Source organism: Melanotaenia boesemani, chromosome 11, assembly GCF_017639745.1.
Source record: "Melanotaenia boesemani isolate fMelBoe1 chromosome 11, fMelBoe1.pri, whole genome shotgun sequence".
NCBI lineage: Eukaryota > Metazoa > Chordata > Actinopteri > Atheriniformes > Melanotaeniidae > Melanotaenia > Melanotaenia boesemani.
This window is the reverse complement of record NC_055692.1, coordinates 15,389,977-15,461,038: the sequence shown is the minus strand read 5'-3', so window position 1 is coordinate 15,461,038 and position 71,062 is coordinate 15,389,977. Positions and strand designations below refer to the sequence as shown.

General features: G+C 38.1%; 5 protein-coding genes across 8 annotated transcripts; 2 read left to right on the top strand and 3 right to left on the bottom strand.

Annotated features, from left to right (window-relative positions):
• The first annotated feature begins 12,562 nt into the window (after window positions 1–12,562).
• smarcad1a (SWI/SNF-related, matrix-associated actin-dependent regulator of chromatin, subfamily a, containing DEAD/H box 1 a) lies at window positions 12,563–39,905 on the top strand. Of its 2 annotated transcripts, XM_041999284.1 has the most exons (23): window positions 26,226–26,682; window positions 27,416–27,521; window positions 27,704–27,833; window positions 28,159–28,228; window positions 28,335–28,429; window positions 28,564–28,662; window positions 29,428–29,506; window positions 29,610–30,289; window positions 30,590–30,786; window positions 31,972–32,062; window positions 32,723–32,822; window positions 33,918–33,977; window positions 34,246–34,321; window positions 34,455–34,590; window positions 34,715–34,846; window positions 36,597–36,692; window positions 37,164–37,281; window positions 37,372–37,487; window positions 37,718–37,906; window positions 37,995–38,113; window positions 38,479–38,661; window positions 38,931–39,040; window positions 39,662–39,905. In XM_041999284.1, exons 1-23 carry the CDS (start codon window positions 26,577–26,579, stop codon window positions 39,721–39,723), a joined length of 3,150 nt encoding a protein of 1,049 aa, XP_041855218.1. In that variant the 5' UTR covers window positions 26,226–26,576; the 3' UTR covers window positions 39,724–39,905. The 2 variants fall into 2 exon arrangements, with proteins under 2 accessions (XP_041855219.1, XP_041855218.1); XM_041999285.1 differs by lacking the exons at window positions 26,226–26,682; window positions 27,416–27,521; window positions 27,704–27,833; ... (2 more) ...; window positions 28,564–28,662; window positions 29,428–29,506 and adding an exon at window positions 12,563–12,567 and having other exon boundaries at window positions 29,933–30,289.
• A 1,334-nt stretch (window positions 39,906–41,239) lies between these two features.
• On the bottom strand, window positions 41,240–44,409 carry prf1.5 (perforin 1.5). Its single transcript, XM_041999287.1, has 5 exons — window positions 44,069–44,409; window positions 43,587–43,859; window positions 43,124–43,395; window positions 42,483–42,624; window positions 41,240–42,380 (listed from the first exon to the last, which is right to left on the bottom strand). Exons 2-5 carry the CDS (start codon window positions 43,851–43,853, stop codon window positions 41,493–41,495), a joined length of 1,569 nt encoding a protein of 522 aa, XP_041855221.1. The 5' UTR covers window positions 43,854–43,859; window positions 44,069–44,409; the 3' UTR covers window positions 41,240–41,492.
• Window positions 44,410–45,621: 1,212 nt separating this feature from the next.
• mpeg1.1 (macrophage expressed 1, tandem duplicate 1) lies at window positions 45,622–48,694 on the bottom strand. The gene is made up of 2 exons (XM_041999286.1): window positions 48,242–48,694; window positions 45,622–47,885 (listed from the first exon to the last, which is right to left on the bottom strand). Exons 1-2 carry the CDS (start codon window positions 48,686–48,688, stop codon window positions 46,230–46,232), a joined length of 2,103 nt encoding a protein of 700 aa, XP_041855220.1. The 5' UTR covers window positions 48,689–48,694; the 3' UTR covers window positions 45,622–46,229.
• Window positions 48,695–50,404: 1,710 nt separating this feature from the next.
• LOC121649547 (protamine-like protein) lies at window positions 50,405–51,344 on the bottom strand. Its single transcript, XM_042000472.1, has one exon. It carries the CDS (start codon window positions 51,262–51,264, stop codon window positions 50,722–50,724), a length of 543 nt encoding a protein of 180 aa, XP_041856406.1. The 5' UTR covers window positions 51,265–51,344; the 3' UTR covers window positions 50,405–50,721.
• A 7,970-nt stretch (window positions 51,345–59,314) lies between these two features.
• tspan36 (tetraspanin 36) lies at window positions 59,315–70,791 on the top strand. Of its 3 annotated transcripts, none has more exons than XM_041999325.1 (8): window positions 59,315–59,505; window positions 62,996–63,187; window positions 63,321–63,395; window positions 63,489–63,584; window positions 64,559–64,708; window positions 64,964–65,047; window positions 65,619–65,729; window positions 68,630–70,791. In XM_041999325.1, exons 1-7 carry the CDS (start codon window positions 59,446–59,448, stop codon window positions 65,697–65,699), a joined length of 738 nt encoding a protein of 245 aa, XP_041855259.1. In that variant the 5' UTR covers window positions 59,315–59,445; the 3' UTR covers window positions 65,700–65,729; window positions 68,630–70,791. The 3 variants fall into 3 exon arrangements, with proteins under 3 accessions (XP_041855259.1, XP_041855258.1, XP_041855257.1); XM_041999324.1 differs by lacking the exon at window positions 68,630–70,791 and adding an exon at window positions 66,096–66,666; XM_041999323.1 differs by lacking the exon at window positions 68,630–70,791 and having other exon boundaries at window positions 65,619–66,666.
• Window positions 70,792–71,062: the final 271 nt, after the last annotated feature.

Here is a 71,062-nt window from a genome sequence, read left to right as displayed (position 1 = left end):
TATTGGGCAGATGACCACATTTGAAAACTTCATTGGACATAAAAAAAAAAAAAAAAAAAAAAAAAAAAAAAAAGCTTCTGCATGCTAGTGCATGACATGTGCATGAAATCATAGAACCACAGTGAGTTCTCCCCACCATTCATTAAAGCATTAAAGATCCAGCTACATCCCAACTATTTCATTGAGATTGGTCTTCAGCATAAAAATACTGTTTGTAAGTGGTCAGAGCAAGTACTGATCACTTACTACTTTATAATATATGTTATTTTAGAAAAGAGTATCAGAGTTTTAAAGTCTTATAATATCCTTTAATATTATAATAACAATCTTTGAGTGTCCGATAAAGGGTTAAGGATCTGGGTGCTGTGGGGCTGTCTTGGTGGTGGTCCTCTTCTTCAAGACGTTGACTGGTGCATTTCCACCAATAGGTGATCATTCCTCAGCCGACCTGGTAAAGTCTATTCAAGGGTCCTGGAGAGGAAGGTGTTTGCTGGGAAGTTGAATCTTAGAATGAGGAGGAACAGTGTGGTTTTCATCCAGGTTGTGGAACAGTGTACCAGCTCTACACCTGCTTAAGGAGTCTTGGAGGGGGCATGGGAGTTTGCCCAACTGGTCTACGTGTTCTTAGTGGACTTGGATTTACCATTTGATCTACGTTCCTAGCCTCACCTATGGTCTTCCAGGTAGTGACCGAAAGAACAAGATCACAAGTACAAGCAGCTGAAATGAGTTTCCTCTGCAGGGTGGTTGGGCTCTCCCTTAGAGATAGGGTGATAAGCCTGGATATCCAGGAGGGACTCAGATTAGAGCTGCTGCTCCTCCACATCAAAAGGAGCCAGATGAGATGACTCGAGCATCTGGTTAGGATGACCTCAGGATGCCTCTCTGGTGAGGAAAAAAATCACAGAAAAAACAAAAACAAAACTGAACAGGATTGAAAGTGGTGATACTGCAAAAGCTGATTTAAATTATGCAACAGTGAATGCATACTATCACAGCTAAAGTTTGCCCAACAAAATTTATGAGAATATATAACTTAGATCTACACTTTGTTCTTAAGCTAAGACACCTAAAAAAATTTGATTAGGTTTAGGAACCTAAGACTTGCCCCATGATAGATCCAATTACAAACTGTTTTCTTTATATAAATCATTAACATTTGTAAATTATTTTTGTTTCAAAGAAAAAAAAATAAATTAAAGCATAAATTAAACTACAGAATAGTTAAAAAAATATATGCACACATACACATACACATACACACACACAATATATATATATATATATATATATATATATATAGGGCTGCACGGGGGTGTGAGCACAGCAAGAAGGTTGCTGGTTCGAATCTCGGCTGGGGGGAGGTTCGAACCTTGAGGGCAGTGTCCTTTCTGTGTGGAGTTTCTCCCCATGCGTGGGTTCTCTCCGGATACTCCGGCTTCCTCCCACCATCCAAAGACATGCATGTTAGGTTAAACATATATATACAAACATACATGTACCCATAAACATATGCCTGCATGTACATTTGCATCTCTGCATACTCATACAGAACATATATACTGTATGTAGAGATACTCACACATATCTATATATATATATACATATTCATTCACACATAAAGCTATGTAGTATAGTTTATTGTATGGATTCACATATGTTCTCTTTCCTTATACTTTTTGAATAACATTTCTTTTAATTTTTTCTTAAACTGGACAATGATTATAAAGTTGTGTTGATTTTAATATAAAAGAATGCACAATCTGCACGTGTAAACAGCTTTTTGTTTCATGTCTTTACCATAGTGAAGGCCTTGTTTTGACATCAGGAGTGTATTATGCTATTGTTTATATTTTCTCTTTGTTTTTCTTTCCAGTATTACACCAATGTACGTTATTAGCATAGCTATTGACAGTCTCATCCCTCACACCGTTAGAAATGGCAAGTTCACTCAGTTGACTAAGGAACTTTTTGTTTGATACCAAATAGATAATAAACATGCAGTATAAACAGATAGTTTAAATAGACATAACCATTTGGTTTGAAATGAGAAACCATGTCTCAGTCCTTCTTTGCATAGTCACCATTAAAAGTACATGTTTAAGGTGATGGAATGGGCATAGTTAACTACATCTGCTCTCCTCTCTGATCTCCTCTCGTGTCCTTCCTGGGCCCATTGTACAGTTGCCCTTACAGCTCTCCTTTCAGCTAGTTGCCCTACTCAGGTGAGGGATACAGTATATTGAGGGAGATTTTGCTTGTATTTGATTCCACCCCTTTTCAGAGAGGCTGAAAGCCTGGCCTCCACGCTGCCCCCCTTCCTCTCCCTCCCTGTCCTGTCCAGTTCCCAGGGGGGCCCCACTCTCTCCCGGGCTAGCCTGGGTGGAGCGGCCTCAGAGTGGGGCAAGTAGGGAACAGACAAGGGTATCACTTACAGCCTCCCTCCTGCACTCACACAGCACGGAGAGCACGGACACCAACAGTACACCCCTTCACCTTGCATGTCAACATCTCTCGAGTGCACATAGACACATAGTTTGGCTCAAGCTCACAGGTACATGCACATCTTTTTCCCCATCTTACCAATTAGAGATGCACGTCCTGTCATTTTCATCCCTCTCTTTTCAATCTGTAAATTCAGCAACCGATCCAAGAAGGAGGCAGATTACAATGAAGCTGTGGAAAGCCACTTCTGTGCACTGAAAAGCAAGCAATTGAGATCTGGTGACTTAGAGTGACACATGAGTTTATATGAAGAATGGCACAAATGCATTTACTGGAACAAAAACTGGATTCAAAGGCACTTGCACTGCTAGAAACACATGCATATAATAAAATATGAACTCCATCTGGGATTCCTTGCTGGCAACCTGTCATGTACTTACACTTCTTTAGCCTTTCTAAGTCCATTCTTGTTCAGTTCTACAACATTAAGCCTTTAACATCAATATTGTCATCTTAAACTCTTTCATTTCAAATCTAGAACCAAAGGACCAAGTACACTATAATACCAAACAGTAAATTTAAAAAAAGAAGAAGAGGGGACAATCATTCATGGCTGCTAAAGATGAATTATTGATTTCAATTAAAGACTTGGTTGATTTTAATAGGAAAAGATGAGAAAACCATTGAATTGTTAGACAATAATATTTTTCAAAGACATGCTGTGTAACTTTTCGACCTAACAACTCTACGTTTCTGACTTGTTTGATGGCACAGTCTCATTTATGATGTAGATTTCTGGAGCTGTCACTGCCCAGCAGTATCCTGAGGCTGATGGCCAATTTCCACCTGGTCCGTGTGTGCTGCGTTCCGGCTGTGCTGTGGTTGTTCCAATCTTGTTGGAGGGTCAGTTCACACTGGGAGCATGTCAGACACATCCATGTCCACTTCCAGGATAAATGTATTCATCATAAACCATGATGAAAAAAAAAACAAACAAACACTGAGACCCCTTGGCCGATTAATAAGTCAGTTTTTCATAGCTGAGCATGCTAATTTCTGCACGGCAGTTTTACACTGCTCCCACGTCTGATTTCCTGTTGGGCCTGAACTGCTGAGCATGACACGCTCTGGATGCGTTTCATCAAAAATAGACGTATATTTAGCAGAGAGCTGCGATGAGGTGCTTCTGGGATGCACCGCAGCACGCCTGGTGTAAACTAAACCATTGACTAAAACAGCCGCCAATAGCTCCAGAGACCGCGGTACACACGCCCCCTGTGGACATTGGCCTTGAGAAACCGCACACCACAACTTTTGCTTTCAGGACACCACATGATGTTTCAGCTGAGTTTTGTTTTATGAACCACATCACACGCTAGTACACAGATATCAACGTACTGGCCATTTTAAATGTGCACAGTGGCTGATTTAATACAGAAATGTAAGAGGACATTAACAGAGGAAGAAAGGAAAAGAAGAAAAGCAAGAGAGAAAGAGGCAGAGCAAGAGATAAATCAAGAGTCAAAATAGGACTGACTTTAACTGAGAGTTGGATGCAAGATGGATGCCGAGTTAGCTGTATCACTGAAAAAAGTTCCGTAGTGCTTTTTTTTTTTTTTTTTTTACAGTGCGTAAAGAATTAAATCAAGAACTAATCTGGGGGAATTCATGGTATTAAGGGCAAGAACATAAGCCTAAGCTGGACACCAGTTAAAAATTGCAAAAATGCTTCAGGCATGCATGTTCAACTCGGTCCAGTTTTCCTGGACTCCTGTTTATTTGCACTTTCAGTGTAAATCATCCCCACTGGACCTTCCACAAAAGAAGCCATAGAGTTTAGAGATAAATAAAATGACAATGCTAAGAGGCCATACTCAAATGTCATAAGACTGATAACCCCACTAAAATCCAACCTATCTTACTCTGACTGAAATGTGTTCTTTTAGTAATTTTCATGTGTATGATAACATACACAGGACTCCATAAAGCAGATAGACTGAAAACTTAAAGATTTATCATTAAAATTTAAACTTTTTTTTATTATTTTTCCCAACACTTCCTGTTTTAATGGTAGGTTTTCTCAGGCTGCAAAGTTAGTATAATTTCAGTTCACAAAAGCGATAGAAAATAAGGGGGACCATCTAAGAACACAAAATAACCTTAACTGCCTTCACTATTAATTTACCTAATAAGTACTTTTTTATATATTATCACGACATCTCTTTAGTTTATCTGATTTTCACCCCTAAACATCAACCAACTTCTTAAATCACCCACTCAACAAGTGGAGCAGTATTTTTTATTGTAAAGTGCTTCTTTTATAGACACACACAACAACAATAGCTTTAGGGCACATTTAGAAACAAAAAAGCCCCCTTCTGAATAAAACAACAGAAACCCACTTCCCACAGAGAAGGAAATGGATTAAAGCAGATCTTTTCAGGCACCCAGGAAATGTAACTGTGAGTCTCTGAACTCCAGCCCTCGCAAAAATAGCTTTCATACCAAAGTTAGCTTTGTTATAATCAAATGCTGCGTATAGAGTTCAGTCTGCATTGTTCAAAATAGAATCCCAACATTATCTAATCCATCGTATGAATTTTCAATAAATCTTCTGCGTACTATAAAGCATGCAGGTCAGATGTTAAAACTTTTATATTGGGTCAACTTCATTTGTTGTCTGATGGTTGGCAATGCCTGTGGGGTTTCTTTAAGAGTGAAGACACAAGATCCTTGGAGGATGTCTAAATCTAGACTTTTCAAATCACTGTTATGGATTAGCTGGCATCTCTGCAGGGTAAAACACACACACAACAGTGTTAAACTCACTCTCCCATCAACTTTTCTGTCTTTTAATGTTACTAATCGCTCAGTCGCAATAATATTTTTTTCAGTATGTTTATGTGTGTTTTTTATGAAAAATTAAATACGTTTGTTTAATATTTGGAAGAAATGCTCACCGCAGGTTTGTGCTGTTAAAAGCAGAAAACAGATTAAACTACATGTGAAATGGAAATCAAACTGTTGCACGTGAAAGAGCTAGTTAATTGACTATTTGTTTGTTTGTAGCTGATATGGTTGTCATTTTCTTCCTCCTCACAGATTAATGTTGTGGTCTGCCTGTTTTCACACCACATCCTTTTTACTGGAGCAGGAGGTGTGGGCTCCCGTGGAGATCAGTGACGCCTCACTGACCGCATCAATCAATCATTTTCCCTTCGACTACCTCTCTCCTGCTTCCTTTTGTGTTTCTTTGTATGTATCTGTCTCCATATCTCTCTGTCTCGCCTACACCACTTTAATATCTGTCTCATCCCGGTTTCCCACATTGACATGGGAACTACTTGTCACAGAAACACATAGTTGTTGAGCAATTCATCAATCTTGAATAGTTCTTGTAACTAATAAGTCAGTCTAAGTCAATTTCTGCATTAAAAAGTTTTCTTCAAAAAGTACTTGGATAGAAAATATTAGTTTCATGCTCTTATTTTCTCTGTCTTCAACTAACTTTCTGTGCTTTGCTACCCCAACACAGTTATACAGCTTGCATTCTTCCAGAAAAATGTTATAGTTTTCTTCATAATGAGGTCAACTATGTAAAATCAGTTAAAAAAAAAAGGGTCAGCTGACAAAAGAGATTGGTTAAACTTGCACTCCCTGTATAGCAAAGGGTTTTTGTTCATGCATTACCCTCATGAGAGGTCATGTACTGTCATACAATGTATGTGGTAATGATATGACCCTTTTCAGTGCCTCTACACATTAGTTCAACCAAAAAATGAGTCCAAGCAATGCTAGAGTTTCAGTTGTTTAGAGCTTAGTAAGGTTGCTACTGAGTTTAGAACCTCAAGGACATCTTTGTTCACTACTTTTCTATTTTTCATTTGTTGATTGAATGGGTCTGATGATTTATCTAAATTGTAAATGAATCAAATGAAAAAAACAGCCCAGTCTCACAATAATTTAATACAATTGAATTGTCCAGGGGACAGAATTTATAAGCGGACATAAGAGTTGTTTTGTGTACAGCAGCATTGTGTCATACCATGAGAACCATGACTAAGTACTAGACAGTGTAAAAGTTGAAGTAAACCCAGCTGTGTATTTTTAAACATACAAACCTAACAATGTTCATTAATTATCACCCTTGTCAATGAATTGGATAAAAACAGAGAGGTAGAAAAGTAAAAGAACTGTGGAAAAGATTGCTACAAATGACATTTGAATCAGTAATCTCTTGCTTAAAAGTTTTAGGGTTAAATGGCACCTGTACTATTTTTGGCCTACTCAAGAGTGGCAACAGTTGACATCATTACAACGAGAACATAATGATTATTACATCACAACATAGTGCAGTGTGATCTATACTGCAGTGGGAAACTAAGGAATGAAACAGTAGCTATTTTATTTTAACCCTTTAGGTTAAGTTTTTAAGGCATATTGTAAATGAGAAAATAATGTTGATTATGAAACAGAGTTTATGTTGGCAGTAGAATGTATGTATCTAATTTCATTTTCTCACAACAGGTCGGCAGCCATATTAGATTCCATAACCTTAACACAAATTATTTCTGTACCACAAAGCTTGAGTATTCTGAAACAACTGAAAACACACATACATGAGCTGCACATTTGTATCACACAAAATGTCTTTTTATAATGGTGGACATGGGCATATATTACCAGTTATTCCCACATAAAATGTGCACAGCCAAAGACTGCTTAACACACACCACCACACCCCCCAGCTGAATATTAAAAAAATGTAAATGTACCTCTAATAATGCAGCATTTGATACATCAATATTAAACAACATGTTTGTGATGATTGTAATATATTGTAGTATTCAGAATAATACTGAGGGGAAAAAAAACATTGCAGGAAATTGTGAAAATACATTTAGTGTGCAGTGACACTGTGTCTTGTCAAGAGCTTTTTCTTTCTTTCTTTCCTGGTTGTTGTTGTGACAGTTACAATAAAAGAGAATATTTCCAGTATTCTTTGTTTTTGCTCACCCAGAATGGTTGTTAGTTTGGATATGAAAGGAGTTACATTAATCAGATTAAAATAAGACAAAGAAAAATAGCCTCTCCCCTTTTCTTGTTTGCACCTTCCTCTCATCTCACCTGTCTGTCCACATACCAACCTGTCTGCTTCTTAGTAAGCCTTTTTACTTCTCAGTCTGTATGTCTGCCAGCTAGGAAAGGTCAGTACTAAATGAGCTGAGTGCAAAACAATGCTTTTGGTACCCAGGACAGGGAGAGCCAGTGTCCCACAGCTGATGTCCTGCCACTGCAGCTTGTGTGGCCAGCTCTCCCCATTCATCTTTTCTTCTCTCCATACCTGCTGCATTTGTTTTTGTTTTTGCCTCCCTTCCTCTTAAGTTCTCTTTTCCTGTTCAGCTTTTTGGCTACTTGTCTGTCCTTCCTCTGCCTTCCTTTCCTCCCCACCTCTCGCCATCAGTCCCCATCAGGAGGAACCTAATAGGAAATCAAAGTTTCTGGTGGAAGAATGGAGCAGGGCTTAGCATTACTGTCCCCTGGGTCCTCTCTGCTGAAAGAAGAGTGCAGAAAAGACTCTACTGGCACTGTGGAGGGGAAGGTTAATGCAGCAGATAGTCTTTCCCTTGCTCTCTTTCCATCTCTTTATTCTTTTTTTTCTCAGACACCCACTCTTTCTCTTTTTTTCAGTTCTCTTCCCATCTTGCTGCCTTGCATTTGTTTAAAATCACACACTCAACTCTCATTGGAAAAGGTGAATAACATGGCAGGTGTATGTAGCTGCCCCTGGTTAGATAATGTGTTGCAAAGTTAAGTTTGTAACCTGCTGCTACACCATCCGTCCTTTGGGAAGTGGTGTGTATGGTTTTGTAAATGAATCATGCACATTTGAGCCACTCTTGATCAGGCACAGAGCGCACCGCTGCCCTTCAAAGAGCACTGCTTATGTGTAGCAATTGACTCCATTGCCCCATGTTAGCCCAGGTACAATCACCTTGTCAAGCATGTCAAGAAGCATTTCCAAAGGCTATACCAGCCTCTCACCAAACCTGGAACTGTATTTCTCAGCAGTTGATGTAATATTCAAGAGATTATTGAAGATATATCATCGTGTGCAGAAAATTCTTAGAATAAAGAACTTAGAATTAGAAAAGAAGAACAGACCAAATGAATTACCATCTTCTCATATTTACTTTTGCTCATTTAGTGACCAATTTAATCCAAAGCATCTGCAAACAAGGGATAGTGTTTGAAGTTTAGTGCAGAAAGATTCCCTGGTGTTAGCATGTGAAATCTATTTAAAAGGAAAGGGTGGAGGTAGAAGTGAAAATGCAAAGAAGAAGGTGTTGGAGATGTCTTCAAGATATTTTTTAAAGTAAAGTAGGACATTTCCTCTCTGATAACATTTAGCAGTTCTTTGATGCGACTTTGAAAGTTTGTATTTTGAAAACTATGACATCCTTCCCCAGGGTTGGTTGGTGGCTTTAGGGTTTGCAGGGCCCTGGGTCCTGGCCCTGACTCATGTTCAGAGGGCCGGTGCCTGGTGAGACTAGCAGGCCACTGCCTCTGGTCTCCTGGGGCCAACGCACCAGACATACACACACACCCACACACACACACACACACACACACAGGTCCTCCAGGTGCTCCTGATAATTGTCTACTGTGTTTTCTTAAGATGTTTGCTGTTTTTTTTTTTTACAGGTGTAGCAGCTGGTTGTCTGGTTTTTTCTGTTTGGGTTTGATTGCACATTTGTTATTTTCTACCTTTTGTTTTTCTCTCTTCTTTTTCCTTTCATTACTCTTTCTTTCTCTCCTCTGTTCACCCTCTCCCATCTGTTGTTGCTCTGGTCCGGTACAGCGCCTTTGACTAAATTTGGCATAAAACAAATTTTAAAAAATAATCTAATTAAATTAAAGAATAACATTTAAGATTCAAAGGGAGCCCCATAACCAAAAGGCTCCTCTTGGCAAAGCAAATTTGTTTGGCACAATACAGCAGCCAGACCATCATTCTGTTGCCATGATGCGGGACAGGACAGGTTAAAAAAAACAAAGAAGAAGAAAATAACGACATCAAATAATGTTCTTCAACATCACTTGTGTTTTAGAATGTCCTCTTGAAATCTTAAATCCCTCGATGATAAGGACTGTCTTTTGCCATTACTGAGTGCTTCTTTTAGAGATTTAGACATGTGGAAGGGCTTACATGATCATGCTTGTGCATGGGTGTCTCACATGTCAATAAACTGGCAGGAATTGCATTATAAAAGTAAGGGCTAAGCCTAGAATTATTGTCGTATTAGGCATGCAGCATCAGTCAGCTCAAGGCTGAGCAGTCCAGATCCTGCTGTGTTAAGCTGCTTTAACACTCACATTGTCAGGGCCTCAAGACACAAGAGACAGTAGGCAGAAAGGGAGAAGGAAGGGGAGATAAATGTATAGAAAAGGGTGGGGCACAGAAACTAGAAAACAGAAAGGGTTGGGAAAGAGAAACTTTATTCAGTCAAGAGATAAAACCATGAAGATGGTAGAAGAGTTAGAGATCAGATATGAAAGAAGGGAGGATGCTGCAGCTAAATTGACATCCAGTAAAATTTATTAGAACTATTAATTATTAGAAATAAAATAATTAGAATTATCTCTCTGCTGCTTGTGTCTGCACACAGGGGCGTAGCACAAAATTCTGGGCCCTATGTACAAATCACCTTGGTGGACCCCTAGGTGGACTTGATCAATATTTCTCACACATACTTTTCCCATTGTATAAGACAAAGATAATAAATACAATCTTAGTTTAACCTCTAAATGGCAAAATGGCTTGCCTGGCCACAATTCTGGTTTATCTGGCTGACACTCATCTGTTGCATAAGGCTCAGATATATTCGCACAGTGTCTGTGCCAGGTCGGTTACACTGTCACTGCCATAGGCTGTGCATAGGTTCACAGAGGCTCAATGCATTCATCTCCCAACCAGACGTGTAGTCTTGTTACGTGAACGCAGCGAAGTAATCTGTTGTGATTGGCCAGTTTCTGATTACAAGTCTCCAGATTTTTAAATCTTCCCACTGAACGACTGCAGAACGACGTCTCCTTCTTTTTCTCATTTGTTTGTGCTGTAAAATGTTCTACAGATGAATTTCTTCATCTGCTTCCACAATCTCTCGAAGACGCTGCACCATGTTTGCCGCCATTGTTGTTCTAAAACAGAAAATAATTGCCTGAACTGAAGAGAACCATCGAAGAAACTCAACCCTGTGGATTTACCTGCCAATACCAGATTCTTTCATTTGAATCAGCTATCGATGATTGATTGCCAAATGAATAGCTTAACTTCCAGCATGAGCTCACCTTGTCTCACATCCTCAGTGATCGTCTGGACATAATGATGGACCTGCTACTGCGACGCTTTCTGAAACTCATGACCATGTGGTTCATGATGTTAAACTTTGCTTGTATTGATATATGACAATGTTAAAGTGGCACTGAAAGGTTCAACATTCATGATTGTTATGCAAAAAAAAAAAACATTTGCTAGGCCCCACCAACAAGCACGCAGAAAACATGTTTTGTTTTGTACCTCCTTTCTTACTGTAAACTTATTTTACTCTGTGTCTTATAAAGTGCAGACTGCACATTTTTAACATTTATGCCACTCCCTTATTTTCTATTTAATACACTGAATTAAGTAATTTAGTAATAATTATGAGACATCCCTTTATCCAGATTAGATATGTTTTATAAAGTATTAAAAAAGCACCAACAGTAGGTGACATAATAATCAGACTAACTGATTCATCATTCAATATGACCTTATTATTGATTCATTTAAAAAAGGATGGCAGATAATTTGTTACCAACATTACAGACTTTGGAGTCTGGTGCATACAGTTGTTCAGATAACGTGATGACATTTGACATTTCCACAATCTTGAACTTGCAAGGAATCCATTGACACCAAATATGTCATGACTGATCACTGAGAATATTGGAGCTGGTTTTATCGCTGGGATGGTAAATTCAAATAATTTCCGTGTTGACAGGGACTCTGTGTTGACCGTAAATGAATCCTAACTAGCTGTCTACAGACAGCTGCCGCTGCCGCTGTTTCTCAAAGAAATTAAGATAAGATGCTGTTCCTTACTTAATGTTTCTTACCCTGTTTTTTGTTGTTGTTGTTGTTGGGTTTTTTTTTTGGGGGGGGGGGGGGGGGGGTGTTCCTCTCCCTTTTCTGATGTCAAGACTTCATTTTCTTTGTGAAGTGCACAACTTTCTCTTCTGCACTCTGAGTGTGTTTCAGTTGAAATGACCGGGTGTGGACTAAACCATTTTGCACAATTTTAGAGGGATGATAGGGTCCTCAAAGATTAATCCATCATTATTGTTAGTGCAAAATTCTTTCCCTCTGCCCCTTCATTCAGGCAAACCGACTTTGATTATGATTTTAATTATTTAGAAATTTTAAAATGGAACATGAAAAACCTTTTTATTCCGTGATTTTCAAGTGCCCCCACCCTGCGGGCGGCCTTGAGTAAACAATGCCGTTTACCCCCCCAGTCCAATGCCACTGCCTGCACACCACCTACCTGCCCTCTGTACTCCCCTATAGGCGAGTTCAGATTCTTGGGAGGTGTTGGGTGTCTACAGTGTCACAACTAAACAAAACCATTTGAAAACAAAGTGGGCCCGTGAATGTGCCGGAGCAATCCGACCCCTCTTCCATTGTGGCCATAGAGAAAAACGGCTTCTCAGAATCAAGGGGATGGAGGGCAGGCAAGGGGAGGCACACCATTTCAATCCACAGGTTACCCCCTATTCACCCACTCAGACCCACTTTTACCACCTCCTCTCCTCTCCACCCCACATACACCCACACTTTTAAGTGCACCCTTCAAAGGTGAACATGCTATCTGAAACAGAGCTCTCTGTGTTACAGTACCTCCAAGACCAAGATACTCCTTTCCTTTCTTTTCTCTCATTTCTTTCTCTTTATAGTCACTTTGAGTTGCTCTTGTCCCACCTCAGATTTTAAAGTGTAATTTTCTTGCAGTTATTTGGATGCAAATGAAGAGGGCCAAAGGACATGGAGAATTTTAGATTATATCACTTCAACAGGCAACTGTGGTAGACTAATCTTAACTGAGTATTGGGAGGAATGCAGGAATTAGAATATATTCATAGACAATAAAGTTCAACAACATTTTGAAAGAAGGATGATGATAAACACTGTACAGAAAAGCAAACACGCAAAATTTGCATGGAAGGTTAACGATCAATTCAGTTTTATGTGCAAGATAAGAAACACATAAAGCAGACACTTTTCAGTGATTACTTAGCCATTTTTGGTAACATTGCAGGTATTGTTAATTCCATAAACTTCCATGACAGACTGGAAGTTTCCAGAGAGATTTTTTTTTTTTTTTTTTTTTTTTTGCCACAATAAACTTTTGCATTGAACATAGAGTCAGAATTAGATCGAAGCTAACTTGCATGTTATGCATCTCATTTATTTTATTAAATTTAAAATGTTTCATTTTGAAACACAAAGAAGTAATCTGCCTTGTCACTTCTGCTGATAATGAGAAACTAATACTCTCAGTTTGTATGTGCATGTGTCAGTGTGATGAACTGTCTGTCAATCATAGACAGAGTTAATTATTTTGTCACCCCGCTGAGTGTGAGTGTGTGTCAGGAACTCTGACCTGGAGAGCTGGGGTTGGGTCTCACAAACACACACACACACATTCACGCACATACTTCCCACAGAGGGTGAAGAGGTCCATGCAGGAGGCTCCATTGGCCACCTGACTTGAACCAGCTGATTCTACTGTTTTGACAGTTGATGTTGTATGTATAGAAAGTGTTACTTGTTATAAATATGAGATGATATGTTTACTTTTAACAACTATGTTGACAGTCTCTTTAAAAAGCTTTGTATGTAGTGTCATCTGTTATAAATATTGGATCCTACATATTATGCTGCATTATGTTTCAGAACAAATGCATACTCACATTCACCATTGCACCTTGTATGACTCTTTAAGATAACTTCCTCTAAACCAGAGGGGGGGAAATGTACGTGTTGCTGTTAATTTCAAAGACATTGTCAGCTAAACTAGCTACTTTCATTTTGAGCATATCACACCAATTGACATGATACTAGATCTACACTGAAGTATTTTAAAAGTTTCTTGGGTACTCCAAGAGCTATGGCCAATCCAGCTTTCTTTTTTTATGTTCCTTATGTATTGAATGAGCTTACAAATACTCAAATAGTTAATGTCTGATACACATTTCTATAGACTAAATGTGGATTTGAATGTGTGCTTAAGTTGTGTAAATGTAGCTTGCAAAATAAGATGTGGTCCCAGTTTGTTGAATGTAGAGAGAGAAGCGAAGGATGCTTTGTGGACGGTACAATAAACACCCCTTCTCTGTCTGACCAGTGGAGTCAGAGAGCAGAACATAACACTGTGTAATACACCACCATGTTCTGGTGGCTGGTTAACTGAACCAGTATGTATGAATTATACATATCATGAAACAAGTATGGAGGATTACATGTTAAAAAGACCTTTTATTCCAAAAGAGCCGATGTTCTCATTGCCCAAGTGGTTTGTATACAGACATAACTTTATTTTTAGATGAATTATCAGTTTTATGCTTTGATGGAGTCAGTATCTTTGCTGTCTGAAAATCACTACACTGACCCCACTGAACAAAATAGGTTATCAGTGTCAAATAACCAGCATCATACCACCAAGCTTGAACAAATCTTCCCAGTCTGATCCGATAGACACTGCACCTCTGAATAAACAATAACAGAGAGCTTTGGTTTAAATGACATCTAAACCCAAAAGCCTGCATTTTGTTTTCCCACAGGAGAGAAATAAGAGTTTTTACAATAACCAGCACCTACATGTGTCTCGCTCCATAAACACCTCCACATACTGTGAGCTAAATTGATGGCGAGTAACCCAAGAATGAAAATTAAAACACTGTCACCTTGTTTTTGAAGATGAAAGATGCCAAGTAAAAGAAAAGTGAGAGAGGGCGGATTGGATTAGCAACCAACACAATTGCATCTGTGCAGATTTGCCTCTGTGCTGTAAATGTGATTGTGGGCAATAACATGTCGATTAGGGAGCCTTGGCTGGGCTATTGGAGGCTTTATGTGAGACTGCAGAGGAGGTGATTAGATTAGTGAGTGCTGGTGTGAGAAGGGGAGTGAATGCTGATGAGAAGGTCCAGAAGAAGCTGGTTGAAAAATAATACTTTGTGCCATGTGTTTCATTTTGAAAATATAAAAAAACACACAAAAGATGAATTTATTAGACTTTTTCAGACTTTTTTTAAATAATAACATCTGCAAGCAGCCTGAGCTTTGCCATAAGTATTAATTGTCAGTGTTTCATTTTATGGCTTTAAACTTTAAAAAAGAAAACGAAGTCTGATATGCAAACGCCTGTTTTCACTGCTATACTTTGCTTTAGATGTGTAAGAAGTCTAAAGCTGAGGTTTAACTGGAACACCTATTAAGTGACGAAGGGTTAAGTAGTCAATTAAATGTCAAAAGTAAAATAATCTGAATGAAGATTTTGAAAAAAACAATACATAATGTTTTTCCAAAGGACTTTAAGTCCAAACCAAACTTTAAGGCCATCAATTGCAGACATCAAAATTTTCTAGTAAGGCTTGTAGCCCATTTAGGCTTGTAACAAATCCACAAAAATGTAACAGTCTATCAGTTTTTAAATATTTTAAGTCATTTATAGATGCATTAGTATGTCTCTTCTCAGGCTGCTTCCTCCATCTGTCTTCTCCTGATCACAAAAAAAGGCCTCTCTGATTTCAACCTTACAAATTGTCTTATCGGTCAGCAAGCCGATTGGGGCTGAATGAAAACATGACCTTTCTCAGACAGAGAGAACCCTAGATACACTGATCGGGACTGATAAAAGCTCAAGGAAGAGGATATGGAACAGTCACACAGAGACTTATCTTTAGGCACACTGATCAGCTGTGATAAAGCCATATGAGGATAAGGGGGAGTGGTGGAGTAGCAAACAAGTACTATTAGAGTTATCTATTCATACTTGGAAAGAGGGAGAGCAGGGTAGGCAGTTAAGTGGCTAACGAGAGTCATTAGTACAAATCTGACTTTCGGAGTGGTGCTTGGCAGACAGACTGAATGACTGACTAGCTCGCTGATTGACAGGAATGGTGAGCGTAAAGGAGTGGAGAGAAAAAACAGAATGATTTCATACAGACAGAGATGATTTGAGCAGTATAAGGACTCGGTTTAGTTTTAATTCCTAGCTTAATGTGTCTATAGAGGAACTTTATACTGTTGACTTTATAGACCTTTATAGATCTAATGTGCTGGATAAAATCTGGAGGGGAAACTGAAGCTTTAGAAACTCTGAGTAACACTTTGCATTATAGCCTAAAAGAATGGTAAGGTAATAGACTACTAACATAATTAGGTAATTACCATGTATCTACAAAACTCTTTGGTGCCCCACCTCCTCTGCCACACAGAATATGATGGCCACATGAACTACAAGTCCTTATGAATTACATTACCTTAAACCTCCTGTTGAATAGCACGAAAAGAAAAAAATAATATAAATTTTGTCTTTGTCAGCACAAATACAAGTTTTCTGTCATGTGGCATCCTATTAGAAAAATTTCAAATTTTTCCATAGACTGGCCTTATATTTTAGACAAAAGCTTTAATGGTGTAGTGTCTCCTTGGAAACTGAACATGTTCCATGTAGCCACTTACTCGATGGCTACATGGCTTATTTTTTTCTTTTCTTTTTCTAACATAAGTTCTTTTACAGGATTGAGGTTAGTTTTCAGATATGACAGATGCAAACAATTAATCTTTACAACTATAGATGGCATGATTTCTGATCTGATTTCTGATCACACTAACCTGTTCATGCATGCTAGTTAACTAAGAGTGTCTCTACTTGTATGTATTATGCTTGCATTATTCTTTCCCAGATAAAATCACTTGTGATGCAGCAAAAAGTGAGCTTAGTTCAACCCATTTAGGATTTTAAATTGTCTGGTCTCTAGTCAAATAAAGGTAGTCATCCCATCCGCTAAGACAAGCTGTTCTCTTGAAACCTCATGTTGACTTAATCTCTCTTAATTATGATCCTGAAACACATGCAGTCTCTAAGACAATTAAATCAGGCAAAATATTTTAAATTGAGAAGTTCAAAATAATAAAATGATCAAGGAGAGGTGTGGAGAACAGAAGCAGGCATGAGTCTCTGTGAAAAGGAGATTCTTTGCTAGCTAAACTTTTTGATCTCTGCTAGTGTTTGATACTGAATTCATCAGCATGCATTATGAGAGCAAAGAGGGCAAATGGTCCAAACAGGTCATGAGAAGAGAGAAGAGAAAGAGAATATGACTGGTGTACCACTTAAAAAATGTATGGGGAAGAAGACTAGAAAAGAAGAGGGGGTAAAAGTAAAACAAGTTGGGGTGTGCGCATAAGATAAATGCCCCCTCCTCTTTCCCTCACGCTTGGCTGCTCCAGGATGGAGGGAGAAGGAGAGAGAGTAGATTGGGGGAAGAATAGAGGGTCACATTAGACAGTGGGGGCTTTGTTGGCACTTATCAGACTGATGGCAAAGCACTGGACCCAGAGAGGAGAGACTGTGAATAGAAAGGAACATAGGTGTGTGAGTGTCTGTGTGTTTCTGTGTGTTGGACTGGGGATGTGGAGCAGAATGAGGAATGAAAGATAAGAGGGATGATGCAAATAGAGATGATAAAAGAAAACTGTGAGGAGCAAAGCAGGTTGAAAGAGAGCAAGGGAGGAAAGAGAGAAGAGAGCTTGGTGACACCACTAAAGAGTGAGAAGGTCAAGGAGAGGTATACGATATGGAGAGAGAAAATGGAAAGTTGAGGTAGGAAAGAACCAGAAGATTCAGTTACACAGAAGGACAAGTCCAGAGCCTCGTCCATCAAGCTGCACTTCCCAAAGACCTTGAGAGGAACGGTGTGGACAGTGAAAGAAAAGTCCTCTTTTCATTGCTGTTTTCATAACTCACTTACTCATTTACACTTACTAACCAAATTTATTTCCTACTTTAAGACAGAAACACACAACCACACACAATCAGCGGCAGCTCCCAGCTCCCTGCAGCGTGCCTACTGAGAGAGGTCATGTCAGACATCAGCTCCCGTCGCGTCAGCTCTTTTTCTCCCACAGTTCAACACAGTTGAGGCTGTCACCACACTAACCTCCCTTCCCCCCAAAAGAGCCCAGACACTGGCCTCTAACATTCATACAGACACAAACATATTTATGATGCACACACAAGTAAAAGTACACACACAAGCTCCATCAAACACACACACACATTCAGAGGCATCAGCATCCCAGAGGAATCCGACCCCCAACTGGTGTCCACCAGCAGGGGTGCTGATCCTCTGCTGACATTCCCATCTCAGTCGTCTCGACTTCCCTGCCAGTTTACAGAATGGAGAGGCCAGGACACACGCACACACACGCACATGCACACACCCCAACACATAAAACACACACCATCAGAGTTGTCAAAAATACTCTGGCAGCAAAAAAACAAACAGCTCAACCATCACAAAAGTTTTGTTCTACCTTGTAAATGCATTTGCTAGATGTAGATCAAGTGTATCTTAAAATCTTATGTTTGTGTAACCTAAATTTAAAACATCTCAAGTTTACGTTTTAAATTAAGCTGCAAGCAAATGCAAGCAGGTTATTGCGACTCCAAAAAAGTACTTAATTCCTAAAACTAATCCATGATAAACAGCAATAACTTACTAAATTATACAGCAGCGGTTAACACAGTTCTTGACTCAATGTCTCTCTAAGAAGTCGTGCATATCTAAATCTGAAAGCCGATTCAAAATTATATGGAAAAAATTCTAAACTAGGTGTTTTTTTTACCATGATTAGTCCAGACAAGATGCTTATTTAGTTCAAGTATAATAATAAATTAGAATAATATATCATACAGAAATGATAATATTAGATGCTTCAATGACAAAGACATTATTGACATTAATTCATTCAAAAAGTTGCAGACAGGAGGACAATGCAAAGGCATGCAGAGCCAACAAAGCTGTCTCTGCATAACGTTCTATAAGACAGCCTGGGGATCAGTCATTGTCTCGCTGTCTTTCTACATGTCTCCTTCTGCTTAATTAAAATACTGAAATAATGTGACAAACCCAACACAACGGACTGCGGCCACTAATGTCTGCAGAAAACAGTACAAATAAAAAAACTTTGAGTTTAAAAATGCCTGAAGCAAATTAAAACTTTCTCTTCTGTTGCAATTATAAATAATGGTGAACTACAATTAGAGCTGAGAATGGGAAATAAACAGCAGCAAAATATAACAGCATGAAATAAAGTCAAAGCATCACATCTTTAATATAGATGCAATTAACCTTGTTTGATTAAGAAGTACAAACAGGAGGACAACACAGTGGAATGCAGCATCAACAAAGCTCTGTTTGACCGATGTTCAGTGAGGCAGCCAGGAGGATCGGTCATTGTCTACCCGTGATTGGGGTGTTGTCTGGGCTGCTCTGTGCCATCACCTCCAGCAACATGGGAATTCTCCCCTGCTGCTGTTTCTCTTTGCTTGTGGAGAGCGTGTGGATACATGAGTGATGACTAAACAAAAGCAGCCCAAAAGAATTCAAACGAGTGTTTGATAAGTTTGCTGAGAACAGCTTTTAAAGTGGAATTGTGTGATTTATTTTAATCAACATGAAGGTAGCCTACATGAAATGTCAAGCTTTCCATGTAAACTTGCTCTTCTTCAACTATATATTGCTGATGACAATCTATTAGATATTATCTTTAACTAGGCCTACAGTATATGATCCTGATGTTTATATAATAATCTGTATATATAACTGAAAGAAGTCATGTTTCATCATTGTAAAACGTAAGCTGCTCCATTGTGATATTGTCTGTAAAAGTGAAAACACTGAAGTAAAGCAGGTGGTTGAAATAATTCTCATTCACTGTCTGGCCCAAGGGGAAAAAAAGGAAATAGGTACAAGACTCTTATTGGACAATTATTGCATGGTAATAATTTCTTTCAGAAGGACAGAAGAAGGACAGGTGGTCTAATCATCAGGGTAAGAAGAGAGACAGATGAAGTGATGCAGCCATCATGCCTAGTGCCCTCTGAACAAGCCTGTGGGGACATTGCTATGATCTGGGGTTGCTGCAGTCAGTCAGGTCTGAGTTCAGCAGCATTATGTGTCCAAATAAAGAAAAGAAAAGAAAAAAAAAAGAAAAGAAAAGAAAAGAAAAGAAAAGAAAAGAAAAGAAAAGAAAAGAAAAGAAAAGAAAATGTACATTTGACTTGGTCAAAATGCATTTTGTGAATGTCAGATAAGATTAAAATCTAACCTTTTGGACATAAAGGAAAATGAAATCTGAAAACAAAAATCTCATCATCCTAATAACACAAAAAAACACAGTAAAGCATGGTGGTGACAGCTTCATGCTGTGGAAATGTTCTCATCAGGAGGGTTTATAATAACAAGTGGTCCTAAATACAAGCAAATTCTTAAGAACATCTAGTTTCTGTCTTGCAGAGAATTGATACTGGGACCAAGTTCTACCCATCAGCATGAAAGCAAATGATGTTAAAGCCACAATCCAGTGGTTTGGATGAGGATTTAAATGTCTTGGAAAGACAAGTGCTATCAAAACATCAATCTGATTGAGAATCATGACTTAAACACTGTTGTACACCAGTCGTTGGGTCTTTTGAGGAAAGGGCAAAAATTTTAGAGGTTAGATGTGTCAAACTTATTGTGCCATATCCCAAGAGATCTGCAGTTGTAATTCTGCTTCAAAAACTCATTTTGGGAGGTGAAAACTCACAGTATGCTAAAATTGGCTGCTTTCTTCTCTCTCTTTCTCTCGCTCTGCCTTACTTCTTGCTTGGTTGATGCATGTTGTGTCAATCCAGTGACGCCCAAATAGCGTTCATTTTAATTTTAGGTTTAAGGTAACAAAATATTGTATAAATTTGTCTTTTTAATCCTACTGCGGCCATCTTAACCTGTTTTTGTCAAATCAGCAGGTTTAAGCTTTGTATTTGTTTTTCTTATTTATTTCCTTTTTAACAAAAATGAGCTGTACCCTCAGAAGGAGCCTTTCTTTGAGATGGTGTGTGTATGTCTGTGCATTTCTTATGATGTGGAGGGGGGAGTGGGAGGGATGCTACATCCCAGACTTGTTACCACGGTGACAAGGTGCTCCCTGCCGCCGTCGGGTCTCGGCCAAGTTGGGCGCCATGGTGGCTGGGTGGTGACAGACTTTGTGACGAGTCCACTGGGACACCATGGATGGGTCAAACTTGAAAATGCATGCATACACTGACATGAATGTAGTGCAGACATTTGAATGTGTACTTGACACATGCAGCAAGTATTCAAAATGTAAGCACAAAAGTACCAACTTAGATTTGCATGAACATTTTTGTTTTTTTTGCATAGAATGTGCGAATACATACAGTACCTACAGGAAGCGTCTGGGACATGTACATATATGCACCATCCACACACCGAGTAACTGGATTTGCTTTTGCACATGTGTGTAAGCGAATACTGTGTGTGAATGCATTTCGAGCTGATTTTACACAAACAGTTTTCTAAATCAGCAAGTGATCCGAAAATGATTTCATAATTTTATCAAAGATATCACCACCAGTTAAAACATACACAGTGTGCATCTAATTTTGTTGACACTCTAAGCATGTGTATGGTTACGTGTGTATATGTGCATGTTAATGACCTGCCTTGGTTCTGGGACAGTCTGGTGATTTATACATCTGTATTGTTGGATACACTCCAACAATACTCGTCTATGCGCATGTGGATGTGTCTAAACACAGAGACACCTACAGAACATATAAGACAAACACATAAAAAGCAAGTCTATCAAGTCTATCAAAGGGGAGAAAAATCTATTCTATTTCAGATGTAAAATGTACACACATGTACATGCACATTAACACAAACACACACACTCAATACTTAGCCAGGAGACAGGAGAGGCAAGGAGCCACAGTTTGGGCTTCCTGCTGCGAGGGGTCATGACCCCTATCAGACTCTGTGTCAGTCTGCCTATTGTGTACCGGGTAGAGCACAAACACACACACGCAATGCTATAACTTACATGGTCTCCATGACGATGGTGGGGGCGACAGTAAGGCGGCAGGATGGCGCTGTATTGGCTGCTTAGGTGCTCTGATTAAAGAGCCTAGTCTAATAATTATAACAGACAAAATGTGTCCTAGCAAAATCTGCAGGTGTAGCCGTAATGTGTGTGATGAAGGACATATGCATTTGGGGGGGGGGGGGGTTTGGGGCTGTGCAACTTTATCGACTAACACGATCAAAAGGATGCAAACAATTCATGGCTATTATGTTTAGTGTTGTGCTGTGTGAATAGATGGGGGGGATTTTGCCATTGACTTTGATCATCAAGACTAAATGAGGATGATATTTAGAACTGTTATAATGGCCACTTAGAAAAATTACTGAAGTTAAAGTTCACCTTAAAACTGTGGCACAATTTCACATAATAGAATCTCATTCATTTGAACTTAGTTTATTCTACAGTTTCTCAAACTGAATATGCCCAGCACAAGGCCAGCTTTATATTCTATTATTTTCCAGAGAGCTGGATTTGAGTGTAATCTTCTCTAATACAAAATTTATTTTTATAGCAAAAAGAATTTGTACAGATGAGTTTAAGTTATCAGCAACTCATCAGACACACTCTGTAATTCTACTTCTTTAAACCTTTGAGTAAAACTTACTTTCTCTGTCTTAAAACGGATTTTTAAAATGTGCAAGCGGTAGTCCCACACTCTTGCAGGTAAACCGAATAGCTGAATTTTTTCCCATCACATAGAATCTGCTGCCCTCTTTTGATGAGACAATGTATGACAGTATCATCCTAGAGACTGTCCTGTGTGGCATTTAGTGGGCAGCACGAGAATCTTACTGGCACAATGTTGATAAAGGCACTGTTGCAATGTTATGAGGGCTAATATGTTCATGCAACTTAGAAACATCCATACAAATCCCTATTTATAATTGTTACAATAGATATTATGATTATAGACTAAGAACTTCAAGTTGGTTTTGATCCACTCCTTCCTTCCTTACTAAATAGCACAGATGCACAAAATAGAAAAATTAATATAATAACATATTAGACTTTTGCTCTCTCTTTTAGAGTTTCACAATTTTAAAAAGGTTAAAAGTCTATATTTGGCATGACCACTTTTATTATTCAACACAGCCTGAACCCTCAGTTGATGAAAAGCCATTTTGTAATTTATTTAAGCAGTTTAGAGGAATAGTTTTCCAGCCCTCTTGAAGTACATTTCAAAGTTCTTCTTTGGATGTTGGCTGTCATTTGTTTTGTTCTCCAGTAAGATTATCCCACACTGCTGCAGTAATGTTGAGGTCCATGTTCTGAGGAGGGTGCATCACTAAAGACCTGCAGCTGCAGATTTTCTATCCAGTTCTTACATTATTTGGCATACCTCCATCTTTTCTCTTTGTTTTCCTTCCCTAAGAATGGCTCCTTAAATAATATCTGCCCATGCGTCCACGCAGACCATTTCTGATTAGGCTTTAGTGAAATGGATCAACTGAAGGTCCAAATACCTTTCTACGGTCTTTCCTGGATATTTTAAGGACATCACTGTCAGGCACTGTTCATCCGCTGTAGATAGTCTTTAGGACTGCTTGATCTTTTCTCCCTCACTTGTCAGGTTCCCTAATTTTTTAAAGGACACAGACTCAACACATTGAGATATGCTATGATTTAGGCTACTAAGTCTCTGGAAGCTACCTTGGTCTGTCATACTATATTTAATCTTTTTAATAGATGTAACTAAACAAATTGGAACAAATTATGAATCTTTGTGGCCAGCTGCTGGGAACAATGCAAATTATACTATTTAAAACATGTTCTTTGCTCTGTCAGCTGTGTGACAACAGAGTGAAAAGACACAAGACTGGTTGTCAAGACCAGTCTTGTGTTTTTTCAGCTTGTAGGTCAGTGTTCATTTGCTTAAAGCTACAATGTCCAATCAAAATAATCTGAAACACCTTCAGAAAGCCTGTAGAAATATCTTTTAAGGACCCCTTTAAAATATTAAACAAAAGTCTGACTTATCTGAAGTAAAATATAAACAAATGAAGGGTGGCTCCAGACTTTTTCTTTGTAATATATATATATATATATATATATATATATATATATATATATATATATATATATATATATAAATCAGACACCAAAATCACTTCCCGTGACACAATGAAACAATGATAGTTTGACAGTGATTACAAGAACTGAAAAAGATAAACTAATTTCTCAGTTCCCAAATAGTAAAAGATCATTTTGGTAATAAAAGTAAGCATTTTAGCATTATCAAGCATTAGCTTCTAATCACCACGTGACTGGTTTCATAAGCAATACTACTGTCAAGATAAATACCCTCCTGCTATTTTTAAAGCGTGAGGATATTGTTTTTCCCCCTTTAGCGCTACATTCATTTGTCTATATTTACCGACTATATGATCTAGTATTAGACGTTGTTTAATGTACCACGTGGATTTCTTGATAAGCTGTGATTTAGAAGCAATTAATCTGATCGCGAATGACCATTTATCTGTTATGCAGTTAGTAAAGCCGACTGTGAGCAACAACGGAAGTACTCTACAGTTTACTATCTTTTCTTTCAAGGAGAGGTTCCCGCCCACTTCTTTCTCTGACCAATTAGCAGTGCAGGGGTAGTGTCAAGAACTGATCCTCTGCCAGAAATGATCAAACATCCACGGGAGCGTGCACAGCCTGATAAAGCACTACAATCAAAAATTCCGTTCAGGCATGTAGCTGTTTCATTGTTTTGGCTAAATGTATTTGCTATGTGCTTGTCTGTGTCTAAAATGTAAAGTCCAATTAATATGATTTATGTGATGGTTTACTAAACAAAGTATGCTTTCCACTGCTGTTCATGACTCAATAATTTAAAAATGACTCTATGCACGGAGTCATATAAATTACTTCTTAGAAATGTTGAATTTATACTAAAGTGGTCTGATTTCATTCAAGAGTCATACTGAACCGGTCAACTACCTTACATCCACTGCCATACTCTTTTAAGGTGGATTTATGCCTCAGAATAGTAGTTTTTACTTGTCTAGTGGGTTCCTATCATACAGATTACTGAACAACCATCCATATGTGTAACTGTATAATTTTTGTTTTATTGACAATAATTAGATTTTGGCAATTAAAAAGTAGTATTCTGAAGGTAATAATGTAAATTATCTTTGTGAGACAGTTTCTTCATACATCACATTTTGTGTGGACACCATCATACCAACAACAAAGGTTGTTATTTTTCCAAATAATAATCTTGGATAACAAAGGAGCTTAAAACAGTTCTAAACATAAAAAGTCAAATATAGTACACTGGTTATCTCCTTGAGAAAAAGGAGGTTTCCTAGAAGTAACTATCAAAATAAGGAAGGTCAAACTAAGGTACTGTGATAAAATTGAAACCAGCCCACCTTTTAATGGAAAGGCTGGCTTTTTATGTTTGTCTTCCAGACCAGGTGCTCATGTTGTTAAATTTCCTAATAGAGAGGGTCCAGCAGGTTTTTGTTAATGGACGAATGTCCAGGAGGACATTATCAAACAATGGCTCACCTTTTAATCATTTTAGTGTAATTTATGATTTCATTGTGATTCTTGCTATTTGTTGCTGCCTTTTACTATTTCTTAATATCTGTAATACTTTTGTTTTATGTAAAGCACTTTGAATTGTCCTGTACATTAAATGTGCTGTACAAATAAACTGCCTTGCCTTGCCTCACGGTGGTGTATTGTCTCCACTTCTGTCCATCATGTTCACTGACAGCTGTAGAACTTCTTCAGAGGGCAGGTTTATTGTGAAGTTTTCTGATGCCAGTCCTTTTATCCCGTCTTTGGCACTCAGAGTCTGAACATGGTCCTGTCTTATCACATTTTGTCAGCTGGTGTGATGACAATTATCTCAACTTGAATGTTTAAAAAACTAAAGACATAATGATTCATTTTAGATACAGCAATAACAATTCAATTCCTTTATTGTCCCCAGAGGGAAATTAGTTTTGCAGACAGAACACAGACATTCAGGACATACTATATCACAATAATCAAAAACAAAATCAGAACAGATGGTATATGTCATAGAAGAGATTCACACAATCCAGTAACAATAAATAAAATAAAATAGGATAAATAAAATCACAGCTATAAACACTTCGAATGCTGACTGGTGTCTGTGTTAAGCTGCAAAAAATTCCCTGTACTGGATAAAGTTTTCTGAATATGAATATGAGTTTTGTACGAAATCAGGTCAGTTTAAGGTATTAACATTTCATTAACAAGATTCGTTTAGTAATATTATTTTATTAACAATTCAATAAACATCAATAGAAAAGAGACTTTGTTTAGTAGATCAACACACAAATCATAACTGTCATGTGTATTTGCGTATTACGTTAGTTTAATGCCGAGAGGATCAATTGCAGACCAGTGACACCCATAATGACACCGGTCAGAAACAGAGCGAGACAGTAAGCTCTGATGGGCTGCGCGCGCTCCTGCGGTCCTTTAACCAATTTCTGGCAGACCATCCACTTTCGACGCAACACCTCGGCAAAGCATCCTCAGGGGCCGTCGAAGTTAGCGGGAAACCGGTCGCTGTCGGGATAAACCGAAGATAAAATTGGGCACGTGCTTATCCTCTCTTTTTTATTGAAGTTGTGGGTCGTCAGTCTAGTTTTACGTTATCTTTGTTCAAAACTGAACAGTGACAAATCTTAAAACCGACGTCCATGCAGGATCGTGTCCCTGGCCCCTATGCTAGCATCTGACGTTACATTAGTTAGCTGGATTGTCACGTTAGCTAACAGGAACATTGTGCTTCATGCGACTGCACAATAAAGAAAAATACGGCTGGCTAAGGCAGACAGTGGACTGTCGTTGTTAGTGACAAAGTAAACTAGCTGAAATGAGTCTGTATAATTTAGACCGTTTTCGTTTCGAGAAGAAAACGGCGAACAAAGACTTGGGTTGTGGGTCCAAAAGTCCTGAGTCTGAAAAGGAGAACAAGCCAGGTAACAAGTAGCAACAGTAAAGCTAGCTTGCATTGCTTTTAGCCAGGTGTCAGACACACTGTTTACACTATCGCTTTGCTGTATATTCACATTCTGAACTTTGCTGCAGTTTAATGTAACTACTGTCCACAGCAACTCAGATGGGCCGTCACGTTAGAATATTTTACTAAGAGAATGTTTCCGCGGTTCCCTTAAGGTACACAATGAAACCACAGGATGTAGTGTTTCAGCAGCAATGTTATAACCGTAGTCTTTATTTTAGACCAGGCCAGGATTACAGATGTTAATATAATGTAGTGCTAGTCTGCACTTTAAATTTAAAGGCACGGGCATAAACCCATCTCATTTTTCTGGTCTGGAACCATTACACGCTACCCTCTGTAAATTACAGCTACATATGTTTTGAAGAGGCTATAGTGATTCTCACTTGCACATTGGGATAAGGATGAAATACCTTTATCTCTATTTCTCTGAGATAAACGGATACTTAGACCCAAATTGGTCCTGCTCTGTATGTCATTTTACTTTGTATATGTGTAATGGATGACTATATGAGAACCAACAGCCAGATGTTTATTCAATATGTATTAAGAAATGGAAGTTAATGTAAAGTTTGCATGCATACTAGACAGTATATCTTCGCAAGCATCCTAAGAAGTACATCCCATAGATTCTTTATGTTTCCTCACATATGTTGACATGCTTTCCAACATGTTTTTAAAATGTTTTCCAGCCAAAATGAAACCCATCAAGGCCCCATCAAAGTCCCATGAACGGGGAGTGGTTTTTGAGGAGGATGAAGTCGTGTCTGAACCAAACACCAAAATATCATTAACTAAGTATGTATGTCCAAGTATGTATTTTAATGTGTAAATTCTCAGTCATGCAACACATGGTAATACCAAATATTTTTCTTTTAAGTATTTGGGATTGTGTTGTATATTGAGGATGATATCAAATTTTCACTTGTTTTCATGTTCATGCAGTTTAAGACTTATTTTTATAATGTTTTCTATTTAAGGAGCCCTCTACGAAAGTCATCCGAAGATGTGGCGTCAGCTTATAGAGACAATGAGGAAAATGAACTTGACGACAAAGTAAACAGACTACTGGAGATGTTTCCTCAGTTGACAAGGACTCAGCTACTGGAGGTAAGACGTGATACAGCAAATGTTGTGAAACTTGGCCAAGAACACAATTTGACCACAAAAGTAATTATGCAAGCCATTTGGTAAGATTTGTATTGTATGGAAATGTCAAACACTGTGAAACGTGGATTGATTCCACTGAAGGTGTAGTGCAATGCAAGTTTGTTTAAACAGAACATAAAAGCAACACACTTAAATCGAGAAAACTTTATGATAATGGGACATGTAATTAATTTGTTAATCTATCATTCAGGTAGACAATGGCCATTAGGGATAGGTTTTTTTAGGTCCTGATATTGTTCAAAACACCTTTTTTCTCTGCTGTCAGGTCATTGGGAGTACAAGTACACTGGAAGGGGCTGTAGCTGTCTGTGTTGTACAGTTTGGGGATAAAGAAGGTAAGTCATTTTTAAAGCACATAATGAAAATGTTCATTATGTATATTCAAAGACTACTTTTCTCAGCTGTTTTTTTTAAATATATATTCCTGTTTTGTCCACTCAGCTCCAAGTAAAGGCAGAAAGAGAAAGCAGGATGGATCCAGCTGTTCTCAAGATAGCAGTGACATTCAGCCGACCAAAAAAAGAAGACCATCAGTGGTAAGAGCGTTGATGCTACTTTCATGGTTTGGAGTGATGTAACAAGCTATTTGGCCTTTCCTTTATTTAAAAAAAATCTTTGCAGGCAGTTGTGAACTATGGTGACGCTAACTTTCTTTATTCCAAATTGAAAGGTATCTGATGAAGAAGAAAATGAGAAGGAGCCTAATTGGGAGAAGCAAGAAGCCATGGTCAGAAAACTACAAAAAAGGTTTCCTGACCAGGACAAGGAGGTGAAAAGCAGTCTCTAACCCAATACAGCCTTTGTATTGGGGTTCATTTATGGCTAAACTGGTTCTGTTAATTCTCTATATAACAATGACAGAGTCATAAGCCCAGTTTCTGATCTCTGTTGCATTTTCACATCCAGCTGTACCCTTACCTAGTAGGCGGCATATCGGTCGGATATTGATAGGTGCATCAGCCACATATTATTGCGTTGTCTTTGCAGTGTAACCTTCCTTGAATTAGAACAACAAAAGAATATGACTCAAAAACAAAGGTGAGAATGGCAAACATCTAGCAGTTTGTATTCTTCCTTACTGGTATGTAGTTAAACAAAAAATCTAAGGTATATTTAAACATGGGGCTCTTGCTGCTTTGTTCTTTGTGCCGTCTCACACATTCATTTATGAAATCAATTGCATGAATTAGTTACCGTCGTTAACATGCAATTTTTGACAGCCTTCATTTCTTTTTTTATTTCAAAATCATGTGAGGGGGCAGAATGTGTAGCGCTTGGAGTCGATTCTGTGGTGCTGCACCAAACATTGGTCTATGTGTGGGAAACCTTGGATTTAATATAGTATTTTATTGGTAAAAATTGCTTTGTCTTTATATTCTATAAATCCTGTCGTTGTTTTAACTGCGTGACAAAATTATACATGGACTGGAAAAGTAAAGAATAAGAAAAAGATAAATGCAATATTTAAGGGTGTTTCTTGTAATAGAGGATCTTATATTTTAGTTCTGATCCTGATCTGATCCATTTGCTGTAGGAGCTGCGATCGGTGCTACAGGAACATGATTGGAACGTCGGAGAAGCTTTGCAGGTTCTACAGATGTTCTCAGACACAGGTGCGTGCACAGCTTCCTATCGAAATTCTGTATGTTTGTACATATAACTATTAAGATGTCTTTCCAACAACTAATTCACTGGCATTTTTTTTTCTGTTATCAGATAATACAAGTTTCAGCTCAACTGAGTCAGAAAAAAGTAAATCAAAGAGTAAAGATAAATCAACCCAGGACCACAAAGATCTAAAGCACCACAAAAATCATAAAGATGGTGAAAATAGGAGCGATCGTAAGGATGCTGAAGACCACCTAAATTTGAGTGGATCTGCAGAGAACAGTTCAGACGATACAGATGCCACGAAGGACAGTGAAGACGAGTCAGAATCTGAGAAAAGAAAAAGTTTGAAAGTGAAAAGTGGTAATTCCACTCTTTCTTCATGGATTACAAAAACCTCTGTTCCTGTGTCTTCACCCTCCATTAAACAGACATCTTCGCTCAAGTCAACATCTTCATCTTCAGTTTCTCAGACGTTATCCAGATTCACCAGTGAGACTAGTTTAGCTAAGAAGCAGGCAGCAGAGAGAAAGATGAAGGCACGTGCCTCAGATGTAGTCGTCATTTCTGGCAGTGAAACTGATGACGAAGAAGACGCGTTAACAAGCGACTTTGATAATTCAGATGATGATTTAGACAACGAAGATGGCATGACAGATACAAAGAAGGAGATACTAGATTTCTTCCAGAATGCTTCTATAGATGAACTGTCGCTGATTTCTGGGTGTTCTGTTAAGAAGGCTCAGAAGATTGTGGAACTGAGACCCTTTGGTACCTGGTCAAGCCTGGTGAGAAAATGTTTGTTTCTTAACATTTGAGGAAAGAAATATCAAATAAGTGTCATGATTTATTCATGTCCATGTACTACTTATACAAGAAGCACTCTGTCAAGGCAGGGTGGTGGTGTTTTGTGTGTACGTTAATGCCACCAATGAAAGTTATTTCCTTGTTATGTGTATATATAAGTATTTTATTTTTATGTACTGCTATGTCTTCTGTACACATATGCTAATAAGTGCCAGTCGGTAAAGCATGGCAGATTATTGTGAATAATGTGTAAATTGTAACGTTTTGATTGTGTCTCTCAGTGGGACGTCTTCCATAAGGGAAATGGACTTTCAGATGACTTGGTGATTGGCTGCAGAGCTGTTCTCAAAGAGCGACAGGTTGTTCTAGGGTTGATGTCCAAATGTGAGAAAATTTCTTTAAAAATGGTCAAGCAGGTCACAGATGTGATGGAGAATGGAACAGGTTCCACGAAACCACCCAGTATACTCAACAACCAGTAAGTAAAATACTCTTCTACACATTTACTGTATTTTGTAACTATTGAAAAGACCATAAATCAGTGTAAATGTACAAATTATCTGTATACTAGCGATGCATAGGTCGGGTTTAATCCGTCCCGCGAGTCCTGCATTTTTAAAATAATCTTGCCCGCCCCGCTCAGCCTCACCAGTTTTCACAACCCGCCCCACTGCTATTAAATACACGCTAAATACACGGTTGAAGGCGGATTTTATTTGGCCTGGAAATTGTGCTTGAGAACAGAAGAACTGGCAGTTGGCAACAACAAATGACGTAAGATCGCAGGTTACATGCATTGCACCCGTGAATTTAATGACCAGCCCCATTAAAGGGAAAATTTCTTGACCCAATTTGAGACTGGTAAGTGTTGCCTACTTTAGCTAGCATGTCCAAAACCAGTACTTCTGGGTAAATATGTGACTATGTGAACCATGAGCCTCTAGTTTCCTCCTTCTCAGCTGAACCATAATCAAATGTAACAAGAGACCGTACTTGCGACAGAAAAGCGGATCAGCGACAGCTGTCATGATTCACAACATGGAGGGAGGGAGGAGGAGGCTGTCGCAGACACGGAGAGGAACAGAATAGTAACGTTTGTGCAAAACTACTAAAAAGTTTTTTAAAGGAAATGCATTAAAAGTGCAGGTGTTGAACCCTCTCACCAGGAGAAGTGTGAGTGTTAAAACACCCTCATCCCACACGGGTGTGACGTCCTGAAATTCATTCATAGAGCCATTCATCTTTTTGCATCTTACCTGTGGACACCTCCATGTCTTGCTGTCATAACTGACAGATGCTGCGCATGCATTAAATGCATTAAAAAAAACTTTAATGCAATTGATAACATAAATTAATTTCTGCCGTTAACTCTTGCTGTTTTTTTTTTTTTTTTTTGTCAACATTAGTAATTATTTCATCTTTAGTGGTGGGCTGATTCACTATTTAATTGATTTTAATCGATGCGTCAGGTGCTGATTCAAATAACGATTTGTAAATGTTCAAAATTGATTATTTTTCATAATAATAAAGTGTGGCAGGAACATAAAAGTCATGCATGCTGTCTGGACATGTCTGGGTGGCAAACAAAAGAAAAGAGATGCCAAGTGTATATATATATATATATATATATAGTGATGGATCCAATTATTATTCTTGCTTTCAGATTCAAGCTCAAACCCTATCAGCTGATTGGTTTAAAGTGGCTGCTGCTTCTGCATGAACACAAACTCAGTGGCATCCTTGCTGATGAAATGGTAAGATAACTAGCTGAGGTCTTGCATATTTCAAACACTGCACTACCAGCATTTATAAGAAGTTGACTATCAGCTTGTAAAAAAACAAAGAAATTGCCCTAAATCTGCTTATTCAGTCCCAAGACAGTTTTTTTTATTCAGTTCTTCTAAAACTAGTAGATTTTGTCAGAAAATAAACTGTCCACTAAACCATTTTATATGTCAATGTCAAAAAATGAGAAACAAGAAATAAAATATTTTAGGGATTACACTTTTGGCCTTGATTGGTGAACTTTTAGACTCATGGCACATGGATTATTTGCATCAAGTCTGAATAAGTTAAGTCACACTTTGATTGTCACTGCGTCAGTAAAAATGGTATCGTTTGTGTGTGCTGCAATCCTGCAGGTAAGTCATTAAATAGGGAAAAAAGATGCAAATTCAGTTTGAGGTAGTTAAATTATTTTTTTATTTTTTCATCAAATTCTTTGAAATGACACCTTTTTTTTATGTTTTTTAAGCTGCAGTGTTTTCAGGATTTATTAGAAATGATTGTATGTCATCTAAAACTGATTTTCTGATATTGTTTTTATCCACATGGTCATTTCTTTCCACCACTTTATCCTTGATTTAATTTGTGGCATTTCTTTCCACTTGTTCCTTAATTCACCTGCTTCTCAGGGTTTGGGAAAAACTATCCAGGCAATAGCATTTCTGGCCCAGCTATTCGAGAATGGAATAGATGCTCCTCACCTCATCGTTGTGCCTTCCTCTACACTTGGTATGTTTCTCCACACATAATGCTCTGCCACTTGCTTCATTACTGCCTGCAATGGTAATGTGTAAAATATCTGTATCTGTTGTCTGTGGCAGTTTTCAAATTTATCTTTGTTAGGGCTGAAATATTAATGTTTTTAATTAAATAAAAATCACAATGTTGCGATTACCAAATGGCAAAGAAGCATGATGTTACACGTTACACAGTGCCGGATCCAGGTTTCACACCTGCAGCATCCACGGTTTTCTAAACCACGCCTTCGGGCATAATTCCTAAAAACAATCTGACTTCTGAAATGTCCAAATGAAGTAAATAAAGACAATTTTACTGAGTGGACTTGCGCTGAATACTCTTAAAGTTCAGTTCTTAGATAACATGTTGACGCTAATAAAACTTACAAAGAATATTGGATCCATTTTAAGCTGTAAAATGACTCAGAAATTTCTACTGTAACAGTAGATTGAACTTGTTGAGCTGCATCTCCCTGAATGACATGAAGTTCTCAGCATAACACGAGGGTTTCCGTCTTTGCCTCCCTGGGAGAGTTTAAAAACAATGATTTCTGTCATTCTATGTGGCCGAATCCACATATTTTCCGACGTTTGTTCTCACCTGTGTGTCATCGGGGTGAAACTCTGTTGTGTGCAGTACAGAAATCATGTAGAGAAATTACACACTGGTTTAAATAAGATGAATACCATCAGACTGTTAAGTTTTTACTGCAAGCACAAAATATGAACCTGTTCTAGAGGAAATGTAACTTCAGTGTTGTGGCCACAGGTTGCATCTTGTAGTTAGTAAGTGAAGCTGTTTGCATCCTTGAATAGTATAATGAGCAGTTCATATATTGATGGCATCTCATGCAGTATTCCTCCAAACCTCTACCTTACCTTATATTTTTAACATATAACAGAAGTTGGACTTCAAAAGATTAAAATGTAATCCAAATCCTCATCACAATGTTGGTCAGAAAAATTGCAGTTAGATTTTTTTTTTATTTATTGACCATATCTTATTTTTTGTCTTGATTTTGAAATCATATTTACCCCAAAATAAATTTGTAATTGTGATTTATGCTGTTTCCCCCTTGTGTTGTAGATAATTGGGTTAGAGAGCTGAAACTGTGGTGTCCAAGCCTAAATGTTCTAATCTATTATGGTAAGACTGCCTTCATCTTTTTACAAAGAAAGAACTAAAGTTATAGTACTTTTCACATATAAATTTGAACTGACCTGGTAGCCTTAAGTGTTTACTGTCAGTAAGGATTCTCAATGATGTTTAGCTAATCTGTAGCCCAAGAGCAGCACTAAAGCAAAATCCTGCAAGAAACTATGATCAAGGTTGTTTTGGATTAAATAGATTAAAGTTGTTAATAACGACTGAATTAGTTTTTTAAAACACAGTGTGTTTGCACCCTTTTATGTAGGATCTGTGGAAGAACGCTGCTACCTCAGACATGACATCCTCAATAAAGCTGTTGATTTCAACGTGATTGTGACCACGTAAGCAAACACAGACACTTAAGCCTGCGTCGCATTTTACTGTTTTTCACTAGCATGCAGCTAGAAAACCAAAGCTGTGTTAATAACCTAGAACAACTTCTCATTGTCGGCTTCACTTGTGCTTATTTCGCAGGTATAACTTGGCCATAGGCAACGATAGCGACCGCAGTCTTTTTCGGAAACTACATCTGAAGTACGCTGTGTTTGACGAAGGCCACATGTTGAAGAACATGAATTCTCTGCGCTACCGCCACCTCATGTCCATTAATGTTAGTTGACCAGCTTATTCTTGTGTATATCTACTCCCACATCTCCTCAGTTATGTTTTCATGAGCTTTTCTGAATTCTTGACATATTGCACGTATTAGTTTAAATTTTTTTCTTTTTCCTCAGGCAGAGCATCGTCTGTTGCTGACTGGAACTCCTTTACAGAACAATCTCCTAGAGTTGATGTCTCTCCTGAACTTCATCATGCCTTCAATGTTTTCCAGCTCCACAACACAGCTCTCCAAAATGTTTTCTATGGCAAGTTTCTATTTGGTTCATTTCAGCGTTCTTTAGACAGCAATGCCTTTCTAATATGGATGGCACCAAATAATTAAATCCTCTTACTTTTTATGTTGAATTTGAATTAACTTAGATGCTCTGTTGTTGTTTAATTAAATAGCATGCTGTGGAAACTCATTTTGAATCTGATTTGGAAGATTACACTAATTATTACTACCACTTATTATTACTTAATCTACATTTCTATTATTATTTTCAGAAAAAGAGAGTTTTTTTTGTTCTGGTCTTTAATAAAGACCTAATAGCAATGTTATCTAAGTAACACTTCAAACATCCGTTCCAGTGTTGGGAGAGAAATATTAATAGGTTGCTTAAATAAAAAAATATATGATCTGTAAGTGTTTCAGATCATAGGCTGGATAGATGAACATGTCAACTTATTAAAGGTTGTTTGCTTTGTGATCCAGCAGAGGGCGTGCTAAAGAATGAACTTCTGACTTCTTTGTTTTGAGGCCTTGCAAACTTGTGGCAATGTTACAGCATCATATCACTTCATGTTTTTCGGCACAGTCAGCTTCTACAGGCCCCTTGCACAAGGTTAATAAAAGCATCATTAACACAATAGCAATAGTTGTACAAAACTATGCAGCATGTCTGTGTTGTTGTAGAACAATGGTTCTCAAACTGGGGGTCAGGACTATGGTTTTATTTTTGTGTTTTTATTAAATGCAAAAAAAATAGTGATTTGAGAGTGAAAAAATTATCTGAAAAGAAAAAAATATATTTGATATAAATATTTTTCACACTGATAGCAAAAAATAATAATATTTGAGACAAAAAAAAAGTTTTGAGATAAAGTATCTTGTTACAGCACATTTAAAAAATAATTTGACATTTAAAAAAATTATTTCCTAGAAAAAAAAAAACCTCTCTCAAAAGCCTTTCTTTACTCTCAAATATATATTTTTTTGCTATCAGAGTGAAAACTTTTACTCTCCTTATTTTTTTTCTCTCTCAAAGCTTTTTTTCTTCTCTCTCTCAAAACCGAAGTCTTTGCTATCGTTTCAAGATTTTGCTATCGATGTCATACTTTATCTCAAAACTTTTTTTTAGTCTCAAATATTATTATTTTTTGCTATCAGTGTGAAAAATATTTATATCAAATATATTTTTTTCCTTTCAGATAATTTTCCCACTCTCAAATCAATATTTTTTTTGCATTTAATAAAAACACAAAAATAACTCCATACAGGACCACCCGTAATTTCAGGGGGTTGCCAGAGAATTGTAAAAAATTACATAGCCTACATTTATCAAATAAATTTGAGATTTTTACCAGGGCTGTTAAAATTTTACTATTGGTGAAGAGATAAATCTTTGAAATTAGCACCTTAATGTTAACACAATGCATAAACAACAGAGTTGGTACCCATGCCGTATTAAAAATCTGAATTTGACATTATCTCGAAGGGAGAAGCTGATTTTGGGTGAACCACCAAAACCCCTTTGTCCTTCATATTTATGAAGATTCTGACAGTGTGATGACCCATTTGATTCATCATGCAATTAATCACTAAGGCATCACATGGGGGTGGACAACGTCTGTTGTCCTGGGGGGCCACGGCTCAAAAAAGCTTGAGAGCCACTGTTTTATTCCTTCCAACTTCCCTTTTTGGGAAAAGTACTTTAACACAAACACCCCAAGCAGTTGCATGAAAATTTTCTTTGTTTTATTTGACCAAAATGTTAATATCACCTTTTGTTTCAGAAATCCCACGAGGAACAAAGCCGTTTTGAGAGGGATCGCATTTCTCAGGCCAAACTCATCATGAAGCCTTTTATCCTGCGAAGAATAAAGAGTGAGGTGAGCTGCACTGGAGGAGGAAGAACCTTTAACACTTCATGTTTCTGCTCTTAGTGCCTTTAAAGCAACTTCCTTTTTGCATCAAACTTCATAAATAGTTTTAACTAATGACGCACAATTTTAACAATTCAATGAAAAATCTGTTTCCATAAAAATACAGAACAAATTTAATTTCTAAATTTGTAACAGCAGTGGTTCCCTAACTTTTTCTGCAGAGTTCCCATTTCACCACAGCAATAATGTCAAGTCGCCCCATTTGGGTTATTGAGATGTCTGTTTGTGATTCACCATTGTTTGTCTGCTGGTACTCTCACAAATTTTTCCATGTTTCCCAGTTTGGGAAACACTGACTTAAAAGTGTTCTGCAAATAGCGAGATTCTGTGCATTACCATAAACCTGTGAATAATTTAAAAAGAGTGATTGTTGATAAATAATGTTTTGTTTTTTTTGTTTTTTTTCTTTATCCTCAGGTTCTCAAGCAGTTACCAGCAAAAGAAGAGGAGATTGAGTTCTGCTCCATGAGTGAGAAACAACAGGCTCTCTACCAAACCCTCTTTAAAAAAACCAAGACTTCCACAAATGGAGAAAGTAAGCCTCATTTTTATGGTTAAAATCTCTGCTCCCTGTTTCAGAACACATGATTCAATGCTGACACTTCTTTCATGTGTTCCTTTTCAGAGCGTGAGTTGTGTAATGTGATGATGCAGCTGAGGAAGATGGCAAACCATCCTCTGCTTCATCGACAGTACTATACCACAGAGAAGCTCAAAGCCATGAGCAAACTCATGCTCAAGGTTGGTCCCACTTCCTTAATAGCTTTTGTTTAAATTCTCTTTTTCTTTTTTATTCTTAAACTTCCTAGTAAATTATTCAGTGTTTTATTCCTGACTGCAAACATTGCTCCACCATTAGAGGAAGATTGCTGAAGTACTGAATCAGCTTTTCATTACTTTGCTCCACACTATTCCCTCCTCTCACTCCAACATTTTTAAACATGTTAAATCCTTGATTTCTTCCTCCTCAGGAGCCTACACACTTTGACGCCGATCCTGTTCTGATTCAGGAGGACATGGAAGTTATGTCAGACTTTGAGCTGCATCGTCTGTGTCAGCAGTATTTTTCCATAAGCTCTTATCAGCTTGATAAGGAACTTCTGCTTGACTCTGGGAAGTTCCACCACCTTACAAAGCTGCTGGCATCACTAAAAAATAACGTAAATAAAAACATTTTCTGTGGTGTGTCAAGAAGTACATATAACCTTTGATTACACAGAAGATTCTAACTTCTCTTTGATTCTGCAGGGAGATCGAGTAGTGTTGTTCAGTCAGTTCACCATGATGCTTGACATTGTGGAAGTGCTGCTGAAACATATAAACCATCGGTATGTCAGGCTGGACGGATCCACACCCATAGCTGACAGGTCAGATTCTTGTTTGATTCAAACACTGAAGACTAATCGGCTGTTCCCAGCAGTAAAAATTTAATCTTATCTGTATTTTATTGGTTTAGTCATAAAAATTAATGGATAGATGTGTCAAAATTGTTGAGTGGTGTTATGTATTTATCCGTTAAGTTACACTGAGGTACTTGTCTCAGCATCAGCTGATACAATAAAATGCACTGGTTAAGTTTGTGGTAACACAGTGCTAATATGATGAGTTTTACAATGACCCGGGGTTGCATCAGGTTAAAAAAAAAAAGGTTATCAATCTAAGAAAAGTGGAGTTGGTTGTTCAGCTTATCTTCACATGTAATGTATTTAATGCTTTTGTTTTTGCTCATTAGGATTGTGTTGATTGACGAGTTCAACACGGATCCTGACATATTTGTGTTCCTGTTATCGACTCGTGCTGGTGGGCTCGGCATCAACCTCACCTCAGCAAATGTTGTCATCCTTCATGACATTGACTGCAATCCCTACAACGACAAGCAGGCAGAGGACAGATGTCACCGTGTTGGCCAGACAAGGTTAGATGGGATCTCAGTGGAGTTCAGTTTTATACAGTGAGGCCTTGAAATGGCTCTGTTACATCAGCGGTTGAATGGGAGGCATGGCAACTACAGTACATGCTTGTCAGATGTGAATGCATTTAAATCTCAATTTAATACAAGTGGTGTTTATTTCAATTACCGGACATCCTTAAGTAAAACTGTTCCTTTTCCTAACCTTCCTTCCTTTTCATAGTGCCTATTATAATGGTTTGTTGTTGGTGGTAATGTTCTGTTGTGTGTACCAGGACAGTAAAAGTGATTAGGCTGATCAGTAAGGACAGCATTGAGGACTGCATCCTGCAACTAGGCAACAAGAAGCTGAAGCTGGAGCAGGACATGACTACTGCTGAACAAGGTGAGGAGATGTGTACATGTGAATTCTGTAACCTCTCTAACCTTTGTTGCTCTGTAAAGATTTTTTTGTTTCTTCTTTCTCTTTTGAGGTAGCCCTAGATATTTTGGCCCAAAGTTTGACTTGCTAATTTTGGTAGTTGTTATAAGACAGTGATTACTCTCCCACTTGAAATAACTCATTTAATTTAATAATTTAAATTAATGCTATTTTATGACTGCTGATGTTATTATAAAGCACTTTGGTTAAATGGTTTTAAATGTGCTACATAAATAAATTCGACTTTTATAAAACTTGCAAAACTTCAACAAGTGAATCACAAAATTCATTGTCTGTTCATGGTGGTACACAAAAAATAGCAAAAAAGGGCCTTTTTTAAAAATAAATTTATTGAAAACCAGTTAATGAAGAACAGTAAATAGGGAGGGTGTCTCTTATCACTCATCTCTTACCCAATGTTGTATTTTTGATTACAGAAGTTAAATGTGGAGAAATAATTCACAAGAGTTGCCAAAACTGTCAGTAGATCAAAATTTAAGAACAGATCATATATGTGGCAGAGCTGGTTATCCTTATTTCTGCTTTGTCTAAACCAGAAAAACTGATTTGTTAATTGTTCCGTAGGCGGTGAGGGGACCATACCTGAAGACATGGCATCTTTACTCAAAGCCTCACTGGGACTGTGATTCATCAGACTTGAAGTTTTAATGGCACTCTATTACTATTCTGGGCAGACTTGATTGTTTTTACTGAACATATGTCATCTACCTGGATGACTGCTGCACGCCATATACTGCCATGAGAACAAAAAAAAAAAGAAAAAAACTGTAGCATCTCAACTGTGCCTAAAACCATTTTTACATGCTCACGGTCTTGGGATACAGGAGCAGTTGGAATGTAATGTCTAAATCAAAAGTCTGCCTTCTAAGTATTTTCCAGCCCACACGTTATATGAGGTTTACAAGTTGTAGAAATCTAAAAACGCAGGTGTTTGGATTCTCAGAGCAGCATGTGGGGGTAAAACAGTAATCCTAAATAGAATCCATGCAGTTCTATATTCCTCATAATAAGACGAAGGCGGTCTATCCTGTAAAGGAAAATGATGCCCTCCTGCAAGTCAGGAGTGTTATTTTTCCTTTGGCCTGCCATTTCAGCATTGCATATTGCCTGTGATTCTTTCCAGTTATTAAATATAAATATTTGCTTACATCAAACATTTTTGGTTACTATAACCCATAGACGCACATTTGGTTTTTGATCTCTTAAGAAAACATTTTTTTAAATCTTGTTGCATCAGAAAAGCCCCCATGTACTTGATGTTTGTCACTCCAAGTTTAAGCTTCATCTTGGTGTCATATTTTAGGGAAATTTATCCAATAAAACTGATTTTTAACCATACATGGCTGTTTAAATAAAATCAGTGCATTTAAAAATATTCCTGCTTCTTTCTTTTTCTAGTGTATAAAACTAGAAAAAGTAAAGGAAGTGTAGAACAGAAAGATGTGAAGCTATGGTGCTTGCTTCTTTGTCTTTTTGTGTACTCTTGAATACCTCGAGCCAGGAAGCACATGACAGAAGACAGCTGTGTTAGTGTACTGTTTAAGTGGACGATGTGTTATAAGTGTTCAAGTGATACTGTAAAAGCTTTTACTAAGGTCTTTGTATGTTTTTAAGATTCACATTTAAACTAATAAATATTGAAATAAATTGTGTTGTGCCTGAAGTGATTCAGCAGCAGAAGCTTCTAATAAGAAAATGTCGTAATTGATATATATTATTCATACATTACCAAAAATTAATTTTCATTATTTTTATTTAGATTAATCAAATATTCTAAAGATTCAAATGTCTAACCTGTAAACATACCAAAGACTAATGTGAATCAATATCATTTAATGATCTTCAGTTTTTCCATCAGATATCTGCTGCTTCAAAGTAAGCATATTTCTTTGAAGTGTTGTAAATACATCCCTTTACAGTAACCTGAGATGGCTTACGATCATTGAAATTATCCTTAAATGAACTGCTCTTAGCTACTTCCACTATAAAACCACTCACTGCAGAGTCTACAGCCTTCAGGATGCACTTTGGAGGAGTTCTTCGGGTCTGTTTGTCTGCATCCTGCTGCAATTATCCATCATACATAATAGCAATGGCCTTTAGAAACAAATGGCCACTGAAAAAAAGTAAAACAGTCTGCGCTTAATATTAGCATCTTAATGTCTTTATTCCAGTATGTACAAAGAATACACAAGAACTTGGTTTGATAATTCGAAGCTATTAAGAAACATTTACACAGAAGACAAGTGACAACTTTTGTAGCATGAGTTGTTTTGGTGTCATGGTAATGTCAAATGCTATGTAAGAAAAGGTGGGACACTATGCCAAAATGCAAGGAAATTACAGATTGCAAGTAGTTCTTTAAAAAAAGAAAAAAGCTGATATTTAAGAGAATCTATTCAGCAAGTGGGGAGTATCGTCCACACCTGAAGCCTGTCAAATGAGCATCACATGTAATGGTGTAGGTGAAATAGAGAACTCCTTTGCGCAGCTGGCAGCTCAGAGAATGTTCTCCTCTCTCAGGATAGATGAGACACATCCCTGCAACATCATTATAAAACACGTCCCTATCCCAGACTTCAAACCTCAGCTCCTGACCCAGCTCCACGGAGCCAAAATCATAAGTGACATTCCACTCTGGGTCATTGTTATCCATTATGGTCTCAGTCTCCTCGTACATGCCACCATAGAAGATCTTCACATAGGCATCAGTTTTTGTGAAAGTATCAGCCCTCAGCCCTGCTGCTCTGTGGATCTCCAGTCTCAGAGTTCCTCTGCCAGTCCTTAAAGGACAGCAATTATGATCCAGATTTGGTCCTGGTGAGCAGTTCTTTAAACCCAGATAGTCTTCTTTCAGCTGATTCTCTTTGATATACTCTGTGACTATGACTCTCAGATTATCACTGATCTGTGGGTCCTCCACCAAATGATGCAAAGGGAAGATGGCATAAGAGACCACATCAGGGTTGTCATATAGGCTGTTCAGCCAGCTTTGGTACGCTTCTGCAGGGTCCTGCTGGTAGAGGATGTCAGGGAAGTACCTCTCTCCTCCAATTACCTCAATTTTATGTGTCATAAAGCCCTGGTAGAAGCCCATGCTCATATTGCCCTTCCAGAAGTTGTCACACTTGTTGGAGAAGGATGCATTGGATGGAACAAAGCCCAGAGCCATACGGAGTTCAAGATTCAGGCAATTTTTAATATCCGATTCTGAGAAGCCCTTCAACGTGGCCAGGCAAGTCCTAAAGGCAGTGATTCTCCTCACCTTGCCACCAAGCTGGACCTAGCAAACACAAATTATAGGGTGATAGAACTCAGTACATCTTCAGTTTATCATATATTTGAAAATATATTCTGCAGCATCTCTGGAACAAGTTTCTCTGACCTGGTGGATGTAATGCGTTCCATAAGTGTCTATCAGCCGTCTGTATAAGGCTTTGTTCTGGGCTGTGTTTAAACTCTGTGGGAGTCTCTTCAAATGCTTCATGAACTCTTCACTCAGCTGGGGATGATCGGCCAGCCTGTAGCTACAAAAACAGGAGGCATGTAGAGTCCAACCACATAATCTTGACATTTTTGTAACAAAGATAATAAACTACTGCTTATCAAGACAAATATGTTGCAAAGTGTCCAAGCATGAAGACTTCATGTAAGAACCCACAGAACAATCATTTCTACCCTCATAGGCTACTTTGTTCCCTTTAAAATCTCAAGTAATTTTATTCTATTAAACAAGAGTCTAACTTTTAACTCTTGTTTAAAGTGACAGGTTAAAAGTTCATAAGTATGCCTGGTAAAGGATGCTAGCTTGGCTGTCATTTCTCAATTTAATTTAATGTAATATGCTAATTTATTGTCTTGTACTCTTCTTTGATAGCTGAGTCACGTGTGGCTCTTGTTCTTGGGTTCTCATATGTAGCAGAGTAGTTTTATCTATACTTCAGTACAGGTTAGTTATGTCCCCATAGTGTAAATGAATACATTACATCCAAATCAACCCTCTTTTATCCATCCACTCCTGTTTACCTGTAATAGGTGCAACTGATTTCATAAATGGCGAAAGTGGCTTTGTCCACACTGTGTTGTGAACGAGCAAATTTGGCCAAATCTGAGCGGCTTCCTCCCAGCACCGCCTGACCAATGTTGTCAAGGCTCAAACCCAGACCCCAGTTGTTGTTAACAAGCGAGCTGGAGCTGCGCAGCAGGGAGTCCACGGAGTGGTGGAGTGCACTAGAAAGCTGTTTGCTGCAGCGACTGAAGGGACGCCAGTCGAGCACTGCTGCTGGAAGCTTTTGAGTCTGATGGGGAAAAGGCAGGATGTTGAGTGGAATCCAAGTGGGGGGAGGAAAACAGTCAATAAGTGGGGTATTACAGAGAGAAGAAATATGCCAAATTTACACATGCACTAAATAATAAAAACAGAGTTTACAAAATGAAACTTTGAGGAGAAAACTATGAAAACTGAGCAGCAGGATCTTACAGATGCTACCTGTTCTTTTTGGAAGCGGTTTGGACACAGTGTACAGGTGTGGTTGTCAGCCAGATGAGCTTTGACGTTGATGACATATGCTCCTGTTCGACGCAGTCGCACCACATCAAAACCCTCCCCTGCCAGGTTGTGGCCTGGGACGAAAGGAGCTTTCTCACACTCTGATCCTGTGCCAGTTCGACAGCCATGGACCTTGCAGACCTCCAGCACAACTGCTAAGGCCACTATAAATGGTACAAAATTTTTCCATTGGTGTCCTGCTTGCATGGTTACCTAAATGAAAACACGGACAGCAGGGTGAAAAATCGTTTTCTATTCATATGCCCCTTGTTAAGTTAGTAAAAATCGTTTAGAATGATTTCTAAACATACTTTATTTTTATTTGAGTACACATGCATATGAGCTTTTAATCCTCTGCACTCTAATCCTGCTTCAAATGGGATGCAACAAGAGATGCACTACTAAAGTACATGCACTCTTACCTTAGAAAGGATTTCTTTTTTGTTTTGCCCTTCCGATTGTCTCTTCTCTCTGGATTTCTCAAGCAGTTACCTTGATTAAACTGCCACTTGATTTTCAGTCTTGCTCTGTATGTTCCCCATCAATGGCACTGCTGGCTGTAAACGATTAAATGAAAACTGACTCAAGTCTTGATCCTGCTGGAAATGAAGTCACAGTTGAGAGAGCTTTTGGCTTCGCTGGCAGACTGTGCTGAAAGCCAGCAGGGCGCACTGTTTGGTCTGTCCTCTGCCTTTTGAAAAGGAAGGAGTTTTCCTGTTTTGAAGCTGTGTATTCACAGCTCTCTCTCTCTCTCTCTGTCTCTCTCCCCCCCTAAGGCCTTATACCATTTCCTCAGCCTGAGTGGTTTTATTTTCATGCCCGAGTCCCAGTTCTGTAAATCCCTCACAGCTCTGTACAGTATGTGTTTATTCACGTGTATATGTGGGGGAGGGAGATTTTTTTGTGTAGTCACGAGAGAAAAGACACTGGTCTGAGCACTCTTTGTGGGAAGTGTGTGTCTTTGTGCAGATGCATGTGTGTATACAGTGCATGTCTGTCAGACTGATGTGTGTTTTTGTCTGTGTAACATCTGAGCTGGCCTGTCTTTATACTGATAGCCTTAACCAAACCATGAGGTCAGCTTTGCCTTTGCCTATTTATGGATGTGGGTGGAATGTTAGTGGTTTTCTCGATGAGGGCAGGGAAGATAAAATTGTCTTTCTGCACCCTGCACAAGAGACTTCTTTCACAGGACAGAGAGATTTGGTTTCCAGTCCTAGTTTTTGTTCAAACAATAAAAAAAAATAAAATAAAAAAAAAAATAGTATGTACTTTAGAGCTGTTTTTCTAGATGAGTGCACCCTTCATGGTCTACTAACCTAAAGTGTACTACTATTGCTTTGCAAGTTTTCCACATTCTATTATGTTTTAGTCACACATTTACTTTGATTCTTTCATTTTCCCCACTACTCATAGTAACAAAGCATCTTCACATTGCTGCAGTGTTTTGTGTATTTCTGACTAAAATGTTCCATTTTGCATGTCTGCAAACTCCCACCCAAATTCTAAATTAGAAGAAGTCTGGAGCCAATAACAAAGTTTATGAATCTGCTTTTTTTTCCAGCCAAGCTGAGTAAACAGGAATATCTGAGATTCTGGTCAGACGTGGAAGCAACACGCCAATCAGTTCTTATGCAAGGGTGGTCTATGAAGCAGGTCTTTACGATTAAGTGGTGAACAGACTTTCTTATCACTAAAAGATTCATGAAATTCTGCTTGGAATTTACCAAGAGACACCTAAAGAACCAAAATCCTGTAATCTGATGAAATGGAGATTAAATTATTTGACCACAATTACCTCATTTATACCATCCCTACAGTCAAATACAGTGATGACAACATTATTCTATAAGTTGTTTTACTGAACAAAAGGCTAGTAAAGGGGTCAAGATGGAGGGAAAGATGGATGCTAATAAATAGAAAACAATCCTGCGAGGAAGCTGTGTCAAAGGTTCACATTTCAACAACAAGGAAGTCAGCTGCTTGAAGAAAACATTTATCTCTTATTTTACATTATTCAAATAACTAAAGTACACTTACAAACATAATGTAATTTGATAGTAGGAAAAAAATAAAGTATGATCAAATAACAGATTCTTAATCTAATTAATTTTATTCACATATAAAATATAAAACATATAAAAACAAATACCCAAATATTATCTACTGAAACATTGTAATGTAAAGTTTTATAAATTGTAATCAATACAGAGTTCAAACCATACAAAGTAATTAAAAAACATATATTGCATAGCACTGCGCAGCTTGTTCTCATGAGGGCAGTACAGATTCACTTTAGTTTGAAAATCACTTCTACAAAGTGCACTTTGTTTTAAAGGCAGACTGGGTGTAACGTCATCTGTCCCTCGTTTAACAAACCACTAGATATTGTCAAATATTTCTGAGTACATAATGCATAGTTTGTCATACTAATAATGCATGTAATAATTCACAACTGAAGCCTTTTTACATGTAAAATTGTTCTATTTTAAGAAACAGGACTTCTGACACCAACAAGGAAGTTAAAACCAAAATCTCTCACATCTTGTTTTCAGATTTCAAGCCTCTAAACTACGTTGTTTTTCAGGCCTCGGCTTGTTCTGTCTCCCTCTCAACCTCTTCACATAATTCTTCATAGCCTCTACTTGTCCTAAACCCAGACACCCTCCTCCTCTTCTTCACAATGATAACTACTACAATACCCAGCAGAATCAAACCCATCACCCCAAATGCAACCCCTGCCTTTTCCCCACTAGACATCGAATTTAAATCAGGGTTAAGCTTTCGAACAATTTCCTTGATTTCTTCTGGTTTGGCAAGTTTCCATGCTTTAGTCTGCCCGATTCTGACCCAGTTCCTGTCTCCCTCAGTCATCACAATCACTGTGTTGGTAGCTTGCATGCTGACTAGTGGACGTTTAGTGAAAGGAGGCAGATGGATTGGAAGCAGCTGCCCACCTGTGAAAATTCCAGACTGGACACAGTAAAGGATTTCACAGCCGTCGCTGACGGTGGCAAGGTGCTGACTGAACTTGGGGGGGCACCTGCGTTGTTGATCAGCCAGTGGGTTGTTTGACTGACAGCTAAAGAGGCCTCCTAATGGTACCGAGTATCTGGTGCCGGCCTCATAGTCATTACTTATACAGATCATTTGGCCATCTGAGAGAAATTTCACTGGAATGAAGTTTGGGGGGCAGCTTTTGGCTCTGGTGATGGGGTTCAGGGAGGAGGGGCTGTAAATGCCTCCAAACAGATATCCTGAGTTGTCGGGGGCTTTTCCATTCACAGAACACCAGTAGGTATCAATGCGAGCAGAGCGAATGTGATAGTTATGCTGACACTGTTGTCTGTGGCAAGTAAAAAACACATAGCAGGAATAACTTTCCTCATAACAGTCATAAGTTGTGTAACCCTGCTGCCTCACTTCTGATCGCAGTAAAGTTGGAGTATAGGGTGGACGGCAGGAGAAGTCTCCTGTATCAAGGTTCTTCTGGCTCAGTTCAGCACAGATTGGATCTGCATCACGGCTGAGTTTTTCACACTTTTGGTAGACACCCCCAAAACTAAGATTAGTGGCAGGGCCCTCACACGAATTATCATCAACATTGGCTTGGAAATTAAAGTTCTGAGAGCTGACATCAACACAGCCAGGGCGGGTGTTGACCTTGTAGTAGCGCTCTATGGCCTGACTCACTGTAACAGCCACTTTACCAACTGTAGGTTGCGGCAGATCCGGAAAAGAATTGGTGTTTATAAAGTAGTGGAGGGGAAATCCTGAGCGGTCAATAGCAACCAGATTATTTCTAGTACTTTCCTGCCACTTTTGCAAAGTGATGCCAGGATAGAAAGGTACACCTCCATGGCTTTGTATAAGGGAGTACTGAATGTTAGACTGATACGTTTGAAGCGATGAACTCTGTTGGGTGTTTTGACTACTTATGTCAAACTTGAGTTTATCAAAAAAGTTAAGCCCAGCTTGTGCTTTGACAGTGGAAGTGTCAGACGCACTGTCCGAAATATACGAAGCACGAAGGTAGTCTTCCTGCACCAACGAAGCCCCAGCATCAACACTAGTTATAACATGAGTTCCATAGTCCAGCACCATCTTCTCTGAAAGATAGGCAGCATTCCTCGTCTGGTTATTTTCCACTGCATCAGCTATATCTTTGACTTGCTGAGCAAAGCGTGAATCCAGAGTGAAGTCTGGGTACGCCTTGACTGTGTAGATGAAGTTACGAACCTTTTAAAGGAAAGAAGTATAATGTCATTAAATGTTTAAAGTTTTTTTCCACACATTCATAAAAGATTTATTTTCCTTTGTTGCTCAAATAAACTATGGGATAGTTCATAAAAATACACCCTGTATTAATGACATTTTTTAAAAAAAAAAAAAAGAAGATATTTGAGACCAATCAACATTTTTTGTCAACTATATTTTAATCAACCTATGGCAGAGCTTTTTTCTTCATGGAAAAATGTTTGTGAAAATATTTTAACTTTTATTGCAAAACACCTTATTTATATGTTTGAATACTAAAATTACTACTAAAACTATTGAAAGAATCATTATAAAAAATAATAATAAAAAAAACTTACCTGCACCCTTGTTGTAGTTGAAGAGTCTTTCACTTGATGAGTTTTCATCCTTGTGTTCTCAAAAGAAAACTTAGAATTCAGCACCGAGAGAAAAGATAAGTCAGCATTTATGGTTTGAGATGTGGAGCTTTTCTGATCCAGCCAAGTACTGATGATCTCTGAGTTGGTCTCCACGCCCGTCTCCTTGTTGGGGATGACAAACACCTCATCTGGGATGAGGTAGAGCCCATCCTCGGTGGTCTGGCACTGGAAGTAGCTGAGATTCATGACCCGACCCATATCCATGTTCCGGAGATTGTCCCAGCCTCCACCTGGCAGCACCTCCAGTGCTGTGAGGGAGAAGTTGGTAGAGGCGCGGCATTGTCTGAGCCAGTTGGTTGAGCGGCTCAGAGGGACAGACAAACAAACTGGAAGGAAAAAGAGAGTCAGAAGTTCTTTCTTCATCATGGCTTTGTCAGAAATGAGAACTGCAGTCACATCATACCTCCTCTTGTACCATCACATGACAAACAGAAACATCCCCACAGGGAAAATGTTCTACTTTCACTTCCATTTCTGCTGTTCTGTGAATTTAGACATAAATTAACCTCTGTTCTTCAAATATGTAAATATTTGAGCTATTTCCATGAAAAAAAAACATGCCTGGGTGTGTGTACCAATAATTGCCTAAAACCTGCAGGTGGGCTTATGATTATACATATGCTGATGTAAAAAAAAAAAAAAAAGAAAGAAAAATCCTCCAAAATCTATTTACACATACACAAAAATGTTCACATGTTCAAAGAAAACATGTCTGATTAATCTATTTACCTACCAAATATGCAAACAATTTAAAATAAACTAATAAGTCAAAGAAAGAAGCCTTGAACTTACTGTAAAGAAAGAGTGGGTTAGAAAAAAAGGGGAATTCAAAGTTTATCTGAGACTTTGTGAAAAAGATAAGATAAGATTTGTCTAATTGTGTCTAAAAAGGGAACTGGAACTAAACGGTGAAGTTAAATCGGACAACTGATGGGAGGAAGTGGCTTTTTCTCACAGCGGCTGTGTATGAAGCGTCACATGAGTGCGCGTCATATAAAATATACAGAAATCACTTCCTAACATTAAAGTTCCCACTTCAATATTCTGCACAAACACAGCAGTGTTGGTTAAAACCATTTTTCCATTCTCTTTTTCCGCTCTTTAACAGTAGGGTAACTCATAGTTAACAACGCCCTTTACGTCCCAGCCATGTCGCTGAGGCTGAGAAGGATGCTTTTTAAAAGTTGCCATAAATTAAATAAGTTTTTGGTTTTACACTTAAAACAAAGTTGATTAACTTTCACGTTTTCAAACAGCACGGATTTCCCTGGTACTTGTTCCTTGACGGCGTTTGGTCGGTAATGATAAAGTAGGAGCTGAAGGTGTAAACTCATTTTGGGCAGATTTATTTCTACAAAACAATGTAGCAGTTGCCACAGCTTATATAAAAGTAAAATGCGACCATGACATTGGTTTAAAACTCGTTTGCCATTGTTGTTGCCTCTCTTCTTTATAACAAGTTTAATTCCTACCAGCAGATGGCGGCACGAAACTGGGTGATCACTAAAGCTGGTGAAAGGCTCAAATATTTTTTTATTTGTCATTTTACAGCAATAGAATATCAAATAGGATTAAATTAATAAATACATTATACATATATCAGGATTTTATTTTCCTCCTTGTTCACCTGATATTTTTCTCATGACAAGCCTACTGACAAGTGGTGTGCGCCATTCTCTTAAATTACAATATCGGTCAAAATTACAAATATCCCGTCTTGTTTTTGCTTTGCTGGAGATAGGATTAAGCTATGGAATATATCCTTAGGGTTTTGATCTTAGCTTTGAATCCAGTTAATTGACCAAACCAGAAACTAGTCTAAAGCTCTGTCGCATATACACAAATAAAGCACTACTAAATACCTCATCCTACAGAAAATATTATAGTGTTTTAGTGGTAAAATGTATCCGACACAAAAATAAAAGTATATATACTTCTTGATTTTTTGCGCATCACTGCGTAAAAGCCCCTTTCCAAAAAGTCCTCTGCGCCATTCTGGGACCTTTCCAAATGAATCCAAAGTTCAGATGAAAACTCAACCATCAAGGTAAACATCACAAACATCATTAAGTAGTCATTGTCTCGAATAAATAAATAAATATTTATTTATTTAACAGACTGCGCTCAGTGTTTTCAGAACTGTTGCAGTTGTTTCTAAAGATAAAACGACACCTGTTTCTTTGGAAATATACATTATTTTATTATTTCCAGCAATGCATGTCAATCTGTTCAGACCAAGAAAGAAAGGGTAGAGGGTAAAACAGCAAGTTGAGACTTTTCTACTATAGAAAACAAATATCTAAAGCAAACTCAGCTGAGTTGAATGCATCATAGTCCACACAAAGTCAAAGGCCCGAATAAACGCCTTTGAGCCGCAGTGAGGGTTGGAGGAGCAGTTCTCACTTCTTGGCAGCAGCCCTGGTTTTGGCAGACCTGGCCACCTTGCGTTTGGTCTTCCTGGGGCTCTTTGGCTTGGTGGGCTTCTTGGCCGCTTTCTTGGCTTTTTTGGGGCTCTTTGTCTTTCTCTTCTTCTTTGGCGATTTCTTGGCTTTTGATGTAGCTGCTGCCTTCTTCTTGGCCTTCTTCACCCTTTTGGCCTTTGGCTTCTTCTTTTTCACCACCTTCCTCTTTCGAGGTTTAGGAGGCTTTTTGTTGAGTTTGAAGGACCCGGATGCCCCGGCACCCTTGGTCTTGACTAGGGCTTTTTTGGCCACCAAACGCCTGAGAGCGATGCGGATTCTGGCTTTGTTCTTCTCCGCATCATATCCTCCGGCCTTCATAATCTTTTTGAGGGCAGCCAAGGACACACCGCCGCGCTGTTGGGACCCGGCCACAGCCTTCAGGATCAGACTGGACACAGAAGGAGCTGTCTTTCTCTTGGCTTTCTTTTTTGGCGATTTAGCCGCAGGTGCCGAGGGCAAAGCAATCACAGCAGAAGACATGGTGTAGTTGGAATAGCAGGATCAGGTCAGAGAAGGTCACTAACAGGACAGGGTGATATCTCTGCTTGTCCCCTTGACAGGGCCACGCTTTATGAAACCCCCGTGAGAACCGTGTAGAGGCAGTCCCATCACCAACGTGCGCCTGTTTTCCCTCATCACATAGATAAAGTTTGTGTTTTCTCCAGATGGATAAAACCGTGAAAATTCTGCGTAAAATGTGGAAAATCCACATAAAGAGATCACGATAAAAATACTTATGATCCCCGCTGCCTATTTCTATATCTCTAATTTAGGAATTGGTCCAATATATTGAAGTATGTTGCGTAATTACAAGCTGGCAGATACCGAATGTAATTTCAGATGTGTGTTTTAGACATCTTACAAGGTTACAGCTTCTAAATAATCGAAATCACCGATTTATAATTAAATAAGGTTGAACAGAGAAACTTTTATGATACACTTACCTCAAAATTTAGTCCTGTTTCAGTTATTTTAGCTTTATAAATCAATTACAAAACCCACAAAGAAACACAGTTGCCCTCTTGTAAAATTAAGTTAGTGGGTAATGTTGATAGAAAGGACGTTTCGGGGAAAAAGGATGATCAAAAACAATTTTTAGCGATGGCTTAATGTGGAAAAAATGCTTGGTGCCAGAAAATTAAGGTTTATTTGATAGCATTTTGCACGAGAACAACAGAAGCCACAGCACTGTTTGGATAAAGATGGACCTGAGTCAGAATGAGTGTTATCCGCCTGTGAGGAGGGGTGGGTAGAGAGAGAGAGAGAAAAATGAATTTAGGAAAAATTTTCCAGGTTTTTTGGCTTTCTTTTATATTCAAACTCCAAATAATCAATGAGATTTAAGTGTAAGCTTATTAACCCATTCCTGAATTATTATTCTTTCTCTTTTTCCTCTTATATCCATCTTTGATATGGACTCCTTTTCTAAGAAAGAACAGGATTCTTTAAAACACATCAAAGTTCTGTTATCAACTTTTCATTACATATTATACAACACATAAGTGCATTGATTGAATGCAAAACAATTGATGAAGTACTGGCAAGCTATTTCTCTAATTCATCTAGTGCCTTACTCAGTGGAGCACCACATAATCAACATGACATAATTAGCTAAGAGGCTTTATGCAAATCAACTGGAGCCCATTATCTCATTTCAGATTAATAAAAGGAGTATTTAGTAAACATTTGTACACATCTGTAAACATTTTGTGTTATTTGACATGCTTGAGCACAATCAATAAACTGCAGGCACAATTACATATTTATACATTAATGTGGTTCAGTACTCTGATTACTAATGAAAATTCTGCCAGTGCAATGATGATGTCACGAAGACTCTTAATCCAGCTGTGTTTTCAATTACTATTCTTGTAAACTCTTTACAAGGAAAATATTCAGGAACTTTTTAGCATGAAATCATGTCACCAAATGCCCACTTAACTTATTGATATTTGTTAAAAAGTGGAGATTATAAGCAGATAAATGTACCGTGATGGTCAGTTTTGTAAAACACTTGAACAATCCAACAACCACAGGGAATTTATCTCCCACTCTCCTGCTATGTTGTTATTACTATATATAAGAGATAATGTGTATGTGTGCAAAGGAGAAGATTGGCAGATGTAGGCTTGCCTTCTGGGGTTCACTGATAGCGCCTTCTCCAGTTGCATGCAGATACAAACACACAAATACTGTTTAGTTTTAGCAGAAGTGCAGTTCATTTTTAAGCCTGTTATTGGTGAGTCAGTGTATTATGTGTCTGCTTTTGTTGCCACAGAAGGTCAAACTGGTGTGTTTGATGCCCAAAATATGAATTTGTGCAATATCTTCGCTTTAGGAAGAGAGCAGTGTGGGTTTGGGAGCGACAACCTTTCTAATTCTTCCCTGAGACTTTCCATAATTTGCCAAAGCGCTTTCTCATGCCTTCCCTCCTTGACTGTTTGGCACCGACCCCTCAAAAAGTTCTTCTGTAATTTTAATAATTAACTTAGAAATGCAGCGTGGTTGACCGAGCACTGAAGGCTGGTACATTTGACCACTCGGTTTGAAAGACTGGTTCAGGACATGAAGCGGATCACCATGACAGCACAAAAACACATCAGTGCCCCTCTTTCACCTCTGAAACACATCTACTCTGCCTGGCTGAGAAACAGAGCTGAAAACATAAAGTCTGACTGCACACATCGTGGACAAGGTCTTTTTGACCAACAAGTACAATAATGCTGACACACTGGCCCTGAAGTCCAAACACAACAACAAGAGAGAAAACATGACAACAGTTTACTAAACATGACACTTAATTTTTTGTAGAAAAAGGTGATGACAGCCACTTTTTTGTGATTGGACAGAGCCCAAGTCTGTTGCAACAGGTAGATGTAATTTCTGGCTTTCATCACTTGGTGCCTCTCAAAGTCAAAGATACTTCCTTGGAAGGATAGAACCTTCAAAGTCATGTCCTTCTAAAGTTGAAGGATTGATTTGTTCCTTGTGGTCAGAAAACACATGATGAAATAAAATAAAATAAATAAAAATTTGTGGGGGAAATTTGTGTGTTTAGTATAATTAGTTCCAGAGTTTAATATCGTTATAGAATCTAAATATTGGTGCATTGCAAGTGGTTCTGGTCTAAAGTGCTCTATGTAAAAGAAAAAAATAAAAACCAGACCACTACATCCATCCTTTAAAAAAATATGAAAATGAACAATGAAGAGTGTTTGTAGGATAATGAAGTCCTGATTTGAGCAGTCAGAGCAGATCTGCCAGTCTAAGGTATGTATTTTTAAAATCTGGGCCTGAGTTAAGGTGCTTTAGATCCCATTAAAAGCATCACAAAGACCCTTTTTTTGCCTCCCCCTAATTTAGGAATCAGAAACCATCATGTTGTAACAGACTTGAGTTCTTTCCAGTCATAAACAAAAGCAAATTTGTCAGTTAGATCTGATTTTTTCTCACCACACCTCCATGTTTACCATTGCATGGTTTGTTTTGCAAGGTGTTGTCATAGCTTTTGAGATCTCCTTGTATTTTATCAAATGAAGACTGTTATGTGTCAAAAGGTGACTGTTTTTATTTTTTTGATAAGTGCTTGTGTTTCACTGATGTCAGATGTTTGAGCTTACGGATCTATAAAACTGAGCGGCCTCATCCTGTCCTCACTCCTCTTGCTTGTGACCAGGATATCATAAACAGCCAAATATTATATAAAAGATTGTTTCATTTCCTAAAATCCACCTAAAGGGGAAAAGAATCAGGAGAGAGGAGGCTTGTCATAATGTTGTGTTGTGTAGAGGATGTGAAGAACCATCCAGAGTTATCCCCAGCACAGAACCAGCCTTCTTGATCAGTTTGTTCAGTCTCTTGAAGTCTCTGGCTCTGATTCTGCAACAACACATGGCTGCAAAGATGATGGTACTTTTCACAACAGCCTTATAGAAGATATGCAAAATTTCATAATAACTAAACCACTTTGTGTTACAACTAAAAAATGACACATGCTTAAAAATTTTAATTTGATTGATTGATTTTTTGTTTGACACAGTGGCATTATTGTATTTTGTTTATCATAATTGTAGCAGTTTTTATAGTTTGTGTCGATCTAACTTGAAAACTAGAGGAGACTGAATCTTTGTAGTTGTGGTTCCAACTCTGGGAAATAATTTGCCTTTAACTGTGCGGTCTGCAAACAGTCTGTCTAATTTTAAATCTATGCTTTAGACACTTGTTTGCCTTGGACTTTGACCGAGTACAGGCACACCTTTGGAGTTTTTATGCTCTATTGTTGTGTGTTGTTCCTGTGTTTTTATATTTTATTGGTTTGTGTAAAGCACTTTGGAGTCTTTGGTTGTATAAATGTGCTACAACAAATGAACTTGACATTGACATCTCAGACTCACAACCTTTCAGTCTCACAAACTGGTCTGTCTGTTAGGTAGTCATAAATACAGGTGGTTGCGGAGGTATCCACCTGGAATTTACAGAGCTTCTCACTTAACAGAGCAACTGAATTATATTAAAAGAACTTTAGAAATCAAAGAACATGATCCTTAAAATGCTGCCTGATTTGTCCAGATGAGAGTGGGTTCTCTGAAGCAGGGAGATGATGACGTCTTTAACCCCCAAGCTCATTACGATATACATACTGTAATACAGTACTTCATACAGCAAGATAGATATTATGGAGGTCTTGTTGGGACCTGTGACATAATTTTTCTACTTTTAAAATTGGATTGAAAGTAAAGTTTTATGTTGACATAAACAGATTACATGCTCATTTGCCAGAAATAAGAAAATGAAGTGTTAAACTACATCTCAAAGTTGTTAAATTATGTACTTACACTATAAACAGCTGACATGGATTTAAAGTGATACTCTTAAATACTTGTCATCTGATCTCTCTGCGCTTGTCTGTCCTCCCCTCTTCTACTTAGGCGATGTGGTAGGCGATGAGACACAAAAAAAGGAGTTGAGTTTAGGAATCAAGTTTGTTCAAACTGGAAAATGTGATAATAGAAAAGTCACACTATTCTTTTCCTTCTCCTCCCCTTTTGCCCTTTTTCTTCCTCTTGAGTCCTGGGACAATGAGGAAAACGTTAAGCTTTGTAGCAAACGTGCACAATGAAAGACAAACTGCACTAACACCAAAGCCTCATCCAACCTGTGAAGCACTATGGAGAAAGCAACATTTGGCACCATTTAAGTAGCTCAAGGCCATCACTGTGAGAACAGTGAATTCAGTGAATCATGAATTTTTTACAGTAGGAAGTCAGATCTGCAGTCCACAATCCAAACCAGAAATGCAAGGAAACAACAATGTGTGACGTTAATCACATCAGAATTGAAACTAAGAAAAATATTTTTTTCTAAAAAGGTCTGGCCCATAGTTCTGATTCCTCTCAGCTGAGGTCTGTTTAACATAGATTTTCAAGAAATTATGTTTGAAAACAGCCCAGAATTATCCTATATTGTTGTGCAGGTCTCATGAACAACAAAAGGAAATGTCTCATGAGGTGTTATTCATATACTGCATAAATAAGCCAACAAGTATAAAACGTTGTAAATGATGTCATTGTACCTGTAAACTGGGTCAATGAGGAACATTTTATTAGTCCAGGTTAAAAGCTGATGAGGAAACCTTTTATCTTCATCAGTTTGTCAGTGTGTTTATAGCTGTTTCTGAGCTGGACCAGGATAGATGTGTACAGCAGTGTATGTGTACAGACTTGTTCGGCCGAGCAGCCTCAGTAGTGAAATATCTACCTGTCACTTAAACACAGCACATAAAACTAACTAATATTTTATCTATGATACTTGGAAATCCCATGTAGGATCACTTGTATATTAAAGGTTGGAATAACAAGTAGCTTTTTTTTTTGTTTGGGCTGAGGGGAGATATAACAGTACATCAACAAACCGTGGCAAAGTTCACTATAGAATAAAGTTTTGACAAGAAATAGTACCAAGATAATTATTACAACAAGTAGTACCAGGGTCATCATGAGAGCTACATGAAAAGGGTCATTGAGAATCTCATCTAGTGCTCATCATGTTATGTTCAGATAAAAGTTAGCAACTTGTAACAGACCAGCTGCCTCTCCTCTATTACTCATTTATAATAAACAGTGAACTCACGGGATGCTGTTGCTGATGATTTGAAAATATCTGAAATTCATCTGTTTTCCCTCTTTCATCTTTTTAGTCCGAGTCAATTTTGCCACCACGTTTCTCTGCATCTCAGCTGTTCCACCTCCACGTGCTTTGCTTGTGTCGATCATTTAAAAAAATATTACCGTCATTTTGACCAGTCGCCATTATTAGTGACAACTGACGAGCACAAATTTTTCAGTCTGTGCACAGGTGTCAGTGCAAGGCAGACCAATGAGCCACACCGTAACGCAATGTAATTTTTTGTTCATTTATGTTTGTTGTTTTGTTTTTTGTTTTTGCTGACAAGCAGGCTAGTCAGGCCACTTCCAGGTCTAGGACACCAGGAATTATTTTGCTTCTCCTGTGGGCCAGTCTGGGGCTGCCCTTACATCTGTCTTCTGTAAATGCAAGAAGAGAGTTTGTGTTATCAGCTTTCAAATATACTGTCAGACAAAACGGATCCATTTCAGTTTGTCTACAGGGAAAAACGTGGTGTAGAGCAGTGATCCCAAACCCTGGTCCTCAAGGCCCACTAACCTGCAGGTATTATGTGTTTCCCTGCTGCAACACACCTGATTCAAATGAAATAGATCTCTGACAAGTTCTTCACAAGCCTGCTGTTGACCCATTAATTTGAGTCAGGTATGTTGCAGTAGGGAAACATTAAAGGTTAGCAGGACAGTGGGCCTTGAGGACTGGAGTTGGGGATCCCTGGTGTAGAGGATGCGAGTGTCAAACTTTTAGATTGTGTCACCCAACAACTGCACTCTGCATATCCACACACTAGGATTTTATCCATGGACCTCTCTTCCACTTTTAACACTGTTTACACAGACACTATGCTGCACTGACTCTCTGACCTGCAGGTCCACCCTCCAATGATTTTATTTTTTTATGGAGCTTTTTAAAGGACAAGGCCTCAACAGGTTCTTTTATAATTGTTTTAAATCTAGAACATCATTTTTAAACACAGGTGTGGGCCCAGGGCTGCATTTTGTTTCCCACTCTCTTCTCTGCCTACACCAACAACATCACCTGTAGCACAGGAGAAACACAACTTTTTAAGTATGCAGATGACAAGGCCCTAGAAGCCCACCTGACTGACACCCGCGCTCTGTTTGAGTACCAGCAGACAGTCAGCAGTCTGGTCCAAACTTTTTCTGATATGTTACTGGAGTAACATGGAGTCTGTCTGTCTGTCTGTCTGTCCGTCAGTCCAGCCAGCCAGCCAACAAGACTTTGTTGTATTAATTCCATTATACACATTGTTAGTGCCCACAATAGTAACTGTTATTGAGAAAGTATAAAAAGTGGGCAGATAGATGGATGTTTTTGGTTTAAGTGGGTTGTGCTGTCTGAATCTGATCAAAGATTGTGGTCAATTTATTCAAAATTAGCTACTGGTGATTCTAAAAAGTTCCTGCTGCAGGCCAGAAGAAACTCTAATAATCAGTGTTAGAAAAGGAACTTTGGTTCCTTCTGTAACACCACATATAGTTTGGATTCACACACACACACACACACACACACACACACACACACACACACACACACGCACGCACACACACACACCTGAAAACTGAAAGCCTCGCAGAGCTCCTTCAGAAACAGCTGCTGCATCCAAAGCGTGAGGATGCTATTGCAGGTCCTTTATTCCTGCAGCAGAGGGAGAACCAGCACTGCTCCCAGTGGACCACAAACACACTCAGTAAAATCTAGTATATTTTTTAAATGTAGCCTACATAATTTCCCCCCCTTATTTTTTATAATTCATTATATATTAAAATGTAGGCTTCTGGAGGAAAGTGTTAAGTTTGCACGTTCTCCAACTATGCGTGGGTTCTCCCCCAGCTTCTCCCCACAGTCCAGACATGCATGTTAGGCTGAGCTGAGTCTGTGAATCCTCGCTAGGACTGACTGCGAGTCTGATTGAATGTTTGTCTCTCTGTGTTGTGATGGGCTAGGTACAGCTCGCCAGCCTGCATTTGAAAAATCCGTTTCCTCGAGAAAAAACAAAGTTTGTTTATTCATCCCGTTATCGACTTTAAAAAAACATACAATCTGTGTGTTTTTTTTTTAAAAAAAAAAAAACGTTGTCAGCTTCCCTATATACTTTGATTGAGGCTTCTTTTACAGTCTTCTTACATGTGAAGGTTTGATTTAAAAAGAAAGAAAAGAAGATTGGCATACAGAAAATGTCAGAGCTGGGTAAGCAGCTTACTAAAAAATGAAAAAGAAAAAATAACTATGTCAGAGGTCTGTCAGCCTGCCTTTCTGGTTGTGGTGGAAGTGGAGGAGTTACTGAACCTGTTCTGCTTCCCCCACGTCCCCTCCTCTTCAAAAAAAAAAAAAAAAAAAAAGACAAACACGTGACCATGTGATCACAGTCAATGCAGTCAGACAGACGGAGAAAACTTGTGACCGGTGAGGCAGCAGAAGCTCGGTGGTCTGGGAGATAAAAACTGGACTGAAGCTGTTCCACACTTTCTTTCAATCTCTTCAGCTCCGTTTGGCAACATGGACTGCGGGATCGCCACATCTAAGATCATCCTCCTTTTCCTCAGCTTGATATTTTGGGTAAGTCACCGTGTTGTTTTTATTTCACCTGCAGAGATTTGAATACGCACTGACTGCATTATGGGAAATAGAGCAGAGATATGAATCGGTGTCTGGTGGCTTCGTATAGCAGTCTTACTTGGATTTACACTAATGGTCAGCAGAAATTATTTTTACTGTCTACTCTTGAGCGTTAAGGGAGATCATAGTCTATAAATCAAAGTTAGGACTTGGTAAACATCCTTGTTGCCTGCCCTACTTTTCTGGCCAGTCTAATTCTTCTGTATTTTTTCTTTGCCTGTTTATAGTTTGTATATCCTGTTATTTTTTTCTTATTTATTTATTTATTTAGTCACACAGCTTGAACTCAGTGTCTGACCCCTATGTTAATGAGGAAATGGGTTTTTAATGGGCTAAATAAATTCGTCTACCCTTCTACGACTGATGGCTGTGAAATGACATTACTGTTTGTTAAAACCGTCCGTCTAAACATTAAAGAGGGTGAACGGGGTGGGTGTTAGACACAAAACAAAAACTTACTCATTTATTCCCTAAATCTCAATTCACATCCCTTTTTTCTACTTCTTTTATTCCTCTTATCTAGTCTAATGCTCCTTGATGTGATGCTTTCTCATTTTTATTATTTATTATTATCTATGCTGAGGAAATTGTGCAGTCTTAAAACTTTGTTGCATGCCTGTGCTTTATATTTCACAATCTGTAATGGCCCGTTTTCTCAACAGGCATTGGAAGCAGGCTGCTTATCACCTGATGTGTAAAGCAAATAACTAAAAAACAAGTCACCAATATTTGGGTTCATTCTATCCTCACTGCTACCGCTCGGTGATGTCAGTAAAACTTTCTAATTGTTTGGGGAGATTAGTGTGGTCATATAAGTGTCCATATTTGAATTTTTTTATTTATTTTTTTTAATCAAATTATTAGACTAAGACCATCAAATAATTGTGTTAGACTGGCACAAATAATGGGGATGTCATGTTTGTGTGCGTATGTTTGTTTTGCTTAATCCTTTTGTTGACTTTTTATTGCCAATTGTTCTCAAATATATCAATGAGCATCACTGGTGTTTTATGCACATTTTCAAGATGAATGACTAGTTTAGCAAAGTTGAAAAGCACTAGCTATTGTCCACCCAAAATATAAAACAGATCTATTCATTACAGCAAGCCCACAAAAGTTGAATTGTTTTTATTAAAAGTATTAATTAAATCATCCGCCTAACAAGCAAAGTGTTGCATGCTGCAAACATGAATAATTTCAATTGTGAGTTGAACATCGGCTTTGTATTTGTTTGGTTCTTTTTAATAAATTGGACAAATCTAGGGGGAAATCAGAAGTTAAACATTTAATTTACTCTGAAGGCTTTAAAGCACATGAGCAGAAACCTCATGTTTCTTCTGTGTTTGCCCAACTTAGCACACGTCTGTAGCAGACACAGCTCTAACTAAAATTATTCCCAGAGATGAAGATACATGACCTTAGAGGTTTTATCACATTCCAGAGAGGTGGCACCGTGTGTGAACACTATATGTTGTGTAAGCCTCTTTGTGCTGCTTCCTAGGCACAAAATCAGATTTTCTGAGAAGATTAGGGGGTGAGCTATGGAGGAGGTGTAGAAGGACAACCCCACAGGGATCCCGTGACTGTGGAGTGATTAGAGAAGTGAGTCATGAGGCTGAACTGGAGGGTGAATGATTGTTAAGCTTCACATAACACACATCTTTACATATGAACAAGAACAAGCAAACCATATATAGTCAGACTGAGACAAGGGAAGTGATACAGAAAGCCTTAATCTTCAGGAACAGATGAGGTGGGGGGGTTCTGTGGGGGGTTTTTACATAGAGGATGTTTGTGTCGTCTTTTTGACAAAAATATTCCATCTGTCGTGACATGTTTTGTCCAGTTATGTTATTAGAAACTTGAGAAACTTACCAGAATTTACTTAAACAGCTATGCAGAGGTGTTTGGCTAAAAATTGTCTGTTTTTTCGTCCCCTTTATTGTTTGGCTTCTGTTGTTTTAATCACAGGCTGGAGTTCAAATCATGTCCTATACAGTAAGTTTCAAAGGGCAAAGGGAAGTAAGGATTGCTGATAGTTGGATAAATACTTATCAGACATTGTTTTCTCAGTTGTCCCTATTTTGGAAGTTAAGCTTATGCCCTCTTGACTTTGTTGAACAAATACAGAAAATGAAGAAGCACAGCTGTGATTCAACAATAAAATGAGACATTTTCTGTAAAATTGCACTCGACTGGCTCATGCGGTCTTATGATTAGTGATGTCACTACTGAAGAATGACTTGTAGAAAAGGCATGATGAGGGCGTGACTTAATCTACCTTCACAACTTGAGATAATCACATGAGATCACATCAGATAATACGATAAAAAAAAGTCTGTCATATATCTCGTAGTGTTTAAAAAGTCAGCTTTGTTCCCATGTTATAATTGAGTAAATGGCTTTTGGAATTACTAATCACCTCAATCTTCGGGCATAGAAACTGTTGAGTTTGGACAGCTACTTAGAATCCTCTATAATTAAATGTCCTCAGCAGAGAAAGTTTATACACTTATGTTTTTTCCAGTTGTGTCCATGTTTTTGTTTTTGTTTTTTTCCAGTGCATACAGTATCTATGTCAGACTGAAAAAGGAGATAACTCATGTCTCATAGTTACTTTTAAGAGGCTATATTGTGATATCTGTGTTTTCCCCTTTCGTTAACTGTGTTAAAAAAAACTTTTTGTAAATGTAAACAGTCTATTAAGTTAGAAAGTCCAGGGTCCATATATAAGAGAGTTATTGTGTCCTGAAGAAGACACTCCTCCTGATGTACCAGCCTTTTCTTTCATCACTTGTTCACATAATACATGTTGGTATAATGTCTGCAGTAAAATGTCTGCCTAATGGCAGGTTTGGCATGCCTCAGACCGCCAGCACACACCAGCAGTGCCGAGTAATTCTGTACTGCATTATGGTATTTCAGTTGGTGCATGTGCCTGATTCCCTGTTCAGTTACAGGAATTAATAAACCCACATTGACCACAGGGTTGATTGGGGGGTGTTAATGCCAAACAATGACGTACTGGTAGTCTGAAATGTAGGAATAAAGTTACTGAATCAGCCCCAGATCTGCCAGGCTGTGCATATACAAGCAGATGACCCTCAGTGTGTGTGTGTAGGGTATATATATATATATATATATATATATATATATATATATATATATGGCCTTTTTCTTTTTTGTTTTCACTGCACATTTATCTCATTAATGTTTAATGACAGAATGAGCTTTGATTGCTCTGAGAGATCCATACTGTTTTTAAAATGGTGCCTCCTCCCACTGCCAATGTTTTTTTTATCTTCCATTTACAGAATATGTAACTCCATAACCCCCCCCCCCCCCCCCCCCCATTACTTATGGCCAGCAACATTATACACTCATGTATTAAAATATGTAAATTGAAATTTGGTTTCTGTTCCCTGTGCAGGCAGCTGGAGCAGCATTGGCCTATGTTGGTGCCTATATGATCCAGAGCTATGGCACCTTTGAAAGTTTCATTCAGGACAAGCATACGTTGATCCCAGCAGCTATCATCATCGGCATCAGCGTGGTGATGTTCATTTTCGGTCTGGTGGGATGCTGTGCCACACTCCGCGAGTCCAAATTCGGCCTCAGCTTTGTAAGCATGTGTATGTGTGTGTGTGTATAAGAAACATATGATCTGTGCTTTGAAAGTGAAAAAGAAACTCAGTACATTGAATTCACCTCTGTTTCTACCTAGCTCTGATTTTTCATTAATGTTTTTTTTTCAGTTCTTTCTGATTATCATGGTAATCTTTGCAGCTGAAGTGGCTGCTTTGGTATTTACTTTCATCTACCAAGGCAAGGTGAGTCACAGATATCGACATATTAGCTCATATTTAATGGCTGGAGCATGAGATATTCTAACTTCTTTTTTTTCTGTCTGTGGACTCGTACAGATAAATACAAGCCTGAATCGCTCTATGAATGACGTCTTCTCAAAGTATGACGGACAGGATGCTGAGACCACAGCTGTAGACTTGCTGCAGACTCGGGTTGGTGGTTTGTTTTACTGTATATAAAAAGCTTCTCTTTTCTCACTTCAACTTTCACACTCATCAACTTCTTCTGCTTTGCTTGCACTCTCTTACATGCGTAGTTGCATTTCCTCCTCTTGTTCTTTCGGTTTAACTCTTCAGCCTGACAGAGTCAAATAAAATCATGTCCATGAAAAACTACTCTGCTCTTCATGTGTATATGCCCACAATGTCTCACATTTCCTACTCTGTATTTGTTTATTAGTCAACGTTGGAATGCAGAACTTACTAACTTAAATGTTCAAAGGTCAAACAATAAACATGACTTCACTCAGCCAGGAATAACCTTTTGAACGGTTGCTCAGTCATGTACATGCTGCTTAGATATCTAAGATGGCTGGAATGCCAAGTTTGAGCACCACTGGACACAGTTTCTCTTATTTTAAACTTTGACTCTCAAAGTTAAAGATGACCAGCTAGCAGGACTCTCAGTTCGTTTGGGGGAGTGATTTTATTATCCCCATTTCAGCTCTCTGAAATTATTGGATTGTTTTGCATGCCTTGCTCTGTCTGTCATAGACTTTTAATATTGTCTAAGGACTCAAATGGCCATTGTCATGTTGCTTTCCAACTTCCAACTCTTCATATGCTGATTTTAAGCTTGAGGTTTGTTTCCAACCATTAGCATGTTCTTTACAGATGGTCTGGTGTTTACTTAGAGAATCTGCTTGTATATAACTGGATCCATTCCTCTGACTGTAAAATTGCTTGCAACACAAGCTCAAAATACAATCAATCCACCCTCACGCACACAGATTGCTTTGCTCATCCCCGGTAAATGTTTTATTTTATCCAAAGGATGTTTCCAAATTGCTGCCAGCTTAAGTTAAATGAAGTGTTTTGTTTGTGTGTGTGTGTGTTGATGATGTAGTTGAATATAAACATGCTTTTAAAACCTGTTTAACTTGTCTTTTCTTTTTTTGTCTGTACAGTTGCAGTGTTGTGGCATCTCCAATTACACCAGCTGGACCAACACTACCTGGTTCAGAACCCACAACAACACAGTGCCACCATCCTGCTGTAAAAATGAAACTTCACAGTGCACTGGCCGTCTGGATCAGCTGAACCTGCTTAACTTAGAAGTAAATCATTCAACACTTTGCTCTTTTGACGTGTTCTAGTTTATGTCCTTTCTGTCATCAGCAGTGAGGGCTTGAACATTTGATAATGTTATATAAATGCAGTGTAGAGAAGACTCCCCTGTAGCCATGATCTTAGACTAAATATTATTTTTAATCTTTCATAATTTATATGTCAAATTGCTGTTATACCTCAAACAGTAGCTCAGTAATAAGAAATAATAAAGTATGCTCACTTTTAGTGTATTTGTATTTTAGGGTTGTGAGGCCAAACTGGAGCACCTCCTACAGGATGTGTTGACTTATGGCATGCTGGTTGTTCTTGGTTTTGCCATCATCAAGGTAATCTACTTTCGAGCTTCAGTAGCTTCACTGTTTACCCTCATACACATCACAAACACGTGAGCCGGTGTACCAGATGATTTATTTTGTAAGAGACATAGTAGGCTATATATTATACGGCTCTGTATACAGTGTAGTAACTCCTAAATGCTTGAATTTCTAAACATGATTGTGTGATATGTCAGCCTGTTAGTGTGGAAAACTAAGCTGAACTACTGCAGGATTACTCGTATACAAAGATAGTTCTGTCAAAAGAAACAAAAGAGGGTCAGTGTGGCATTTTCTTGGCCATTTCATCATTTACTCTCTCCACTTATTCAATTAAGGTTTTCAAAACGATTTTTCTAAGAAAGCTGAACTCAGATGGCCTTAAAGGCAGAAAAATATCTGACTGACATTTTTTCTAATTATCCAGCCGTCTACTCTGTAATTCCAGCGTAACATATGTGCAGCATTCAGAGTTTCTGGTTACTGTTACTTGACTCCAGAGGATAATCTGCTAATGTGGTGTGTGCTAGCAGAGGAAGCACATTTCACAGCTTTTGTCTGATTTTTATTTCTCCTCTTGCAGTTCTTTGGGATGCTGAGCGTATGTGTGATAACCTGTAAATCTGGCAGCCGGAGGAGCGGCTACCAGCCTCTTTACGCCTGAAACCCCTCCACCAGACCTCCTCCTCCTCATGTGGGTGTGCTTACTCTGCAGTGTACGGAAGCATTCATTCATCATAAAAAAATCAAAAGTTTATCTAAATCATATCAAAGCATGAATCCACAGATGTAATCAGTGTCACTGTACCTCCTTCTTTGATATATTAGTCTTTTGAATGTGGGCACAACTTTCAGTTTTTAGATACTGTGTAAATTTTCTGGGTTTCCGATTTTTATTATGCAGTTTACAAAGTTTCTGTACTATCTCAGCCAAGCTATGGTCTTACCTTAGGATAACATAAAATCAAAGTAATAAAATGGTCTGAAATGTTGATCCTGCTTGGATTGTGTATGCTGAAAGCCTTATTCTTCTGATACAGCATCTTTTTTTCCAATGTAGTTTGATCTGAGTGCAGATGCATTCACATCAAAGGAGTGAAAGACCACAGAGGGAAAAATAAGCATCTACATTTTGATCTTTCTGAGCCATCTCACCCTGCTTAATCATGTAGATACCCTTTTAACGGACATCATACTCTGAATGTACTTTAATGAATGAATTCAAATGATATTTTAAGTTTGTGATTGTGAACAAAAGGACAGTAGTTTAAGGTCTTTGAGTATTTATAGCTAGCTTAATAAACGAACGCATGTCATTTTATTTTCAGTTAACTGAATTCAGTCAAATTCCTACTTTTAGTTTGGTGTTTGTTACTTGTATTATATTGTTCAGTTAAAATTGTGAATATTTCACAATCATTTTGATTTAGGTGCAGTTATCTAATGCCTTTTTGTTGCTTTCTTTTTGAGTTCATACCATCAAACCATTATATATTGGTATGGAGGGCACAATCTCACAAATTATAATGTGTTGCTAAAGTATGAGATGAAGGGGAAAAAATATTTCAGGTCTTATTCTGTGGTCATTTATGTGCTTTCTTGGTTTCCTCTTATTAAAGAAATAAAAAGAGGCCACTGTGTCAGAGTGTGCAGTCTTGGCATCTTATTAAAACATGACCCACTGTGGTTATCTGTTACCTCCTGGCTGCTGATAAAGAGGCCCTAGTGTGGCACGTAAAGATGATAGGACTATTCATCTTACATAAGCTCTGTCAGTGTTTGAAAAGATAAATAAAAACACAAACTCATGTCTTCATGTGTGTGCAGTCTTCCGTCACAGAGAGAGCACAGAGGAAATGGATAAGGTCACCTAGAAATGAGGCTGTAAGATGCCAGAGAATTCAGTCATAAATTTATTTTAAATAATTTATTTAATTTTAAACTTAATGGCTAATTGTTAATTACTTATTGATAAAATTTGTTGCATCCCTTATAGCTATTCCCAGTTCCTGTAATAAACTAATATCTACATAAATAGATTTGGTCCTTGTTCATGTTGCTTGAGCGTTAAGTTGTAGTATTAGTAAAAGTCCAGCAGGAGGCGCAAGAAAACCTTTAACCAATCAGCGTAGATGGTCAAGCGGCACAAACACAAAGTATGTATTTCCTACAGGTAGGAAAATATATGACTTTTTATTTTGGAGCTGTAGTTGTGGATTGTGGACATGTACCTAGGCTTGATGTTTAAATCCATAGTTGTGTGCCATTAGTGTAGCAGTGATAGAAAAAGATATATAACTAAAGATTTAGTCCATTTAAAACATCACTTTTAATTACCAGGACATGCAAAGAGATGAATTAAGTGAAAAACTACTTCACTGATCCCAGGGGAAAATTATAAAGATAATTCTTAGATATTGTTTACCTCAAAGAGATGCAGTGAAATAATTTATCAACAGTAATTTATCTCTTAATTGACAAAACCATGACATCACTTGTTACTTGCATTGGAGTTTCAGTTGATCCCTATCCATGTGACTGAAATCTTTCTGCATAAGCTGCTGTATTAATGATGTAAATGACCCTGCTGCCCTGCCTCAGTTCCTGTCTCATATCACTTTACTGCATATCTTTTTCAGTGCACAACCATGCTGCCCCCAGGCTGTGTTGACATTTAAACAGACTGTCCTTTTACAGAGACAAGTGTTGGCACAGACACCACCTGATAACCTTGTCAACTATGAGACCTGCTTTTCTCTCTTGCTGTCCGAACTTTCTTTTTCTCCTGTCATACTTTCACTGTAATGTCAGTTCATTCTAATGTGTGTGTTTTACTTTTCTCTCTTGCCATGGCTGCATCTCTCTGTCCTTCCACCAAGAGTCATGCCTCACTCATACAGCTTTACTGCATAGCATACAAATCACAATACCAAAAACTAAGACTTTCTTCTGTTTTCATTTAATTAAAAACCTTAAACATTGGCAGCTTGCCACTGATTACTCAGACTATCAGTTCCCGGTGGTACAGGGGGGTCAAACTTTAAGGACACTGGATCCTGCATTTCCCAAAATGCAACTTGATAGTTTTTAATTAGCCTCTCCTCTCCTCTCCTGAGAGCTAGAATTTGTAAATTATGCTACCTGATAAAGTTTTACTCTCAATTTTATTCTGATGTCACACTTCCTGCATGAAAACAGTGGAACCTACCTTTTTTATGATATTATACAGGAAAGCACTAAACTTGGATTTAATGTGGATTGATAATATCCACTCTTCCATTTCTACACATTAAACAGAGAATCTAAGAAATTAAAACATGTTATTCACTCAGGCAGTTGGCATCTGCAAAGGATATGACATTATGTTATTATCTATTCTCCTATGAATCATCTTTGCACACTTACAGTACATATGTGGCCAGTCTCTCTCTCTCTCTCTCTCTCTCTCTCTCTCTCTCTCTCTCTCTCTCTCTCTCTCTCTCATTGGACCATCAGCTGACCAGAAAAAAACTCATCATAAAGATGTGCATAGTGGGCTGACTAAGCCAGATGCCATCAATGACCTCTAATTTATTTATTTCCTTTCCTACTTAGACTGGGATCTTCTGATGGAAGGTAACCTGAGGAGGCCACATATACCGTGCTGCTGCTCACTTTATGCTGAAGAGAGATGAACAACAGGGCAGGATGGTGGAGAGCATGCTTTCTCAGAGAATTCCTTCATAACATGCACAAGTATATTAAGTGCCTCCTCTATTTGTTTCATAACTGCTGGTTTTGTTGCTTATCTGCCAGCTTGACATCAAACCAGTCACCATGAGCCTTCCTCAGCAGAGGAGTATAGGAATGTTTGCTTTTTTTTTTAGGTGTGAAAAGGAAGTCAGGGTGCTTTTAAAAAGACAGTGTCAAGATTTATTTGTATTAAATCATCTTAACCTTTTTAGGCACACAGCAAAGTAATGATCATACATTGTCAAGACTGGAAGTAGATGCCACTGATAATATACAGTGAGAACTCCTGAAAATAGCCACCCACAGCTGAAACTGTGATGTCTCCATATGTCAGATACTATCAGTGGTAATTAGAAAGGACAGCCAGAAAACGGAACCATAAATACAGCACAGACACTAAAAGACTCAAATGGACCACATGAGCAGCAGGAGTACCACAGCATTATCCAATTATCTATAACAGACCACGCTTGATCTCCAAACAAGAGATGTCCATGCCTCATTTTGTGCTTTTTTCTCTCAGTTATTATTATTTTATTTTTATTTTTTTGCATCATTTATCTATATACCTAAAGTTGCCATCTTGATCTTTTTGGCTAAACTCCAATGTCAGCCTGTTTTTGTGTTTTTTTGTTTTGTTTTTTTTCCCCCCACATATCTGTCTATTATTGCTTTCAATTACTCAATTTTTCTAAAAAAAAAAAAAAAAACTAGAGGCTAAACAAATATTGCATCTAACTTTCACCTCTGATAAATTACAATTTGAATTTCTTCTTTATTGTTGTAAATGAAAGGAGACTGTGCTGATGCGGTTAAATAAAAATAAACACAAGAGACTAGAAAATGTGGTTTCAAGCCTTTTTGAGTACAAAGAACCATTGAAGAGCACCACTGTTATTGTCTGGGGAGCTTATCAAAACTCTGAAAAAGCTATTCTTTTTTTTTAACTATGAATCAGCAAATAAACATTGAATCAATAAATGATACATTTTCCAAAAATACTAAAAGAAAAACAACTTATATCATCTTGCATTATCAACTGATTTTTGTTATGTTTTCAGGGGGTTTTCTTGCTGCAGAACAACATCTGTGTCAGGACTCACTGCAACAAAAAGCTATTGGAAATTTTAACATTACATTCCATTAGTAATCCGATCTTGTGTTATCCTGCCAACACACAACACCTGGGGAAGATATACACCTGGAAAATGGGGATTTAAAAGACTCTTTTGATCTGGGAAGCCTCACTTTGAGCAGAGCATTCAGGTGATACAGTTGTTGTTTGCAAAAAGGCTGAACATTTCTCTGACTCACTTATTTCTGCTCCAGCGCCAGTTCTCTGATTTCAAACCTCCCCTCTGTCATCAACAAAGAAACCACTGACCCATCACATGCAGGCATGCATTTATCAAATTATTCATCAAGTTAGAGTGGCACACAGTAAGCAAAAAAGGTGTCCTATTAATCAATATCATAAAAATTAAGGTTATGATCACAAAGACCTAATGATCCTCTGTTTCTAATCACAATATTTCATCTTCCAATTAGATTTTTATAACTTCTTTAACTCTAGAATTTGGGTTGCAACTGATCTCCTTTAGTTTAGATATCACATACTGTCCTTACTTTAAGTTATAAAATTGTTGTATCAGAAACATCTAGAGGCCTCTTCTCTGTAATTTCTCTTGTAATTCAACCATGTTGTATACAACCAGCCTGAATTATAAAGTGTCACCTTTCATTAAAGACTCAAATTGTTTTACTCACCACTGCTTTCTTTATGATTTGCTTGGTAGGATGTCAATAACTGCTTGCAGACAAAGGCAATGGCGTTTTTTTTTTTTTTGTCTATAAAGTGAAACTGTTGTCACTATTTATCACCTACATCCCTACAAGTGCTTCCTTGTAAATGTGGTTTTGTTAGATCTGGAGAAAACAATCATCATTTTGTAAAAAAAAATCTTACACCGGGAACATTTGGCTAGTGTTAAATTTAAGGACATAATAAAGCCTGTTGATCAATGTATGTGGTTGTTGTAGTCTCATTTGGTTGTGGATTCCAGCATATCCTGTACATAAATTAACATGTTTCCTAGGTTGTATCTCCCGATCCAGTGAGTTTGCAAGGCTGCTCCTCGATCCAGCTGTCTCATAAAATAGGATATTTGATCTCATGGGACTAGCTAGTAAAATAAACAAAAATAACAAGGCAGAAATTACATGTAAACTCCAAAATTATCCCTGTAACCGTCCTCTACTTTTTTCATGGACAAATGACAACAACAGCATAACACG

Bases quoted from the DNA above. Each gene is read 5' to 3' on its own strand.
- smarcad1a (XM_041999284.1), top strand. From the start codon at position 26,577: ATGAGTCTGTATAATTTAGACCGTTTTCGTTTCGAGAAGAAAACGGCG. The intron at 30,787-31,971 runs GTAAGTAAAATA...TCTTGCTTTCAG, and splicing joins CCCAGTATACTCAACAACCA to ATTCAAGCTCAAACCCTATC. The intron at 37,488-37,717 runs GTTGGTCCCACT...CTTCCTCCTCAG, and splicing joins TGAGCAAACTCATGCTCAAG to GAGCCTACACACTTTGACGC.
- LOC121649547 (XM_042000472.1), bottom strand. From the start codon at position 51,264: ATGTCTTCTGCTGTGATTGCTTTGCCCTCGGCACCTGCGGCTAAATCG.
- mpeg1.1 (XM_041999286.1), bottom strand. From the start codon at position 48,688: ATGATGAAGAAAGAACTTCTGACTCTCTTTTTCCTTCCAGTTTGTTTG. The intron at 47,886-48,241 runs GTAAGTTTTTTT...TTCCTTTAAAAG, and splicing joins CAACTACAACAAGGGTGCAG to GTTCGTAACTTCATCTACAC.
- prf1.5 (XM_041999287.1), bottom strand. From the start codon at position 43,853: ATGCAAGCAGGACACCAATGGAAAAATTTTGTACCATTTATAGTGGCC. The intron at 43,396-43,586 runs GTAGCATCTGTA...TTTCCCCATCAG, and splicing joins ACCGCTTCCAAAAAGAACAG to ACTCAAAAGCTTCCAGCAGC. The intron at 42,625-43,123 runs GTAAACAGGAGT...CTGTTTTTGTAG, and splicing joins ATCAGTTGCACCTATTACAG to CTACAGGCTGGCCGATCATC.
- tspan36 (XM_041999325.1), top strand. From the start codon at position 59,446: ATGGACTGCGGGATCGCCACATCTAAGATCATCCTCCTTTTCCTCAGC. The intron at 63,188-63,320 runs GTAAGCATGTGT...TTTTTTTTTCAG, and splicing joins CCAAATTCGGCCTCAGCTTT to TTCTTTCTGATTATCATGGT. The intron at 63,396-63,488 runs GTGAGTCACAGA...GGACTCGTACAG, and splicing joins CTTTCATCTACCAAGGCAAG to ATAAATACAAGCCTGAATCG.